The sequence below is a fragment of the Lathyrus oleraceus genome, chromosome 3, assembly GCF_024323335.1.
Source record: "Lathyrus oleraceus cultivar Zhongwan6 chromosome 3, CAAS_Psat_ZW6_1.0, whole genome shotgun sequence".
Classification (NCBI taxonomy): Eukaryota; Viridiplantae; Streptophyta; class Magnoliopsida; order Fabales; family Fabaceae; genus Lathyrus; species Lathyrus oleraceus.
Genome location: NC_066581.1, coordinates 265,984,139 through 266,056,227, shown reverse-complemented (window position 1 = coordinate 266,056,227; position 72,089 = coordinate 265,984,139). Strand labels below are relative to the sequence as shown.

Below are 72,089 nucleotides of genomic sequence, written 5' to 3'. Positions count from 1 at the left end.
ATTTAGAGTTTAGTCATACCTATCATACTAAAAATGCACAACAAGTTTTTCACATCACACCATAAGACTTTAGTCAAGAGAACTAAGAAAAACACTCGTAATTGTAACTCAAAAACCAAAGGAAAAAGTATGAATTTTTTTTAATGTTAATCTAAGAGAAACAGAAAAAAACTGAAAATAAAATAAAGAAAATAAAACAAATAAATGGTTCTCTCCCCCACACTTAAAACATGCATTATCCTCAATGAAAGAATGCAACTATTAAATAAGAATTGAAGAAAATGAAAAGGTGTTCCCTGGTCAATTTTCAGAGTAGGTGGGATTTTCCAAGAAAAGCTCTTCTAAGGGTGCATCTTCAGGCACCGAACTTTCGTGGAATATCTTCAAGCGCTGCTCATTGACCTTAAAGATTTTGTCAGTACCTACACTTTTTATTTCTACTGCACCATGGGGGAAAACATTAGTAACAACAAAATGGCCAATCTACTTGGATTGAAGTTTCCCAGCCATAAGCTTAAGGCGGGAGTTAAATAGTAAAACCTGTTGGCCCATAGAGAATTCCTTAATAGAAATCATCTTATCATGGAAGTAATTAGTTTTCTATTTATAAATCCTATAGCTCTCATAAGCCTCTACCCTAAGTTCTTCAAGATATTGTAATTGGAGTTTTCTTTCAATACCTACTTTTTGCATCTCCAAATTACAACTTTTTACCGTCCAATAAGCAAGGTGTTCTATCTCTACAAGAAGGTGACATGCCTTACCAAAAACAAGTCAATAAGGAGACATCCTTATTGGTGTCTTGAAAGTTCTTCTTTGAGCTCAAAGTGCGTCTCCTAGACGACGGCTCCAGTCCTTCCTATTTGATTGCACCATTTTCTCTAAAACTTGTTTGATCTCCCTGTTTGAGATCTCAGCTTACCCATTAGTTTGTGGGTGATATGCGGTAGAGAGTATGTGCATAACTCCATACTTCTAGAGCAAAGCTTCCATGGTGCGGTTACAGAAATGAGTGCCTTGGTCACTTATGATAGCTTGGGGAATTCCAAACTTGTAAAAAATATTGGACCTGACAAAATCTGCAAAAACTCTAGAATCATTAGTCTAGTGGGGATAGCTTCCACCCACTTTGAAACATAATCAACAGCAAGCAAACTGTAGAGAAAACCAAATGATATAGGAAAGGAACCCATGAAGTCCATTCCCCATACATCAAATACCTCACATAAAAGCATAGGTTGCTGAGGCATTTCACTCTTACGAGTGATGGTTGTACTTGTTATTTGGCACTCTTTACAAGTTCGGTAGGTCTCATAGGCATCTTTAAAAATAGTGGGCCAATAGAAGCCTGAGTCTAAGACTTTTCTTGCAGTCCTTTGAGGATCAAAGTGCCCCCTACTTGAGAAGCATGAGAAAGATGCAAAATAGATTCAATCTCATAGTCGAGGACACATCTTCTAATTACCTTATCACTACCAAAATTCCAAAGATATGGATCGTCCCAAACATAATATTTGGCATCACTCTTGAGTTTATGAATTTGTGTCCTAGATGCACCTGTATGAAAAACACCAGCAACAAGATAATTAATAATATCAACAAACCAAGGAGTAACCCCATGCAAAAGTAAAAGTTGCTCATCAGGAAAGTCATCCTGAATGGGAAAAGGATCTTCATCCCTCTCTATCCTGCTCAAATGATCAGCCACCAAGTTCTTAGCTCCACTTTTATATTTAATCTCCATATTAAACTCTTGGAGAAACAACATCCACCGAATCAATCTCGGTTTTGCTTATGGCTTCTTCAACAAGTATTTTAAAGTTGCATGGTCAGTAAAAATAACAACCTTGGAACCTAGAAAATATGATCTGAATTTATCAAGAGCAAAAACAATAACTAGAAGTTCCTTTTCAGTGGTGGTGTAATTAGATTATGCAGAATATAAAGTCCTAGAAGCATAATAAATAACATGGGCAGCCCTATCAACTCTTTGTGTAAGGACCTCCCCAACAACATAGTTAGAAGCATCACACATAATCTTGAAGTGGAGGGTCCAATCAGGGGGGTGAATGATGGGAACGGAGGTCAATACTTTCTTCAAGAAGTCAAATGCTTTTTTACAATTGTCATCAAAATTTAAAGTGACGTCATTCTTCAACAAGTTTGATAGTGGAAGAGTTATCTTGCTAAAATCCTTGATGAAGCGCCTGTAAAAACTTGCATGACCAAGAAAAGAACGAATCTCACGAATGCAAGATGGGTAAGGCAGTGTAGAATTAACATCAACCTTAGCAGGGTCTACTAAAATTCCTTTTTCATAAATTATGTGACCCAGGACAATTCCATGTTCGACCATAAAATGGCATTTTTCATAATGTAAAACAAGGTCAGTTTCAATGCATCTCTCTAAAATCAAATTTAAACTCTTCAAACATGCATCAATGAAGAACCATAAATAGTGAAATCATCCATAAACACTTCCATGCAATTTTTAATAAAATCAGCAAAAATGCTAATCACGCATCTCTGAAACGTGCCAGGAGCATTGCAAAGACCAAAAGGCATCCTCCTGTAAGCAAATGTACTGAATGGGCATGTAAAAGTGATCTTTTCTTGATCTTCTGGTGCAATATGAATCTGAAAGTAACATGAAAAACCATCAAGAAAACAATAGTGTGATTTACCAGCTAGTTGTTCAAGCATTTGGTCAATGAATGGCAAAGGGAAGTGATCCTTTCTAGTATCCTGGTTCAATCTCCTGTAATCAATACACACTCTCCAACTATTCTTAACTCTAGTGGGAACAAGTTCATTTTTGACAATTATGAGTCTAGATTTGTTAGCTACAACCTGCATTGGGCTTACCCATTTATTGTCAGAGATAGGATAAATGATACCTGCTTCCAAGAGTTTGGTTACCTCTTTCTTCACAACATCGAGAATCAAACGATTAAGCCTCCTTTGGGACTGCCTCGTTATTTTAGAACCATCCTCAAGTAAAATCATGTGCATACACATTGAGGGACTAATGCCTGGGATGTCAGCCACTGTCCACCCAATCGTCTTTTTATGCTTCCTCAAAACCTGCAAAAGCTTATTTTCTTGATTGAAATCAAGGTTAGAAGAAATTATAACCGGGAGTTTTTCATTACTCTATAAATAAGAATATTTTGGATTTTTCAGGCAGTTGTTTCAGCTATAGGGAAGGTGGTTTCTCAATGGATGGGGTTCTTGGGGAAGCCGGGATGTCGAGAGCTTCAACTGTATAAACAACTTCATCGACAAGTTCACATGTAGGAAAAATGTTACCCTGCAAGGCATCATCAATCTCAGCACATACAACATAAAGGTTAGTGTCAGTACAATCATCACATGAGTAAACATCATCATAACCAGATAGAGATGGAAAATCAAATGAAAACAATTCAAACAAGTGTCATCAACCAACTCAAAGATCAATTCAACCAAATTCCATGGACATGGTTCCATCATCAACATCAATTTTTGTTTTCACCATTTTCATGAACGGTCTGCCCAAAATGATTGGTGATCTGCTTGAATTTGTTTCTCCATACATGTCGAAAATGTAAAAATCTACAAGAAAAATCAAGTCATTAACTTTAACAAGCACATCTTCCACTACTCTAATAGGGCGAGCATTGCTTTTGTTTTCCAGTTGAATGATTAAACATGTATGCTGCAAAGGACCAAGATCAGGGTTATTATAAACAGAAGTAGGCATAACATTAATGCTCGCTCCCAAATCAAGCATGCAATTTTCGAATTTACTATCCCTAATGGTACAGGGAATAACAAAAGTTCTTGGATCCTTGCACTTTTGGGGTATGGCCTGATTGAGGGATGAAACAATAGCTTTTTCAAGTGAATGTTTAGGATGGATAATGGCTGAAATGTTTCGTCCCAAATTGACTCTCTTATTTCTCTTCAACCTTCTCTTACTTGTACACAAGACTTCCAGAAATTTTGCATACTTTGGAACTTGCTTAATCATATCAAGAAGCGGAATGTTTACCGCCACTTTTCTGAACACATCTAAAATCTCTCTCTCTCTCTCTCTCTCTCTCTCTCTCTCTCTCTCTCTCTCTCTCTCTCTCTCTCTCTCTCTCTCTCTCTATCTATCTATCTATCTATCTATCTATCTATCTATCTATCTATCTATCTATCTATCTATCTATCTATCTATCTATCTATCTATCTATCTATCTATTTATCTATCTATCTATCTATCTATCTATCTATCTATCTATCTATCCATCCATCTATCTATCTATCTTTGTCTCCGTCATCAGTCCTTTTATTTTCAATATTCTATGTGGGAAAGGAACTGGTGGTACATACTCATTCTCATTTTCTTTTTCAGTTTCTACCACAATAGAGGGTCCAGTTTCTATCACAATAGAAGAAGGTTTAAGTGTTAACTCAAGAATTTTTTATTTTTTTCTGGGGCTGGTTCTATAACCTTTCTGGATCTCAAGGAAATTTCACTCACATTAGCATTAGGGCCTTTTGGATTCACAACTGTTTGGGCAGGAAGTTGGTTCGATCCTTGAGCTTATTGCATGGCTTTCATTGATATGGAAAGTTATCAATTTGTGTTTACAAAGTCTGAATACTAGAATTTGTTCGTTGCTGAAATTGGAGATTGTCCACATCCATTTGCTTGACAAGATCCTCTAATGAAGGTCCGAAAGGTGAAAAGGTGGAAACTGGGGGAGTGGTATATGGTTGTGGCAGGGGTATGACTAACTGTTGTTGGGTGGGTTGTTGGTTTCCATATTGAAGGTTTGGATGGTTCCTCCAATTGGGATGATATTTGTTGGTGGACATGTCAGAAATGTTGTACCCTTTCTGATTGTTGCTTTGGTTGAAAAAGTTAGTTGCATATGCTTGAGGCAACTCAATGACTGACTCATCTTGAAAAATATGACATGTGTCGGTTGGATGTTCAGTAGAAGTACAAATACCCCACAACTTTGTTGTTTGAGATTTACTTACTGCCATTTGTTTCACTAAAGAAGTAATCTCTTCAATTATGGTTTCTAGAGCCTTGTTGGAAGAGGAAACCCGAATCACGTTCACACCTTCTGTTTGGACCATAGAATTATTTTTGGTTGTGAACTGTTGGGAGTTGAGTGACATGTTCTCAATCAAGACTTTGCAGCAACTGGAGTTTTATCAACAAGTGCTTCAGCACTAACAACATCAAGAATGTTTCTATCCATTGGTAATAATCCCTCATAGAAATATTGAATAAGCAGTTGTTCGGTAATATGATGTTGAGGCCAATTGGATACTAACTGTTTGAATCTCTCCCAATACTCAGCCAAAGACTCATTTCCCTGTATAATACCACATGTTTCTTTTCTGATTGATGCAGCTCTGGAGGCAGGAAAGTATGTCTCAAGGAAGACTTTCTTCAAATCATTCTAAGTTGTGACAGAATTTGACTCAAGATAATATAACCAATCCTTGGCAGCACCCTGTAGTGAAAACGGGAAGGCTCTCAGCTTGATGTGATATTTGGTGATTCCTTCAGGCCTCAATGGTGTAGAGCAAACAACCTAAAATTCCTTAAGATGCTTATGCGGATCCTCGCCTGCAAGATCGCCAAACCTTGGCAACAAGTGTATTAAACCAAATTTCAACTCAAAAAGAATTGTAGCATCAGTATATTCAATACATAAACCATTGTAATTCACATCAGGAGCAGCAAGTTGCCTTAGTGTTCTTTGGTCAGCCATGTTATCAAAAGCAAGTTCAGAATCAAAATTAAATAAGTTATGCAAATAGTCAGAATCAGAATCGCTAACGGGTGGTAAACTAGTGCTATACTGATTAGATCTATGGCGTGTGTGCAAGACTCTCTCTCCCTCAGGATCAAAATCAAAAAGATCAGAACAACTAGACCTAGTAGCCATAACTAATGCAGCAAGAAATATGAAAATGCCAACAATGTCTGTATTAGGCAGAAACAAAAAGAAAGAAGAAATATGATCAAAATAAATTTAGAAAAATACAAAAACACAAAATTTAATCTAATTAAGTGAAATAAAAAATTTGAAATTTTTGTCGAGACAATGAAAACAGTAAAAAAATCATAAAAAATAGAAAAAAGATGATTTGGGAATTTGAGGGTGGTAACTCGTAACTCTTTCCAAGAGTACGTGACTAATGATCACATGATTTTTCTGCTCCCAGTACACAAAACAGTTTTTAAATCGGACATAATTTTTCAGAAAACCAGGTTTTCGGACCAGGTCAAACGTACAGACATGAATTGGCCAAAACAGCAAATCAGAGGGGCCAAAACACTACAATTGACACCTATAACTCAACTAACGATTAAAAACAACAAGAATCCCTAACAAGGGTGCCAACTTGATCCGCTGTCGCGTACAGATCAAAATAAGTAATTAGAAAATTGTACTATAGCGGAAGCGACAACTCGAGTATTGTATCGCAAGGATTTTTTAATTATTATTAACCTACTGAAATCGATTTGGAGGGGGGGTTATGGTTTAAGGATCGATTAAGAAAACCAAGTAAATAAGTGATTAAAAATAAGCGATTATAAAATAAGTCAATCTACTATTTTCGGTTTCCGGCTAATCACTAGTTTTTACATACGAATTCCCTAAGCAGCTTCAATCTTTATTCGACTCAATATCGATTGAAAAATTTAATAGATATATGAAAAATTGGAATTCCTATATTAAGAATTAAACAAATGGATTAATATAATCGTGAATTAAGCAAACACGATTACAAACGCAATTTAATGACAAAGCGACGTAAACGACGATTAACAGTTAGGAATGAAATCATACGAATTTAATCAAAACCATTCTACAAAATACAGATTAAGAAAATGAATTTTCAAGAATAGAATTGAAAGAGAAACGAAATTAAATTGATAGAATAAAAACCTCAAAGCGTTGGAAACTCGGTTACAATAGATAAACTCTGGAAGATTAGTTCCTCTTCATAATCGTACAGAGCAAAAAGTTTATCGCGAATAATGTGTAATGTGCTACAGTACCGCGACTTCTCCTTTTAAACAAAATAAGGATATCACTTATAATTCAAAATGGGTCGGAAAACATAAACCCGACCCAAAAATGACCAAAAACAAATTATTTCCTAAAGTACGAAACTTAAACGAATTATATGAGACTCTTTCACTCTAAATCATATTTTTACTTCAACATGAAAATTGTATCTCTTTCTATTAGCTTTCTAACGCATGTCAGAAATCGCAAAATGACATCCCATAGCTCCAGTTATGATCCGAATAGTGGACATGTATCAAATAACCGCTAAAACTGAAAACAACAAACAAAAATAGATTAAAGGCAAACATGAACTTAAATCTAAAAACATAATAAAATAGTAAAATAAGAAAAACAAACTAGGGAAATGCCTCAGTACAATTATAGAAGAATGTGCATCAAAATGCCTTGATCAGTCATGAAATGGAAATTATTGTTGATGATATATTTTAGGTTTGAAAGGAACCAATGAAGAGTATAGAAGTTGGAGGGCTAGATGAGAATTGCATATTTCTTGTAGCATTAATGCATCATGTATATTGAAGCTAGGTAAGAAGACCGGTAGGACTTCGGTCCAGTGATGAGTATGATTCTGGTCCAGTGACGAGTAGGACTCTGGTCCAGTGAAGAGTTGGATACCTTAGAATATGAGATGGACATTACAAACCTAATTGCATCTGTCAGTTAATTATTTATTGTCATTCGATTTCAGGATTATAATTGATTAATTATGATGATTATATTATCCTTACTGTTTTGTGCACCGTTTATATATGGAATGTATTCTAACCCCTTTTTGTTTCCATGTGGTTCTATATGTATGTCATGCAGATTATCAGGTAGAAACTAATGAGCATTAGTTGTTACTTATTTCTTAGGATGACATAGTTTGCCTACTCGCTTCTTTATTTCCCTTTTTTCTTCGTATCTTATCGATTGTTTAACTTTCCATTGTGTCGCTATGATAGTGTAACACTGGGTTGAGAATACCTTATTTTGTTTTACTGAGTTGTTTCATTGAATACTTTATGTCATGAATGAAGTTTTTTCCGCTTATGATATGATTTGCAAATGTTAGAGAGATGTGACACCCTTTTTATATCGTTATATTTTCCGTATTTGTTATAAATTATATTTTGGGATTTAGGGTGTTACATAGTTGGTATCAGAGCAGGTCGGTCCATCCAGCCTTAGGTGTTATAATTATACAATACCGTCGCGCACAACATGTGTGTTAACACTGTTAGTGTTGTTTTCCTGTAACCGCTATTTACTTTATTGTTGCAACTGATTTTTATGGCTGGTTGCGTAGGAAGAAATGATGTAGATGTTGAAGGTTCCAAGTGTGTGAAGTTAGAAAGTGATCTATGTCCTGAGATCAAGTAGTTCATCGGATATCAAGAGGTCTGTCATTTCTCGATACTATCACAAAATGCATAACTTATGATGAGGATAGTAGAGCCATATCCACTCACTACAAGAGTGTGGGTGAAAGGAAGAATGGGAGTCAGAATCGTGGAAAGTCGTATATGACTCCACTTGCTAAGGGGAATCATAAGTCCCAGCAGAAGGCCGCAAGTGGGAGTGGAACAAGTGGGGGAAACGTTTCTGCTTCTCTGGGATGTTTTAAGTGTGAAGGGTTAGGTCATCGTGCTTCTGAATGCAAGAACCCAAACCTAACGTATTTCAAATGTGGAAAACTAGGACATCATGCCGCTGTTTGCAAGAGTGCAGTTCTAACTTGTTTTAATTGTGGGGAGCAGGGTCACATCAGCACCCAATGCCATAAGCCAAAGAAAGTGTCGAGTGTCGTGCAAGCTAGTGGAAAAGTCTTTGATCTTAATGGTACGGAAGTCTCAAAGTCATAACTTGATTCGAGGTACGTGTTTCATTAATAGTGTCTCTTTGATTGCTTTCATCGATACGGGTGTGACACGTTCATTCATATCGCACGATTATGTTATCAAGTTGAACATGATAGTGTCTTCTATAAATGATAGTATGGTCATTGATACTCCAGCCAATGGTTCGGTGACCACTCTGTTGATCTTTCTGAATCGCCCTTTACCCATTTATGGTAAAGATTTTGGAGTTGACTTGATTTGTTTATCTTTAAGTCAACTAGATGTTATTCTGGGAATGAACTGGTTAGAGTTTAACTGTCGTATCCCAAATTTTGTTCATCCTTCATATGCTTTCTGGTGCCACTTTATTTTGAATAAATAAAATGACACAATTGGTAAAAGAGCATGTGTAAGGAGTTACAAGGGGTGAAAGTCATGAGTTCGAATTCCACTTTTCTCACTTTTAAAGTTTTCTCTCTTATGTTTTTTTACCTTCATTTACATTATTTTTATAACTTAAAAGTACACTTTTTATTTAATATTTATTATTTTTGTATTTTTTATTAATTATTTTTTAATAATTATTATAATATTTATTTTTCATGTATTTTAGTCTAATAATCAAGGAAAATCAATATAAAATCCAACAAAATTCTAGACTTTTGATTATTACCATTATTACATTTATTTTAATTATTTTAATTATCATTTATCAAATTATTTAAAATAAATTATTTAATTATTCTTACATTCCAAAAATAGACAAATCTCATTCAATTTTTGAACCTAATCTTTTTTTTTATAAATAGCATAGAGTTTTTATATATTTTTTCATCCACAATTCACAAATTCACTCCCTAAAAATTGTTGCTCTTGACATCGAAGCACAAATTGCACAAACATTCTTACCTAGAGAATTTTTATAGAGTCCCAAAAACATAATTCTATCGAGTCTCAAACTTTTTTTCAAGGGATCCCAACTTTTTTTAATTAATTTTTTTTTTATATTTTCTTTTATCTTAATTCGTTTTGTTAAACCAAATGATGATCCAAAATTTGTTCATTATTTTTTTTGTGTGTGATTATATTTCCTTTATTCATTATACTTTCAAATTTACTCATTGGATATTGTTAATTACACAACTATTGTAACTTTCTCGTGATCCCATCTTTTTTTTTTATTGCATTTTTTTATGATTTCTTTTCTTTATTCTACCTTTTTATTTTTACTTTTATTTTTTATTCTATTTTTCAGCATTATTATTTTATAATTATTATTATTACTATTTTTAGTACTATTAACGTTTGATCATTATTAGGGATATTTATTAGTATTACTATTAATTTTTTATTATTAGTATTATTATTATTATATTATTATTAGTATTATTTTGTTTATCTAATTATTTTTGTTATTTAATTATATTAATATTATTTTTTATTTATTTTTGTTTATTAAATCACAATATTAAGTTAGGAAACACCACAGAAAGAAAAAAAATCCTAAAATTAATTGAATTGAATTAGAAGGAAAAAAAAAACATGATTCTAAAGAATAATTTTTTCTCAACACAATACTTTATGTACAAACACCAGAAAATCTAAAAAAAACGATTCACATGATCGCATAACATACACTTATACACCATAAAATCTGTAAAAAAAAACACAACAACACATGAAAAGTTCCAAAAATCTATCACACCTCAGTTGCACACCTCAGTTGCTGCTGTCGAGATCCGAAAATATGATATCTTTTTAGAAAATATGATGTCAATTAATTTAGAAGAAAATGCTAGTAAGTATGGGATTATTATATAATTTATTCATAATTTTTATTGACTTTTTCATTCAAATCTGATATGATATTCTTATATTTACCTCAATGATTCATTGTTGTTCTATTTATAAATGGAATATTATTTATTATTTTTCTATTCATTGTTTCATTATTCATTATTGTCCTATTTATGAATAGAAGAATAATTATTTGTTCTATTTACGTTAGTTATTCATGTTGGTATATTAGCTTTTTAATCCTTATGGTATTCCATTAATGATACTTTAGTCGATATTCTTACCTGGAAAAATAATTATGCAGAATAATTAGTTACATCATGAAAATATAGTTATGCAAGTTAATTTTTTGATTTGTTGGTACCATGACTTTTTAATCGATATTCTCTTTCATTAATTAATTATAGTAGAATATTTTTCTTTGTTTCAATATTTATAATGGTGGAATATGGAGTATTCCATTAATTCAATTTGTTGGTGTTGCTGTATTTAGAATTAGATGGTGATATCAATCAAATTCCAACTTAGCATCCCTTTAGGTTTAATAAGTTTATTTTATTTTATTTTATTTTATTAGTATCTAATTCATTATAATTAATTAATAAAAATACAAACAAAGTACACCCTATTTTAGTTTCTAATTTAAATTATTTTTTATTTAAGTTATTAATTTATCTTACCCTTTGATGTAATTTCCAATTTAGGTACTTAACTTGGTTATTTATCTTGGACCTAATTTTCCATTTAACTTTTGATTTAATCTTATAATTAGAACTTGGACTTTAGTTTAGATGTTGATTAATTTAGTTAAGTTTTCAAAATTAGCCTAGTCATTTTAAGTTAATCTTGTTATAATTAATTTTAATTAGATTATTTCTAATTAGATTTTTAGGTTAGTCTTTATTTAGATTAGTTTCATTTGATTAATTGGATTATCTCTTAATTTAGGTTAACTCCATTTTGATTATAAAAAAATATAAAAAATAGAACTTTTCTCTAGTAAAGAATTCATCACGTATATAAATCACCAATCAATTTAAATTTCAAAAATCCAAAAATATTTCTTTTTAATAAATAAATAAAAACAATAAAAATAATTATAATTCTATATATATTTTATTTTTTAAATTAAATTAAACCATATTTTTACAAACTAAGTTGGTTGACTGACGTCACGCCTTATCGATCAATAACTCAATTCAAAATTTAAAATCAATTCAAAACTTATCAAATACAATTTTCCCACCTTTGTGCGTTGAGACCCTTTTTTCAATTAAACTTTTATACGCCCTTGCAAGTTGAGATCTTTTCACAAATAAAATCAACAAACACACAACATTTTCTAGACGAACTATGGTACTCTGATCCTTCAATAAACTTGAAGGTACGTAGGCATAGAGTTGTAACACTCTAGTGAGTACAATAACAAAAAACTTTTTATTTGTCCTTCTTTTTAATCAAACATTTTCTCTTAATAACAAGATAATTCCTTGTAAATAAGTAAATTAAGCAAGAATAAATAGCAAAAATACACTCCCCTTAGACAAACACATTAACCTTAGATTTATAGGAGGATCCCGTTAAGTACAATGGAAGTGAGGGGTGCCTAATACTTTCCCCTTGCTTAACCGACTCCCGGACCTTAGTCTCTCACCCTTAACTTATAGGTTTTATCATTATTTCCTTGTTCCTTATAAACAAATAAAGGATAATGACAACTTTGTAATTTTTACAGCCACAACAGCTGGCGACTCTGCTGAAAACTTGTACTTCCCTAAATAGATTCCATCCTAACCTCTATATTTAGGGTTTTGTGTGTTTCCTTTGTTTGTCTACTTTTAATTATCTATCTTACTGCTTCTCATTTATTTGTTTGTTTTTCATTTTTTTATTTTATATTTTTAATATATTATTATACTGTTATATCATTGATTGGGATACATAATGTGTAAAAAGCTGAAAACTCAAGCTTGAGAAAAACCCTAAACTAAGAAATAGAACTAAAGTATTTTCTGTGAGATGTCACTTCTCAAAGATACATGGAAGCTACACTCAGATTAGACCTCCCAAAGATATCTTCATAGTAAGGCTAGCCCCTAATATGTTGATGATTTGGATGTGGTTCATGACTCTGAGAACCATTATCTAGAACCCATTTCACTCATGGTGACCTTATGTTATCAATCCCCAAGGGTTGTTACTAGGGTCCTGCCTAGATGATACTTATCCTGAAGGATTACCGTAAGAAGGCTTGCTCTTTCTCATGGTAAAACAAGGGTATGACCCGTGACTCTAGGGCTATTATCTTAAAATCTAGATCTTACAAGTGAGGGGACTGGGTTGTCTAAACTTAAAATTAACGTATCATAGAAAGAGTACCTTAGCACGGGAATGCTTGCATATTATCTTACCTATCCCTAAACTCGTTTGAGCTTCCCACACCGATCACTATCCCTATCTATAAATAGCCTTCTTAAACAAGGTGTCCTTATATTCAACATTATCCTTAAATCCATATGTGTGTTTTGTATCCATCATTATCCTAAATCAGTATAAGTTTCCTTTTGTTTGTCGCAATCCCTAAACCCGTAGGGGTTTCTATATGTATGTCATTATCCCTAAACCCGTTTGGGTTTCCTTAGGTCTATCTTTATCCTAACCCCGCATTACATCTCCATGAAAAAAACTTTTAGCATACCTAAAAAATAAAGGATAAATATTTTTGCATACCCATGCATTTTAATGCATTTTCCTACATACACATACATTTGTATATCCTTTCCGCTTTCGCCCTTATCCAACTGTCTTTCTAGCAGGTTTCCTGATACTCACAAACGAACTTGCCACATGTCCCAAGAAACTATGGAGGGACTCAAGAAGGGAAAATACCACTGAAGAGAGAAGGCAACCCTTCACCATGCCAACCTCAAACCTACCTAGACTCTCAAATATAACAACCCTGGATGATATCTCCACAACAAAATCCACAACAGTATTCTTGTCAACAACAACCTCATACGCCTCATCGATCACGAGATCAGGGTCTTTTGGAAGCTTGGAAATAAACTGGATCCTTTACCAATGTCTCATGACTGAATCAGAAGTGCTATTGTGAAGCTAAAATCACTTGATCCTCCTCCTCGTCTAGATCTTATAAGTTATGACGAGAACACCCGATGTGAGCACAAAGCACATGATTTGCGGCTGAGGAGTCCCATTGGTGAGCGGTCGCTCTTACTTTGACAAAGTTCAAGAACTTCAAAAAGTGTCTCCTAAAGCCGGTGGATAAACAAGGAAGCTCACTTCTAGGATCATTAGGCCTTTATCATTTCCATTTGTAATTTATTTCTTGCTAAGTTTTGTATTTGTTTTAAAGTTGTACTCTTTGATCAATAATTCTAATAAAATGAGCATGCATGTTTTTGGGTACAATCCATTCGTTTCCACTCTTTCTTTGTCCACCGTAAGAAATAAATAATTAAAAATCAAGCCTTTTCATTTCGTTTTAATGAACTTAGGAGGTGAATGATGTAATAAACAACCGAATTTGCTAATGTATGCTTTAATTGTAAGACTTTCCTGATGGTGTAAGGCATTGTTTCACTTCCTAAACACTAGAGAAATAAAGAGATAATCCGTAGTCAACCCCCTTGAGCCAGAATTCAGTGTTTTTTTTTCTATTCATAAAAACCCTTAATCTTAACCAGGGGCAGGGTAGTTATTCAATTAAGGCAATGATGCATTATGATCTCAAGAGAATTATGCGTCTAATCACACAGATAAGAGGTTTAAGCATATCTTCTTCCTCGCACACACTATCCAACATCGAGGAAGTAGTGAAAGAATAAAGCTTAAAATAGTTGTTCTCTCGCACTGTTAGCGTGACAATCACAAAATTTCTGAATCAAAAGCGAATATCACAAGAGTTGTTTAAAACAAAGTCCACTAAGTCAAAAAGAAAAAAAAACTAAAAAGGAGTTGACTTAGGCAAAAGTTAGAGCATCCCAATGTATCGCAAATTAAAAAAAAAACGTCCATGCAAATGGGGATTAAAAGCAAGAAAGTAAAAAATGGAAACAAGCTTGTAAGTGAAAGTATGTGACTGCCACCTGAAGAATCTAATCAAGTGTTTGAACCATTATATCTACCTCCATTATCACGGCTACTAAAATTCTCTTCCCGACTGAATGCATCAATTGAGTTAATTGAATTTAGGAATGGAGAACATAAAAGGAGTAGGGTTGGGTTAAATCAAATTTTGAGCCTTATATCATTTTCTTCATAAATCATGAACCATACCACGTTATAACCTTTAAAAGTCCTAATTGAATCTATGTTCATTATGAAAGCAGACTCAGCAAAGTCGTTGTTAAACTAACCCTAAATGCTTGTTAAATTATCGCTAACCACTTTTTTACATCTCCATTTGTGCCAACCTCATGGTCAAATATAATTTGTATAGACCATATTCGTTTTCCATAACAATTTTTGATTTCAAAAACTTGCATGAGCATGACGTTAGAATTATTTTTCAAAAGGAACATTTTTCTCACAAATCAATACTTAGCATTGAGTAAATTTCATCAAATGTATGATAAGGGGCACACCACTTCGAGACGTTTCTGACTAGGGGCAAGTCACCTAAGGATCCTTCCAATTAGGGGGCAAATCCTTATAATCAGGGGCAAATCATCTGAAGATCTTACTTATTAGGGGCAAAACATCTCAAGATTTGACACACCTATGTCAAAACACCTCCATTCCCCTAATGATAAGGAGCAGACCTTTTAAGACTCTCATACTGGGGCATACCAACTCAAAGGCACAGTTAGGCCAATCACTCCGAAAGTCATCTAATCAGGGGCATATTTTTAAAGATCTAAATACTATGGGCAGTCCTTATCAGGGTCATATCAGAACATGGCGGGATCAAAATTCCTTTTCGGGACACTCTTCTAGACCCTAGTGGTCAGAGGCATATTTTTCATGATATAAATATCGGGCAGTTCATATTAAGCTCATATTAAAGCATGGTAGGATCCAAGTTCCTTTTCAGGAAAATCATTCAGAAGACCTATAAACAAGGGGGATACCTTCCAAAGCTCAATCAAACTGGGGAAGACCGCTATAAGGCTTCATCAAAAGAAACCTCTTCGAAAATAGTTCATCAAGGGCAGAGCATTCCAATAGACGATAAGTTGAGGACGAATCCCTCCAAGGCTAATACAAGGGCATACCGCCTCAAGTGCATGGTCTGGCCAAGCTGCTTTAAAGCTTATATTGAGGCGACTCTCTTTAAAGACCCAACAGACTAGGGAAATTGTAATATACTACAGGGACAAACCCTCTTAATACTTTCAAGATGCACATACAAGCTCTTCCACACATCAACAATCATCATGTTCGAAATGAGTATCGGGAAGTCATGTTGACATAATACCCTCCCACCTTTTGACAAATATCCAGGTTACACTAACAACCTCTCTAAGCCATAACATTCCCCGACTCACCACATGGGCACTTGTGGAAACAACTAAATCATTGTCATCCATTAATCATGTCGCTATGCTCTAGCGTCAAACCATGCATATCATCCCATCCATCTAGCACATTCACATAACATGAATATAACATCTATAAAAAGCCTAATTTCACTTGGCATTTACCCCCAAAAAGTCCAACCTTGCTTGACACTCAAAAACTACAGTCCAAAGCCCAACCTTGCTTCAAAAAGCCCAAACTCCAGTGCTCAACCCTGCTTATCCTAAAGGTTTAATATCAATTATCTCACATACATGCATTGAACAATCATTACATTTCATGCATCTTCCATCATCATTTCATTCGTAGGAATCCCTACAAGTGTGAGCAACCTCACATACCCCCAACAACTCTTCCATTATGCCTTGTAAATCCCTTGGTATAGGGAGTTATTCCCATGTTGCCTTGTTAATCACATGGTATAAGAAACTTATTTCCAATTTACCTTGTTAATCCCTTGGGATAGGAAACTTCTTTCATGTTTACCTTATTAATCCCTTGGCTTAGGTAAACTTTATCCATTATACCTTGTTAATCCCTTGGTATAGGCAATTTATTTCCATATTGCCTTGTCTAGGAAAACTTCTACCCTTTGTTGCCTTGTTAATCTCCTGGTTTAGGAACCTTTCACAATTCCCTGCTCTTGGTTAGGACACCACTTTTACAATTTCATTATCTAGTCCGTCCATCCGGTCCGCCTGACACATTTTTCATTCTCTCTAGGCCGTCCTAAATCATTTCAATCATCCCTCGTCTATCTGAAACACTTCGATCATCTCTGGCCTCATCCAGAACATTTCATTCACTCTAGAACACTTGTCTATCCCACTCCCTTTGGTGTCCTCACTACATCCAAGTAAGGGACCCAATTTATTCCAAGCCTTATTCCTTGTTTTTCAACTTTTTCCGCTTGATTATAAGATATCAATTATTTTTTAATAATGCATTGAAACATCAGGCATAATAAAATGCTTTTTTTTTAAAAAAATATCTTAATTCTTTTTCAAAACATTAAAGGGATCATAGTCTTTCAGCGATGCATCCCAAGCAAGACAGAGAGTCCCTAGTCAACAGTTGCAATTTAACCAGCACGGAAGTTTCTTCTTTTCAATAACATATTCCCAGATATCTAGAGCATCATGATCCATTCCATGGACATATCAAAGTCTCAAAGGTCGGAGAGTCGGAATGTTACAAAACACACCAATTTCCACAATTCCACATATTTCATACACATACCATAAAAAAGGCGTCAACCCAACTAATGCATCATGCATAAGCGACATACGTCGTCTCAGAAGACATATATCATCCTAAAATACGCATCGACGTGAACATACATAACATAACATAGGATTTGTGACCACTCCTAGAAGTCCAATTCCTAACTATACCAATAAAATTCCCCGAGTCAAGATACTTATTGGCCTTCCCCAGTAAGTAAACCTTCCACAAACACCTTTCAACAAAGGATCTCCCCAGCAAGCTTACTCACCGTGAGTCTTCACAAGAATGTATCTAGTAAAACGGTCATCCTAAATGATTGTTATTAACCAACGAGCAAGTGTTCATTTCTCACATTTCCAACTTAACAACATATCCCACACGCATGATAAGTTCCATCAAGTACACAGGGTTTCAACATACAATGACCGACAGATCATCAGAGTCCTACCAAAATTCCAAAATGATCAAATGATTATATGAATTACAATAACTGGAGGATAGTCAGAGTCCTACCAAAATTCTAAAATGATTGAATGATAATAGGAATTGCAACGACCAGAGGATCGTCAAAGTCCTACCAAAATTCCAAAATGATCGGATGATCATAGGAATTGCAACGACCGTAAGATCGTCAGAGTCCTACCAAAATTCCAAAATGATTAGATGATCATAGGAATTGCAACAATCAGAGGATCGTCAGAGTCCTATTAAAATTCCAAAATGATCGGATGATCATAGGAATTGCAACGACCGGAGGATCGTCAGAGTCCTTCCATAATGATCGGATGATCACAGGAAGCAATAACCGAAGGATCATCAAAGTCCTACCAAGATTCCAAAAAGATTAGATGATCATAGGAATTGCAAGAACCGAAGGATCGTCAGAGTCCTACCCGATTCCCATAAAACGATTGGATGATCGTAGGAGTCGTATGCAAGTTTCACCCGGAGGGGTTGAAACTGACCTAAAGGGTTCTATACATCACACTTGTCACTAAAATTATGGGCGAAGGACGGTACTATGTGTCACTCATTTCACCAATTCAACAATGGACAACTGCTCTATTTGGTATCCCCATTTTGCCCTCCAACAGTCGCTTTTCTTATGCTATATAAGTGAGACTTAGAGACTTGAAGAAAGCTGAAAGCACTACAACAATTTGACTAGTCTATTTCTTTGTGAAAAACTATCAATTTTGTACACATTTTTTCTTTAAGTGTTTGTTTTTCATTTATGTAAAATTTGTTTGTGTAGAAGCATCTTGTAAACACAAAACCTTGATTCAAACTTGTTGTTTGTAATTCCTTAAGGAGACTAGGGTATAGTCGGATCCTTGAGAAGACAAAGAAAGTTGTTCTTTGTGATTCTTTAAGGAGGCTAGGGTATAGTCGAATGCTTGAGAAGACAAAGAAGATTATTCTTTGTGATTATTGTAATCAGTTGATTATAGTGGATTAAGTCTTTGTGTATAAGGCGAAATCACCCTGGCGGATGGATTGGAGTAGCTTTGAGTTTCAAGCGAACTAGGATAAAGATACTTGTGTTTTTATCTCTTTGTTATTAACATTTAATTGGTGTTTTTGAGTTGGTAAAAAACTTTTGTTTTTAAAACCCAATTCAAACCCCTATCTTTCTTCTATTTTTCACACCTTCAACTTCTAGAGGATGCATGAACGCGCCACATGCTGTGGTATGTTGTTTAAGTATGCGACATGTTTGGTGGCGCCTATGTACGATGTTTGAATGCATGCGCCATCAAGCATGACTACTCCTCTTGCCACATGATTTTTGTTTGTTTGAAAGTTGATTATTTTAGTATTTAATTTGAAATATTGATTATTTTAGAAAATTAATTGAAAAAGTTGATTATTTAAAAAAATTCAAATATCAAACTTTTCATCTTTTAAATAAAATAATATTTTTTTCGGTTATATACTCTCCGTCGCAAATTATAAGAGAAAAAGAAATACATTTTTATGTCTCAAAATATAAAAAAAATATTTTAAATGCATTTAATTTACCTTTTTTCTCATCTTTTGTATAACTAACAATCATTTAGATTTGTTTTTTACTTTTTTTTCTTCTGAGCAGATTATTTCAAGAAAATCAAAAGTTAAACTATTATGTTTTGATTGTTTTATATATATATATATATATATATATATATATATATATATATATATATATATATATATATATATATATATATATATATATATATATATATATATATATGAGCTCGGAGAATGTATTTAGTTTAATATTTTTTGTGTTGACCAATACATAGATGAGCGAAGGTTGTGTCCTTTTTGTCTCTTTCATCTTATCCTACTCATCTCTCTGTCACTCTCTCATATCTGCACGCGCCACAGCACAAAAACAGGAAGAAGAAGAAGAAAGTCTGTACTATTATTAGTGGGAGCATTTTTTCTGTACTCTTTCAAGTGGACGATTGTTTCCATTTGATTTGTTTGTGGTTATGGCTTTCTTGTGGGGTCACTCTTCGTTTTGCACTATCAAAGGTTGCTTTCTGCTTCAGTGCTGTCGTGTGTAGCACAGGGGTTTTATCAGGGTTTGTTTTTGATTACATTATTGTACCTTGTTTCCTTAAAGAAAGAGTTTTTGGGATTCTTTTGTGTCTCAATGAGTGCTTTTTCTGGATGAAAAATATGGTTTTTTTAGGTTCTTGGTAAGAGAATGTGAATTGCAGAGTTTTTAGGAAGTAAATGGTTTTCAAAAATTGTTTTATTTGGTAACGAGGTGGAAGGTTTTTTGGCTGTTAAACAATGTTCAGAGAAGTTCATTTTTGAGGAAGTTGTTTTTGTCTTTTTGGTTTTTTGTGTTGGAAAGCGTTGCAAAAATGAGTGATTCTTCGGTGAAGAATTTGGCTATTACAGATAAGGTTCAAAAACCTGGTGGTTGTGTTGGAATTTTCTTTCAGCTTATTGATTGGAAGAAGAAACTTGTCAAGAAAAAGCTCTTCTCCAAGAAGCTTCTTACTCCTGGTTAGTTAGTTTCTAGTAATTTGATTTAGCATGAAAAATCATAGTATAGGCATTGTTTTTGTTGAAACTGATGTTTTTGTTTTGATCTTTGTTGCTGTGTGTATATTAGCTCGGGCGAAAAAGTTTAGAGGAGATGAAAAAATGCCAAATTCCAAACTTCACTTGGTAAGCTTATGCCTTGAAGAGATTAATCATTTGGTGTTTGTTGATGTTTAGAGGTTAATCGTTTTGTTGGCTATTGTTGTTGTGTTTCAATTGTAGATTGCAAATGAGAATAGTGGAGGTTTCCCAAAAGGTGGGAGTCATGGTGTAGATGTGGATCAAAAGAGTGAAATGAGGGTTCCGAGTTTGGTAGCTAGGTTAATGGGTCTAGATTCTATTCCGGCTGCTCAGCGAGATAAATCGAAGAAAGCTTTGTGTCCTGATTATAGTTGCGGCGATGAGAAAGAGTGTTTGAGTCATCATTGTGAGTTGGATAGGCAAGGTAAGGATTTGGAAATGAGAGTTGTGAAGCATGATTCGAGACCTCAGAAGCTTCAGAAAACTGGAGTGTGTGAGAGAAATGCAGTGACTAGGTTTGGAGCGGAGGCTCTTCATATTAAGAGTGTTTTGTCGCGAGCGAAAAAGTATAACCAACATCATAATCATCATCACCCGAAGCTTGCTTCTCCTTTGAAAAGTCCTAGGGTTAATTCCGGAAAAGGTGCTTCTCGAGGCTCAAGATTAATGGGAGCGGCTGCTAAGATTTTGGAACCTGGACTGCACGCGAGTAGAGCTAAAGGCTCTATTATGTATCATGCGTCCACATGTCCTCTTAAGACCGGCATTGGAACGGATGGTGTGGGAAATAAGTCACCGGTTATGCAAAATCAATCTTGTTATGGCTCCAGCACGGCCAAACCTTTAACAGGGCAGTCTTCTTGCAAAAATTGTGGCAATTTGCTTGATGTAATTGATTGCACTGTGGAAGTTAGGGGATCACCAGATGTTCCTCCGCCGACTGTTTCTGACGTGGAAATCAACGCTACCTCTATGGTGTCGTCGGTTAAGAAGGCAAAGTCTTTCACTCCCTCTCAAGGACAAGGAAGAGATATCGTTCTTCCGAGAAGTCAGGGAAAGTTCTCATCTTCTGTTTCTGATGAAGAGGGGAAGAATTATGCACAGCGCTCATGGAGTGAACCGACTACCATAAGAATTCCAATGCCCCGCGAAGGTCCGGCTAAATGTAGTTCATCATGCCAACCAGTAAGGGCTCAAGAGGATGATGCATCTTCTTTTGCCTATAAACATAAAACACAAGAATCAAAATTAAGTAGCGAGGGCTCTTCAACTGGATCCACATCGAGTAGTACGCAAGTAAAAAGAGTATCATCGTATGCGAGCACTACAAGTGGGACTAAAGACTTTGTTGCTTTGAATAGAAGTGTAAGTGGTCGAACGAGGATGAGGTCGCCTACTAAAGTTGATAGTTCCAAATTTGACTTAGAGAAAAAACCTTGTTATAGACAACAACACGAGTCCTCGTCTCATGTAAGGACATTGGAGAGGAAAAGAAGGACCCTGAATGTCACACAACTCGAAGGCACGACTCCTGCTAGTTCAGCTGGTTTGAAACAAAGAAATCTTCGCCGTGATGCAATTGGTGGAAAAAGGAGGGACTTTGACTCGTCCTCGTCGAACAGTCCCAATGTAAAAAATAAAGGACGCGGTAAAGAGGAACCGGTTAAGGTGAGCCACAATAGGAACAATGATGCAGTTTCATTCACGTTTAGTTCCCATTTGAAGCAAAAGACGGGAATGCCCGTAGAGGTGGAAGCGACAAACATTAATGATGACAGGAATAAATACTTCCAAAGACCTCCACCGTTGAAAGTTGACGATTTAAGTGGTTTTCTAGAACAAAAGTTGAAGGAACTAACCTCTCGAAAAAACGAGTTGGCTACAAATGGTCTAACTCAAAAATCAAGTGCTGCGATTCTTCAAGAGCTGATATCTGCTCTAAGTTCAGAACATTTGAACCATCATGACGGTCATATGCATAATGAAGATGTTAGTTTCCCTGTAAGTCTTCTTCATCAATACCGTCTTTGCATGCTTATAATATTCTCTGGCCATTTTTCTTTTGTTAACTTATCAGCTACCAGTTACTCATTTTCGTTAAAAACTTGCAGTGCAGTGCTCGAGTCTGTTCATATTTGCAACAAAATATTGTGTGACATCTTGTTATCCCCTAACTTATTTGTTAATTGCCTTCATCTTGTTGTTTTACCCAGTTTTCAATGAAATGTTCAACTGATTAGACATCAATATCACACGAGGTTAACGACATAGACAAACAGAAAGATGCAATTTTTTTGATAAATTGTTTGCTTGGAGTATACTCTTTCCGTCCCACAACGATTGACCAATTTGGCCATTTCACATTGATTAAAAAAATGGGTAAATGAAAGCGAGAAAAATTACCATTAGTAATGATGAATTCACAATTACTACCACCAACTTTTTTACTCTATTGAAAATAGAGTGCTCTATAGATATAGTAATTAATATTGCATTGAAAAAATGAAATATTGCATTGATAATTGAAATGGTCATTCATTTCATTATGTGACAAATGTTTGTTACATAGTCACTCATTGTGGATAATGGAACAGACAGTGTATATTAAGATAGTAAATTCTGAATGTTGTACAGTGTACAAGAAGTGTAATTTGGCTAATTCTATTCTTCTGTTAAATGAATCTACACTGCATGGAAAAAGTGAGATAATTATTAAGTAATTAAGAGATTTTATTTTCAGCGCTTGGAATGAATAGGAAGAGGCCTATTATTTATACCTGATGTCACTTTGGTTTCTTTTCTTATCACAGTGTGGAACCAAACAAGAAAGATTGTTAGGAACCTCTTGCAATGATAATCATCTCAGTCCTGGATCTGTTTTAGAAGCTTCATTTTCTTCTAGTAGTCTCGACGAAAGCTCAGGTAAATTTGAACTTGATAAACTTAAATCAATGTAAAAGCGATTCACAATTTTCAATTTATTTAACCTCTTTCTGATTTTTGATTGATTACAGGACGTGGTTTTCACCCCGATTCCGTGAATTTCTCGTATAGCCAGACGGAACAAATGGAACACGATGATGAACTTTTGGATTCTGCAGCGTCTTTTAATAAAGGAAGTATAAGCAAGATACTAGTTGATATTGTCAACCAAATTCCTACGGTATTGCAATGTTTATATTCGTTCGGGACACAATTCACAAGAAGCAAGCTCAATAATATGAAGAGAGTTCTCTTGAATTCTGAATTGGTGCTTCGGATTGCAAATGAGCATAGCGAGGAAGAAGTGCCGGCACAGCTTCTAATTTATCGGTTTCTTCGTAACGAATTGGACGCGATGTTGACTGATTTTAATGGTTTTGTTGGCTGTGAGGATTTGAAACCAAGGAAGATGCTCAATGGATTTATCTTGGATTGTGTTATGGAATATCTAGAATCAAATTGTTGCCAATATTTTCACTCGGGATTCAATGCATGGACGAAGCTGCCGTTATGCATTAAAGCCGAGACGTTGGCTCAAGAGGTCACGAGAGAGGCGAATAAGTGTACGCGTATGGTTGGGATGGTACCCGATGAAATAATCGAATGGGAGATGAGTCATTCTCTCGGGAAATGGAATGACTTTGATATTGAAGCATTTGAGGCCGGTGTTGATTTAGACGGAGACATACTTCATAATTTGGTTGGCGAAGTTGTTGAAGAGTATGTAGGTTGCAAGCATAGTTATTACTCCTTTTGAAATTCCACTCAGTTGGTCATCATGCAACATCTTGGTATTCATGTTCTGTTTTGGTCTGATAATGATGGTGTATTTTTTGTACAAATGGATTATGGTAGTATCTCTAATGGAGGCTTTTTTAGGCCTACTTGAATCTTAGACAAAGAAAGTCCTGTGACAATGTTGTTGTTTTAATAATATTATTATGTTTTTGGTTTTAACATTTTCTTAGAAACATAAATTAGTATGTTTTTGGTTTTAACATTTTCTTAGAAACAAAAATTAGCTAATTCAGTTTAAGACTGGTTCATCAAAATGGATTCCACCTTAAAAATTTTAAGCAAGTATAGTCCATATATTTTACAAATGTTTTCAGATTTTGATTTTGATAAATCTTAGTAGGAGTATATCTTTGGTGGTCAAAGAAGCTACACTTACAAGTGGCTAGGCTTAAGAGATTGATAAACTTGAATCGAAGTGGTGTCTCATTGATTGTGCATTGAAAGACAAAATAAATAGTGTCTCATTGATTGTGCATTGGAAACCAAAAAAAAAAAAGAGTCAATTTCAACAAGGTTGTCAAAATTCCTATCTAGACAAGCTTAGTTTCAACCATGTTTCAGTTTCCAACTTTTCATTTTTCAATTTAAAATAACCTTGGGACATTATTTTAAGGATGCAAACACGTACTGATAGGGGGCCTTGAGTTCAATTTTCGGTTGGTATTTACTTCTTAATTAACTTATTTCTTAATTGAATTACGGATTAACATCTTTTTTCTCATAAAAATGATGGATCTTGTCGGAAGATGTAATTTATGGTTTTATTAAGTAGGTTGTGTTTCACAAGCACACGTAATCTAGTTGAAGATATAACTAATGATTTTATTAAGTAAGTTCGGTTTGACAAGGTTGTGTAACCTAGTTGAAGTAATCGTAGAATCAGTTGTATTCGACAGAGTCGGATACAACTAATAACTATTAGATCAAAGTGTAATTTTATATGTTTTGAACTTTGTCTTAGTTGCCTATAAATAAGCATGTTGTTGTAAATCAAAACAGAATTAACAGTTAATAGAATTTTCCCTTTACACAATATAATTTCTCTCTTCTCTCTATTCTTCTTCTTCTTCATTCACTTTTCTTGAAATCCTAATTGTTTCAACAAATTAGTAAAAACGAGTTCAGATTAAGATTCAAAGAGAATTTGTAATGACAAACGGGAACACAACCTCGAGTCAATTTCAGGGGAATCTACCAGTTTTTAAAGAAGAGAACTACGAACAGTGACTTGCGCAGATGAAGGTCATCTTCAGATTTTAAGATGTGGTTAAAATTATGAATGATGGAGTACCTGCATTGGAAACAAATGCAAATGTATGATCAAAAGGATGTGCATAAGGAACAAAGAAAGAAAGACGAGAAAAGTATTTTCTTGATTCACCAGTGTGTGGATCCAAACGTGTTCGAGAAGATTGTTGAAGAAGCATCTGCTAAAGGAGCGTGTGACAAGTTAAAGAACTTGTGCGACAAAGATGAAAAACTGAAGAGGGTAAAGGTGCAGACGTTGAGAAAGCAATTCGAGATGACTCAAATGAAAGAGGATGAGTCAGTTTCAAAATCTTTTCGCGTTTAGTGCTGCTAACAAACCAGATGAAAGGATGTGGTGAATCGATCAATGATTTGCAAAAGATTGAGAAAGTGCTGAGATCTCTGACAACAAATTTTGATTACATTGTAGTGTCTATTGAAGAGTTCAAAAACCTAGTTGAGATGAAGTTAGAAGAACTTCAAACTTCATTAGAGACTCGTGAGATGAGACTGAAGCAAAGAAACTAAAAAAAGGGAGAAGGTGGCTGAACAGACACTGCAAGCAAGATTCTTCAAGAAATTTGGAAAATAAAAGGCGAAGTAAGAAAATAATCTTGTCAACGATGAGAAGTCAAGCAAGAATTCAAAGAATCACTCTGATTCAATCAATAAAGGCACAAGCAACAAGTATTTTGGGAAGAAAGTTGACATGAAGAAGGTGCAGTGTTACAACTTTCAAGGACTGGGTCATTATGCTCGAGAATGTCTAAGGAAAAAGGAGCCAAGAGCAAAAGATAATGAGGAAGTTCAGTATGCACATGTAGGAGGTAGTGACTCTGATGATATGCTACTCATGGCCAATACTCAGTCGAGCAATGAACGTGATGATATGTGGTACCTAGATTCAGGATGCAATAATCACATGACTGGGAATAAAAACGGATTCACCAAGTTAGATGAATCGGTTAAGAAAGTGATATGGTTTGCAGATGGCCGACACATCACATCAGGTGGAAAAGGAAACATATATGTGGTTAGAAAGGATGGTCGAAAAGCCAACATCACTGGTGTGAAGTAATTTGATAAGTATATGTCAATTACTTGCAAAATGGTATAACATGAAGCTGGGAAACTATCAGATGAAGGTGCATGATGGTGAAGGAAGGTTGATTATGAAAGCATCATTGGTAGATAATAAGATCGTCAAAGTAGAGATCAACACGGTTGATCATAAGTGTCTTGCTTCGACTGCCGAAGAAGACAAGAGTTGGTTATGGCATCACATGTATGGGCATTTAAACTTCAGAAGTTTAGGTATGCTCAACCTGAAGAAAATGGTGTATGGATTACCTCAAGTGAAGGAACCAAGTCAGTTATGTGAGGAATGCTGCAAAGCAAAGCAGTCTAGGAAAGAATTCAAGCATCACTTGCCCATGAAGCCGAAAGAAAAGCTGGAGCTTTTTCATTATGATGTGTGTGGGCCTTTTGAATTCAGGTTGAATGGAGGTAACTGCTATTTCCTAACTTTCATACATGAATTCACCAGATATATGTGGATTCATCTGATTGAGAAGAAGAGTGAGGTATTCACACAGTTTAAGAAGTTTAAATTGCATGTCGAAAAGCAGAGTGAATGCAAATTAAAGAAATTGAGAACTGATGGTGGAGGTGAATACACTTCTTAAGAATTTGCTAGATTTTGCAATGAGGAAGATATAGAGCATGGAGTTATTACACCCTATACACCTCAGTGCAATGGAATAGTTGAACGAAAGAACAAAAGTATACTGAACTTGACCAGAAGTATGTTGAAAGCTAAAGAAATGCTAAAGAGATTTTGGGGAGAAACAGTTTCAACATCAGTTTACTTACTTAACAAATGTCCAACCAAGAAGATGGTCAACAAGACACCTTATGAGGCTTAACAAGATCAAATTCGAACGTTTGTCACCTTAGAATATTTGGATCAATGTGCTTCAGGCATGTACCTGAGCAATTGAGAAAGAAGCTAGACGATCGAAGTCAGGCCATAGTGCTCATAGGTTATCATTCAGCTGGTGCATACAAGTTGTATTCTCCAAATGATGATAAATTAGTAATCAATAGAGATATTCTGGTGGACGAAAGCAAAAGGTGGAACTGGACTTAGAAGTCAGTTCAACATGAGCAAGATATAATCATAATTGTATTTGAAGAAGAAGATCAACGGAATGAAGCCACAACAACTCAAGAGGGAGAACCACTTGAGCAAAATGTTAGAAGATCGACTAGAAGGAGAATTGAGTCGACAAGGCTAGTTGTATATGAGATATTTCCAGATCAAGCAATTGATGCAGATGGTGATCTTATAGAAAAAGTGATGATGATGGCTGAAGCATAACCAATTAATTTGGATCAAGCCATGAATGATTCAAATTGGTTGGCAACCATGAAAGAATGACTAATGGAAATTGAGAAGAACAAGATCTCGAAACTTATCGAAAGATGTAGCAAGAAGCCAATTGATGTGAAATGGACCTACAAGGTGAAACGAACACCAAACGATGAAATTGCCAAGCATAAGGCAAGAATAATGGAGAGAGACTTTATACAAAAATTTGGTATTGATTTTGACAAAGTCTACGCACCTGTTGTAAGGTTGGAGACAATCAAGATTATTGTGTCGACTGCAGCAGACAGAGGATGGAAGATACATCAATTAGATTTAAATTTACCATTTCTGAATGGACCATTGGAAGAAGAGGTATATGCCACTAAACCACCAGGATTCAAAATCAAATTGCAAGAGCAGAAGGTGTACAGATTGAGGAACACTATATATGGCTTGAAACAAACCCCAATGACTTGGAATAAGAGAATATATATCTTCCTGATCGAAGTCGGTGTTACAAAATGTGTATCAGAACATGAAGTATATGTAAATGTTGTTGACTGGGTCAGTCGAATCATTTCATGCATATATGTAGATGATTTATTGATCACATGTGCAAATGAAGCAAAGATAAGAAGAGTCAAATCAAAGACGACACAAGAGTTTGAATTGTCTGACCTAGGAAATTTGTCATATTTCTTATGGATGAAATTCAAAGACACAAGTGAATGAGTCTTTTTGCACTGAAAGAAGTATGCTCAAGACATCTTGAAGAGGTTCAAGATGAGTAACTGTAATGCATCTGTAACGCCATTAGAAACGGGAGCAAAGTTGAAAAAAGATACAAATGATTAGTTTGTAAGTGCGACACTGTACAAATAAATCATTGGATCCTTGAGGTATCTTTGCAATACCTGGCAAGGTATTTGCCAAATTGTCGGATTGTTGAGCAGATTCATGGAGAAACCCCAAGAGTGTCATCTCATTACAGTTAAGAGAGTGCTGAGATACATCAAAGGTACGATTAATTATGGTGTGCTGATGTCAAGAAAAAAGAAGAGCAACACAGATACAGAGGTATATGAGTATACTGATTCAGATTTTAGTGGAGATCAAGACGAGAAGAAGAGTATTACAGGCTACATATTCATGATCGAAGACGCTCCAATCTCTTGGAGCTCAAGGAAGCAAACCATTGTTGATTTGTCATCATGTGAAGCTGAGTACGTGGCCGCATCTTATGTAGCATGTCGAACAACATGGATAGAGATGCTGATAGAAGAGCTCAAGATCGCAGAACCTAAGAAAATGAATGTTTGTAGACAACAAGTTAGCTATCGATCTAGGCAATCATCCAATGTGTCATGGTCGAAGTAAACACATAGAAAGAAGACCTCATTTCCTTATGGATCAAGTGAGTAAAGGGAATCTTAAACTTGAGTATTGCAAGACAAAATGACAACTAGCTCATATACTCACCAAACCACTATAGAAAGTCAAGTTTGAAGTGTTGAAGAAAGGTATTAGAATGAGAAGTCTTGAAAACCTGAATTAGAATGTGTGTTAGAAGATGTAATTCGACAAGGTTGTGTAACCTAATCAAAGTAGTTGTAGAATCAGCTGTACTCGACATAGTCGAATACAATTAAGAACTGTTAAGTCAAAGTGTAAATTTGTATGTTTTGGGCTTGGACCTTGATTACCTATAAATAAGCATGATATTGTAATTCAAAACAAAGTTCTCTCTCGTATATATTCTTCTTCATCGTTCACTCTTCTTGAAATCCTAATTATTCCAACAAATTTGAATTAAAAAATTCAAAAGAAAAATTCAAAAGAAAAATTCAAAAGAAAAATTCTTTAAGGTAAAATTGCCTAGATTTTAAGCTTTATGTAGGTTTATCATATTCAATAAATGAGACTTAGATTGTCTCAATATAATCAATGTTAAAGTTCAGTGTTTTTTTCTTCCAATAATAATGTAGTAAAAGCTAAAGTTCAGTTAATATCCTTACTAGTAGTAATTAATAGAGAAACAAACAAATTTATTTATTTCATCAAAAATACAACAAACAAATCATTCCCAATCAACAAGGAATATTGAAAACTATTCTTCTGTAATAATATTCCAATAATCAGCACTCAAATCACACAAGCTTAGAAGCTTTAATACTACTACAAATCCACCCTCCCAAAAAATTAAAAAAATGCAAATTGAAACCAGAAAAGATGATATAAAAAAAGTGAATAAAAACTAAAAATTGAAGCATTCAAAGTTGCAGAAACTCAAAGATCTCTACACCTTAAAACACTTTTCTTCCCCACAACAACTCTGTTATTCTTAATCTCACCATTGATAGCATTTGCAGTAGCGGAAGAAAAACTCCTCAGTTCGTCAAAATTACCATAGCTTTTCCTTGCCGTAAGAATCCCACCACCGCCACCACCACAACCCTTTCTCTTCTCTGCATTAACATTTACCGATCTACTACCTCCTCTTGAACTCGACATAACACCACAACCTTTGTTCCTGTTCTTCAACGGAGGTGTCAATGTCGTTGTACCAGGTAGTGCATTATTCGTTGGTTTGCGATTTTCTTTCCTTAACAATGAAGAGAAATCCGGCACAGATTGAACTACAAGAGAAGACCCTTTTCTTACAGAAGACACACCAACTTGAAACTTGACTTGTTTTGTTGATATGGTTGGGATTTTTGATTCAAAAACATTCTCTTTTTCTTCTTGTTCTTCTTGATAATCTTGTTGCTGTGTTTGGTAGTTGAGTCGAAGCTTTTTCTCTCGCAATTTAGCGTATTCATCGTACCTGGGTCCTCTCTCCAAATTCATAATGTGATGATGTTTTGTTCGGTGTTGTGGTGGTGAGAACAGAGAGAAGAATAGGGTTTGGAAGATGAGACAGAAAATATAGCCGTTGAAATGTTTTAGTATAGTTCTTGGTTCATTGTTGGTTAAGTATGTTTCTCTTTTTACCACTTTCTTTTTTTGTAATAAAATAAAACAAAATAGTATTACGGCATTTGATATTGTAACGGTCTAATAAATGAGAGAGAAGATGCTTTTAATTGTGAAAGCTATGTTTTCTTAATTATAACTTTTCTATATTACACGTGGAATTTTATATTCATTTTACTTAATTATCTTGTGTCTCATAAACAATTTTCTTCCATAATTTGAGATTTAAGCAATTAGGGAATTTTCAAAAAATATAAAATAAGGATAATTATTTGAATAGATTTAAAGTTTAATTATTCAACATTTTTATATTAAATAAATACCATTTTACAAAAAAAATATATAAAATAATTGGCAAAACAAATAATATAGTTAATATCGAAATTCTAAACTTTTTTTATTCATAAGTACTAAAATTAATGTCATTTAAATTTTTTACACATTACTTAAAAAAATATAATAAAATGAAATCATAATTATATTAATTATTAGTGTTTTTGTACTATTGACATAATTTAAATATTATTATTTTTATATTAAAAAGTTAAATATACAAATATTTTAAAACAAAATTTCCTTACCGATATTAAAAAGTAGAGACAATATGTTCAAATACTAAATAAAAACCGCAAATCGATCTAAAATAAATTAAATTTTTTAAAAAATCAAATATTATTGGATGTGTTTGAATGTCATTTTATAAAAGTTATTTTTGTTTTGGATCGAATTTCAGATTGATTTTTCAAAATTGATGAAAATCGAATCAAACCATGTGTGTGTATATATATATATATATATATTATATATATATATATATATATATATATATATATATATATATATATATTGTGTTAATTTATTATTAGATGATATTTATTATTATAAATATTATTTATCAGTTCAATTTAATCAATTTATTTATATTATTTTATTTGTTTCAATCATAATATTAACTTTTAATATAATATATGTTATATATTATATCAAACTTATTAATTTGGATATCCAAAAATGATCAAAATCAAATTGCATGAAATTGGATTAGATCGAATTTTTTAAATCGATCATCCAAAATAGAACCTAATCACGAATAAATTTATCTTTAGATCGAATCATTATTTGTCTCAAAACCGATTCAAACCACACCGTAAACACTCTAGACATGAATTTGATGTAGAATGCTCTTGACGTGGGTAAGCTTCTGAGATACAAATTTGAGGTTTGTGATTTTTGGGATCAATGTCCCTCAATTTTGGATTGTAGGGGCGACAAATATTCTAGAATGTAGAATTGGGTTTTTATCCCTCAATTAATTTGGTCTTTCAATTGAGGCAAATCCGAATCAGAAAGATCCTTAGAATCAGGTGATTAAGACAATAAATGGAAGAACAAACATATGTCTATTGAGGGTGGATTATAATAATATTAAAATCTGCCTTATATGCAATCCTAATCTATTTTCTTTCCTTCTTTTAAGACTCAATTATATACCATTTCTAAATTAGAATATATTTTAAACAAATTTTTATGGAGGATTGCACAAAAGTGAGAAAAATTAGCTAGATTAAATGGGATAAGTTGTACAAATGTTAATGATATTTCGAATTGGTGAAAGGATATTTATCGATTGGAGCTAGATGGTGGTGACACATTGACACGTCAAATTAGTATTTAGTGAAAGAGGCATACAAGAGGTTATAGTAGGAGTTGCAATCGTCTTCTAACCACCCTTGGACGAAGATTTGACACAAATGCGATACCGTCAAAAGTGTCTTGTTTGGTTTGAAAATTGCTTCAAAACAAACTTTTAACAAAAGATAATTTAGCTAGAAGGGGGGTTTTAAATCAAGGGCATAAAGGGTGTGCAGGTAAGTGTGGGAGTGAGGAGTCATTAGAGTTCCTGAATTTTGGTCTAGCATATAGCTTCTGAAAGTTCCACCCAAGATTAAAAAACTTATTTGGCATATGTGTCGAGGAGCTTTCAAACCAGAGCTCAGCTTTACGATATGTGTCAAGTGTTCAACCTACTGTCTTATTTTTGGAGATAATTATGAGGACAACCTGCATATGTTTTGTGTCCAATGCCTATCAAAATTGGGTAAATAGTGGGGTTTTGTGGGATGAAATAAAGTATGATTTCCACTGAATCAATAATACGGCTGCTGCAATTTTTTCTCAGTTTCAACCTTTTAACAACAACACAAGGTTGCATAATGGGGTGTTTTAACCTGGAGCACTTAGAAGCAAAGAAACACCAAGTTATGGAATAATGTTGCCAAAACAAGTACACAAATTATAGACAGAGACAACAATTTAGTCAGCGGCTACCGATTAGAGCAGGGTGAACATACTCCATATGCGGAAGACAGTTGTTACATCAGAGCAGATAGTCACCAATTGGAGGAAACTAGCAGCAGGTCGATATAAGTGCAACGTTGGCACATCATTCTCTTCGCAGCAAAACTGAGTCGGGTTTGGTATTTGCATTCTGATGAAGATGATCAATTTGTCTTCGTCAAAACAGCTTGGTTTACGCCATTGTACAATGTGGTAATAGAATTTCATACAGAGAAGGATTATGAGATGCCAAGAAGAAAAAGTTACCTTCCCGCATAGGCAAGGTATGGTGCCAATTTCATAGATTAGTCCTAACTGATTAATTTTCTCAGCATGAAGCAATTATAAGCTAGAGCCATGTGAGGCAACAGATTAGGAAAAAGATTTTTCGGCAAAAATGCTAGAACACAATGAGGTAACCATTTCATCTGTAACCAAAAACTAGCGGCACATTTGAAAAACATTAAACTTTATTGTACTTGTATTTTTGCCCTAAGTTGAATCTATTCACATGATGGTTAAACCCATTCATCGCTAATGTCCTAACAGCTTGAACTCCTTGCTCCAATGACTCGTCAATCTGCCATAAAAAATGCAACAAAAAAATGTTTTTCTGTTGAATTTCTAATATGAAAAAAGGTACATAATTTATACTATTCTACAATTTTGTGGTGACTCAAGTATTTCACAACTATAAGCAGAAAAACTCTATTCTATGCAGTGACAGAATAGCTAAACCAACGCATGGCAGAAGACTAGAAGGTGTTACCTGCTTTCTTTCCACCGAACTGAACTTTTGTAGAAGAAACGCTCTTAAGTCCATAGTTCCAGGAGGATTTCCAATTCCTAAAAATACAAATTTGAAATATACTCTGATAAAAACTCAAGAGGCTATGTAAACTTATAATGTGACAGTAGACAAAGAACTAACCGATTGCAAGTCGAGGAAAATCATGGGAACCATCCAAATGGCCTATCACATTTTTCAATCTGTAACAACATTAACACCAGTTATAGACTTCATAATTTTACAGTATAAGACGACATATATAGAGAAATATAAAGCCAGATCCTAAATAAGTCAAGAAACACAATGTTTTCAATTTTGGGACGACAGTCCTATGTATCATCCATAAAACCATACAAGTTATGAAATAAATTATACAAACATTACCCATTGTGATGCCCATGTCCACCTTTAGGTTGAAGCTTCAAAACACCATTCGGAAGACTAGTTTCATCATAAACCTACATCAAAATTTCCAAAACTTAAAGAGCCAAACAAAACATCAACAAATTCCCAAATTGTAACCAAACAAGATCAAAATAAGAAATACATACTAGTAGAATATGACGCAAGGGCACTCGATAATGAGCAGCAAGCGGCCCAACCTATAAGAATATTAAAAACAAGATAACTCAAGAACAAAAAGATAACATTCAAACTAACAAATCACAGTAAGCACAAACAACTATAAGCACCGAATCAGATAGTTCATCCATAGCCAATTTCAGTGTGTGTATCTATGCATGTATGTATTAATTACGAAAGTCTAGCTATTATGTATTGCGAAAACTAACCGATTCGCCACTAAAATTCATGTAAGTTTGAGGCTTTGCCAACAAAACCGGTACTTCTCCTATAGAACCTAATCCAATCAAGGCCTTTGACTGTATTGTATTCATCAGAATCCCTTCAGTTCGAGAAAGACTATCAATTATTTCAAATCCAACCTAACAGAGAAAAACCCATAACATTAAATTCAGTAAATTGATTCACTACTATGAAAAAAAAAAGTAGATAACAATAACATTAACAATTACATTGTGTCTTGTGCCATGGTATTTGTTTCCAGGGTTACCCAACCCAACGATGAGCCAAGGAGTATATTCCACTTTAGTTTCATTATTTGTATGTGGCACCGAACAACGAACGGAAAATGATGTTTTAACTGAAGATTTTGTTGAATAACTAGGATGGTGAAGGTTGTTCCTGGGATAGGTTAAAGATAAGAATGGGGAAGATGCGAGATGCAACATTTATCTGTTGGAAAATAGAAAAGATTAAGGAACAATAACATGGTATAATTGAGAACAAAACATGATGTAGTTTGAGTGAAGAAAAAAGTCGTTTGGGATTATTAACAAACACTTACAGAGCATGAATTGGAAAATAGGAAGGAAAACACAATCTTCTGAACAGCTTGCAGGTTACCCCGAGTGAGTGGAGAAGACAAAGAGAAAAGAGTAGGTATTTGGATGGGACTGGCAGATTTTTTTTCTCTGTTTTGGTTTGTTGTTGTTTTTTTAATTGCAAAAGATTAGTGGTAGAACAATCTACACACACCTCTTACCCTCGACTCTAAATTGTCTCAAAAGTCAAGTACTATCCATTTGACAAATAAGTAAGGTTTAAATAATCTTTTTGTTTCCTAAGTTGCATGTTTTTTTATTTTAATCTTTAATTTATTTTTGGATGTTGAATTTCTTTTAGTTTTAATTTTTAACGTTAACAGTCTTTTAGAAAGAAAAAAAAGAAGCCGGTAAAGATCCAGTGATGTGGCATCAAGGAAGGACGAAATCTAAAAATAAATTAATTTTACAAAATTTCTTCCTTAATCCATCTCCAAACTTTATTTTTTTTTCACATTCAAACTCTATCTTCAATCTCCATTTTTTCTCACATTCACCTTGATCTTATGTTCTATGCAAACTCCATTTCAAAAAGTAGCTACATTTTCTTTCATTTCCTATCTCATTCTTCACATAATATTTATGTTTCTCTTCTCACCAACCCCATCATCCATGGAGTTTCATAAGTAATCTTAAAGCTTCTATGACAATTTCTGAACAAACCTATTTCAAGGACCATGATAATTTTCATTTGAATAAAATATTTTATGTATTTTGTAGAGACAAGATGGTTGTACCTTTGCTAAATTCTGGGTTTCGAAGTATTTTGAGTTAAATATTTTTTTTATGTTTATACGAAGGTTTAGGACGAAGATATGAACACAAACCCAAATTTAAGATTTAATTAGTTTTTTCATCTCTATAAATTGGTGTATTTTTTGTTTTAGTCCCTAAGTCATTTTTTGTTTTAGTCCAGAATTCTATATTTCTGTTACTGATTTTATTTTTTGTCACCATGTCCAACAATTCTAATATTTTCCCACCATGCTTTTAATTCTTTATCCGACTCAATTGTTCTTGAATATAAAAAGAATGATTTGAAAACTATTACATGCATAACAAACACAAAAGAAACAAAATCGTTTAAACCATTACAGGCCTAATAAGCATTTTAAAACACATAGAAAACTAAATTCATTCATGCTATCAGAAATTTAACTCATTAGAATAGAGAGTTACAACCAAAGAATCGTAATCCAAGGGGGGGTTTCATTTTTTTCATCATAGAAAGTGTTCACTTGGTTTCACAATAAAATGTTTTAAATTAATGGTGCAGCTCCAAAGCTCTTGACTAATATTAGAAATTGAAGTATTTAACTAGTAAGGAAGTAAGGTTGGTAAAATCATGAGTCTAATAATAGACAAACACTTATATCATTGAAGAATATAAACAAACCATGAATCTAACTATTGGTAGAGTCAACATGAAAAATTCCACACAAAAAGTTTTCTTTAACACCTTCACAACAACACATTCATCATTGTTTCAGAGGTAAAAACAGAGGAAAAAGATTTAGAAGATGAGACATACATTATAGAGTTTGAATATTAAGTTTAAAGTGAGAATGCAGTTAAGAACGATATTTGGACCGATTGAGAACAATGAACGATGTTATGCATGATAAAATGAAGGTTAGAGATGAGAAAAATGGAGGTTTTTATGTGGAGTTTTTCGAATTTTTATGTGGAGATAAGACAAGCATGTTGAAAAAATCTCCAGAACTAGGGACTAAAAAAATAAAAAAAATAAATAAAAAACACGTTAACTTTAAGCATTCTTTGAAGAGTGTGATAGACAATTGAGGGAAAGATAACTGCTTTTTAAAATGGAGTTTGCAAAACATAAGAAGGTGAAGGTGAAAAAAATGGAGGTTGTAGGTGAGAAAAATGGAGGCCGAAGATGGATTGAGGAAAAAGAAGATGCTTTGTAATTTATTTATTTTTGGATTTTGTCCTCCTGTGCCATGTCATTGGTGCCATATCACTAGACGTTTGCCGTCTCCTTTTTTTTGTAACATATTGTTAATTTTAGTGACTAAAATCAAACGAAACTCAACACTTAATGAACTCATCCAAAAAAAAAAAGACTTAGGGACTAAAATAAAATACACGCCAACTTACACGGACAAAAAGACTATTTAAGCCAATAATATAATTTTTTTTCATTTGCATATTTTGATTGTAATTTTTTTAGAAAGCTCCATCATCTCTCATCATTTAAAGTCAAGATTAGTTCTTCCATTTTAAATTATATGATGTTTTGGTCATTTCACACCATTTAAATGTAAATAATTTTGTACAAGAAAAAAAATTATGTGTAATTTTAAAAAAATATCATTCATTAATAACGACAAATATTTAAAAGAATTAGAAGAAAAAAGAGTAATAGATAGTAAATGATATAATATAAGAAGAAAACATTAATATTACATTAATGATGTAAAACGAATTATGATTTGAATCTTTTTTTTTTTTGTAAAAAAAATTATAATATGGGATGGGAGATTCTCAACGCCGAAGTATTCTCCATAACACATAATTAGGCGTTTTGTGTATTTTTGAGCTTGTAGATCATTGATAAGACCATTCCTTTTAGAGATTAACCTTTTAGAGATTAACCTTTTATACAAGATTTCTCCTTTTAAACAACGCCTGGTTCGACATGTCCATTTTCATAACTCTGAAGACAAGTTCATTCAGATTGATATGAAAAATTTCAAGTATGTATCAAAGAAGATGATCCCCATTCATGGACTTACCAAAAGATACTACCAACATGATACTCTTGAGAAGGATTTGAAACACCACTTTTGTAAAGATCAGAGTCTTAGCTTTGTGCACATCTTTGTTTTGTAGTGAATATAACAAGTATTGTTTCTTGAATATTTATGGTTTGTTCATAGCCTTTAACGATGACCTTTCCATTGTATTCGTTTTTTTGTAAACTCAATTACATCTCTAACACTTATTCTAAATTCTTTTCCTTAAAAAAATGTCTTGATACATTTGTCTTCCTCCGAGGAATGAAGCCAAAAATCCTTGACGAGTATGAAGTAGATAGGCTTCTTCTTAGTTTCAAAATAATTTACCATTTTACTCTTTTGAACAAAGGTTGTATGTCAAAGCCTTTTAGGGATAGGTTTGCAAAATCAACCACATAGTTAGTAAAAAAGGTGAAGTTTTCATCTACTTGTTAACAGACGTTGGTTTTCTAAAAATTTCTGAGGAGGTTCGTTGAGAATTCATATGGAGACGATTTTATCAAGATAATACGTGTTTTAAGGGTTTTAAAGAAAAATGTGGGGGTAATAGAGAAATTTGAAAGAGTTTCAAGGTGAAGGATGATAACAATGTAACATGAATGGGTGAGCGATGTCGTTTTTTAAAGAACATTATTATGTGTGATGAATAGTGAAAATATTAAATGCATGAAATCATAATATAGGAATATAAAAATCAAAAGTACTCACATTGGTTTGTGCGTTGTTCTTGAAAACGAGTGACCAATGATATTGATGATGCATGTGAGGGTAATGGGAGTGACTGCATGCAAAAAATCGACATGTGTACACCCATAATATGATTGTGATCTTTCTCAAAGAATGAGGCCATCAATACACTTTTTGACAGAAGAAGAAATCATTTTATTTCTTTTTTTATTACCTGTTTCACTTGAGTGAGGATCTGGTTCTCACTGGATATTCCTTGCTTCTCAATATAAGTTATTATGAATGTAAAGATTTATAATTTCATTGGTGACTAGGGCCAGAGTCACTAAAATCATCTAGTTCTCTATAGTCTTATGTGTTACCAGTGCTTTGTTCGCCAAAGACAATATTAGCACATGTCTTTTCTTCAAAAGGATGTTGATGTTTGATTTTCCATTATTTGGATATCTTCAAGATATTCAACTAGATTTTAAATTTCATAATCAAACTCTCTGTCATTAAACCATACATGAATTATTAAGGTGTTCTCACTCTCCTCACTTTCTTTCTTTTCTAAAATATTTTTCTACTTTCTCTAACTTTAATTTAACCATAGTGTTTTGAGAAAGTCCTTGTGTTTAAGTGAGGAAACTTGTTCTAGAAAGGGTAAATTTGTAAATTCACCGAGAGATCTTTTTTGTCTTGAATGGATATATCTTCTTAGGAAGTGTTTGTTTGGGTTCAAAGCTAAACTCGTTAAAATCTTTATTTGGGAGATTTAGCATTAATCTTCCGTTTGGTTCATGAGTTAAGCCACCTAAGGAAAAGCTCTCTTTCTGGGTTATTGAAGATAACTAGTGAAAAATATTCTCTTCGGTTCTTGAGCTCATCCCGGTGTAAAATCTCTACTTGGTTCGAGATCATCCTGGTGTAAAATCTCAATTTGGCTCATGGTTAGCCTGTGTAAAACCTCGATCCGATTCATGGTCATCCCGGGTAAAACCTTACTTCGGTTCAGAGGTTAGCCAATTCAAAACTCCACCTTGGTTTGAAATCAACTCGTAAATCTCTGGTTTAAGCTTGGAGACTAACTGCTCTAAGCTTCATTTGTGTTTGGAAGAAAGTCTAATCGCTTATGTCCAGTGTTCGCTGTTTGATTGGAAGTTAACCTGGGACTTTGTTTATCTTTGTATAAGGGGGTTTATAAGCTTAACCTACTAAAAGATCATAAGCATTATTGATTACTCTCAAGATCAATCCTTTAGGAGAGGATTAGGTCACTTCATTTAGACTGAAACTCGATAAACCCTGGTGTCATCTCTTTTTCCTTATCCTTTTACTTTCCACATATTTTCTTTACATTGTTTTTCCACTACAATTTTCATTCATTTTCCTGAGAATGTTTTTAAACTCTGATTTTGAAAATAATTTAGTTTAAACGATCATTTTTTAAACCCTCACAATTCACCCCCTCCCCCATCTCTCTTGTGTGTGGCGGAGTCACATGTTCAATAATCACATGTTCAATAAGTGACATTAGAGCCTAACTATGGTTCAAAGACGGATTACTTTCAATCCCATTTATAACAAGATATCTTTCCTAAACACACCTCCACCGTTTAATGGTGATAGGTTTGAACTTTGGAAAGCTGGATTTAAAATTTTCATTTAAAGTCTTGATTTTGAATTATGGGAAATGATAATCAATAATTTGTTTATCCATACTCACCATATAAATAGAGAAGTAGTAGATAAACCTGATTTCCTTTGGACCTTAGAGGAAAAGAGAAAGTTTGAGATTGATTTCAAAACAAAGAATTTTTAGTTATTTCTGTAAGTGGTCGTCAATTTATTTATGTTTGTAATTGAAAATCCGCCAAGGAAATGTGGGACACTTTTTAGATGATATATGGAGTTTCTCCAAAGTATCGAACAAACGCAGATGAACACACGAGACGAAGAAGAATGTTTTATTCATAAATGTTTCTCTAAATTTAGAAATATTAGAAACAATATTAGAATGTTTGTCACTAATAAATATCTAAGAGTTAAGAATTGGAATCAAAAATTGGATCCAATCGTTATATCAAGAAATGAGAGTGCTTATGAATTTCAAGAAAAATTAAAAAAGGAAGAAAATGTTGAAAAATTGAACGAATTAGTTAAATTTCTTAAAGATGAAGTCATAAGTTCAAATCTTGAAGAATCCTCAACAACTTCATAAAACTTTTACAAGACAACTCATGTGGTTTCCTTTGAAATAACTATCTCAATAGTTGAATGATCTTTAGAGGATTCAACATCTAATGAATGAACTTCATATAGAGGATGTGAAGAAGCATCGCCTAGTGTAATATTAGAAAGAATAAAGGAGAATAAATCCTCTATAAATTATGAAGAATCAACCTCAGGAAGAACCTTCAAAGAATCTTCTTCCAATGAAGAATATAAAGTATGCTTCAAATTATCTCACGAAGAAGATGATCATGAGGTAACAAAGCTATCTTACAAGCAGTTGTTTAAATTAAGTGCTAAGTTAATTGAGGAAATTAATAAATATTAAAAAGTGAAACTTAAACCTTAAGGATTATCTTGAGTTTCTAGAGAAAAGTAATGAAACACTTAAGTACGAAATAACTAATATTAGAAACTCAACTAGAACATGTGAGACTTGCGTATTGATGAAAAAGGAAGTAACAAATTTGCATGAAACCCTACGTAATTTTACTAAGGAAAAAGAAAATCTTAACTTGATCCTATCAAGTCAGAGACCTTCCTTAAATGAAATTGGATTAGGGTTTAAAACCAATAGAGCACACAGTTAAATATCAAATAGGAAGAAAGAAAATTGACCTATTTATAAATGCTCTCATTGTAATAGATTTGGCCATTTAGAGCCATTTTGTATTGATAAAGTGAAAATGTCTAAATGTAGTAACCATATACCTTATAGAACTACTAGCGCACCCAAACCAAAGAAAATTTTGGTACCAAAGGTGAAACCCTAATATGTTTTGTAGGGATTCTTTATAACTTTTATGAAGCCTTGGCGCAAATTAAATGAAGTTGTGCAAATCAAAGAGTATACTCTCAAGTATATAGTAGTTTTGATGTGAAGCTTATGATCCAAGGATGTTTTATAATGGGGCATATTAATGATGGTGATCAAAGCTAGGCTTTTGTTATTGTTGTTCTTTTTGATTGGTTGTATTAGGTAAAACAACATATGTACAAGATGTATTTTGTGCAGAGGCAACATGTGGAACAAGATGTTTCAGCATGTGTTCCAACATCTGGCCTCAGTCTACAGACCAAGACTTATAAATGAATCTGTGTGCACTGTTGTTTTATTCCTGGAAGATTTTTCGTTGTATCTTTTGGAAAATACTTTTCAGTAAGATTCGTTAAAAAAAAATTATTAATCCATAAGCTTGAAGAAGATTCAATTAGATGTGTATTAATTAAAAAGATTTGGAGTTGGAATATTTGATTGAATTTACATTAAAGCAAATATTTAATTTGATATGCTTTGAAGATATATTTAGTTCATTTTTATCCAAGATTGTGCTGAAGATTTAATAGTCCATGAAGAGATTTAATGAGATTTAATTACAAGATATGGATGTGCACTTAATGAGAAGATCTTCAATCCAATATTTAGAAGCGTGGTTCAGTTTTCATCAATAGATTTATTATGAATTCTCTACTTGTGAAGTTGGAATAGTAATTTATATCAAGTAAATATTTTATTTGAATTGTTCAAGATTCATAATTATGTCACAGGGACACATGTGAGACATGATGTTCCAGCATGTGTGCAACATCTTGCTATTGTTAGCAGGCCAATTTTGTAGATGTTTGAAGCGTGATTTTTTGATTGGATCTCAATCAGATATGTTGCTATCTTTTAGCAACGCATTTATGTGTGTTTGTTTGATTGGATTGATCGTGATCAAGTCAATTTAAATGGAGATTTTTAAATTGGATTTGAATAAAAAACAAATCATATATTTTGGAGACTTTTGTGGAACAAATCAAATTAGAATCTCCTATAATTCTTAACGAGGTCAAAGTTTCTTATCCCCATTGGAAAAGGCCCAGAAGAAGCACTGTTATGTAAGAAGAGTTAAATCTCTCTTGAGAGGGTGTGCATGTATTGAAGATTCGTGTGTTAGGGTTTATCCTTTGAGTCTTTTTTTTGTTGATTGTGCACCACTCAATTGCTTCATTCATATCTAAAAGCATAGGTTTGGTTTTTTTAGTTGAGTTTCAATTCAACATTCTCTAAGTTATTTATTAAAGTGTGTCACTTGGGATTAGTGATTAAAAGAAAGTGAGAGGGGTTCTCATATTTAGGGGGATACCTAAATAGAAAGTCACTTTGATTAGGAAGAGGCATTAAACATCATGGGGTTGATGTTCCCATAAGACTAATTATACTAATTCAAGTGCTATTTATTTTCCCCTAGACGTAGGTGTTGTTTCACTGAACCGGGTTAACAATTCCATTGTGTTATTTATTTGCTTTCCAGATTTATCATCTTGCTTGCAAACTGTTTTTTTCTGGTATACAATGTCCCATACATCATGTGTGACATATGTCCCCAAAATATTTTGTCTGTCATAAACCAGTTGTACATGTTGTCCCAGACATCTGGTCTTACATTTTCTCTTCCTAAACAAAAATTCAGTTGAGGATGGTCTTAACATCTCATATCTATGATGGTCTGCTAACCTCGTAGTAGGTTGAGAAGATACGTTTATGATGGAAATATCTATCTTGTGGTTTAACCAACTCTCGTGTCCAATGATTCGTAGAGAAGTACATGTCCTATTATGTTGGAATTCCCTCTAAAAAGGGAGGTTTTATCAATGTTACATGATAATCATGGTAGTACACTATCTTAAATATTTAACGATTAGAAAACTTTAATTTATCCTATAAAGTAGTGCATTTAACATTTTCTCATCATTTAATATATTTTTGCTAACCAATCAAATGAGCGTGTTAGTGTTCAAATAAAAAGGGCAGTTGTGTAAAAAGTAGGAAAGACAAATAAAAAAAGAATCACAAGGCCCAAAAAAAGCAATGTTGAAAATGACCTAACGAATCAATTTGGCTCATGCCCAATCAATTCAATGACCCAACAATTCAAAATTTTGAAATTTGATTCACTAAGCAACGACTATGAGATTAAATAGTAAATGCAACGACTATTACCAACGACAAGAATTTAAGGCCTTGAATCGATTGAAAGCTTCACCAAATCGATTAAATAACGAGTATAAATAGAGGTATGATTTCATCCATTTCTCATATCATCCTACCTCTTTTGTGTGCATTGCATTAGTAGTTTTTAATCTCTTTCATCTTCTCATCATATCTCTTACTCCATTGGTGTTCTTATATATAAAGTTAAGAAGCACCTCATTCAACTATCCATTTAAGAGTTCACACAAATTTGCAACCTATCGTTCATCAATCAAGAGTTTAACTTTGATCTTAGTGGTCAATCCTTCTTGATTTATCCATCTTCCATTATTCCTACTCCATTCATCATTGTCCTTATATGCCTGGAAATTTGGTTGGTTCACCATACAGTGAATCATGTTCTCTTTCCAAGAAAGAGAAACTCGAGCGCCATATATAAATCTGATATATCTCTGGTTTAGTTCTTGGAAAATCGAGTTGAGAAAAATTGGGTTGATGTATGATCCATCATATGATGGATAACAAAAAGGAAAACATGATTTCACCATATGGTGAACTAATTATGAAGATCTTGGAGTACTCCGACTTCAACGTGGATGAAGAGGAATCAGAGATAAACACTCAAAAATAGGATGGGACATTTTGAGTCAAATTAGGTACGACATCAAAGGAAAGGAAATCATCTCTCTACTTCCAAAAACACCATCAAGAGCAAGATAATAATAAGCAAACAATGATATCCCTCCATCCTCTTCAAACACTCTTAAAGACATCCATGAAAACTAGAAGGTGATGCATTCAAAGCTTTACAAACTCATCAAGAAATTGGAGAAAACAACTTTCATATCACCAATGGTGTCCAATGAGGATGAGGATGGGGAGATGAATTAGTTATTTTCTTATTTTCTATTATTGTTTATGTATTTTTGAAATTCCTATCTTGTACTCAAATTTTATTTAAATTGAACAAAATGTTGTTTTCCCTTTCAGAATGCCTAGGTGACTGTTTGCTTGAATATTTATTTTCCCGCCTTGCATCTTTTCCCCGGCTTTTTGATTATGAAAAAGGGGGAAACTTATACTCTCATAGGAGTAAAATATAATCTCTAATCATTTTTGTGGAGTTTAAATAATCTATTTTTATCTACCTGTTGTTTCTTTTACCACCTCCATGTAAGATTCATTGTCATTATAAAAAAAGGGGATAATATGGAACTATGTGCTTGCATGTTCAATCAAGAAGTGATAAAAGCTAAGAAAGTAATTCCTATTATAATTTTGATGATGAAAAATCATCTTTGATGGCAACTTGTGAAGATGCAATTTGACTCAAAGACAAGTAAGTATTTCAAGCACTCAAAGATGCACATCATAGTTTGTTCAAGTTCTTCCTTTGAATAAAGCCGAAGAGTTATCATTTTATGATAATCATTGATTTCCTCCCATGATGGCATTCAATTTTAAGATATTTCAAGCATCATGTCTAATAGGACTTAAGCAAGTGCTTATATGATTGGTATATTCAAAGTCTCGAAGCTTCAGAGTGTGAAACAGAGGAATTGTGAAAGCTCAGTGATTTGCTCCAATACAAAAAAAGAAGTAAAAAATCAAAAGCAAATCAAAAGCCCGCTAAGTCAAAAGCTTGAAAATAAGTGACTTAGGCAAAAGTTAGGGCATGCCGGTGGGTTGCAGACCCAAAGGATCAGTCCAGGAAAAAATAAGGGAAAGTAAATCAAAAGAACAAGAGGATCAATAACAAATTCCTCAACGAGAGAAAATCCGTGTGACTGCAAACAAAAGCAAAAGGTGAGTGACTGTCACTCCAAACTATCATTGGTTTCCTTAACCATCATTGATAATATCCAAAATCCTTTTCTGAAAGATGAACGCTTGTTTTGAGCCAACTGAATGTAGGACTAGAGAACATCACGGAGAACGGGTGGGTTAGAATATGTTTTAAGCCTTCTATTCTTTCTTTACAACCCTCAAAAGATGTAATTAAAGCAGGGTTTATTTCGAAGGAATACTATGGTAAGACCGTGTCAAAGCTGACTCCTAAAGATTTGCTTGTCAATTGTATTGATACTGATATGGCATTCTAATTGGTGATTCATTCACCATATGTCATAATCTCAGTGAACATACTTGAGTTTCAAAACTTGCATGAGCGTGACATTACAATTATCATTTTCAAAATGAGCATTTTTACTTGCGAACTGGCACTCTACATCAAGAAAGTTTACATAACGGGAAAATCGAACAGTTCTTCTGATATCCCAAAGCTCAGATCTCTTCAAGAGTCAGACAATCTGGGGCAATCACGTCGAGATTTGACAAATCTCTCAGAATCAGCCAGACAGGGGCACAATTACTTCAAGGATCATACTGGGATGGGCCACCTCAAGAGAACGAGAAGTCAATCACTTCTAGGAATGGTTAATCAAGAGAATACAGTTTCGAGACGCTGGGGCAGGCCAGTCTGAAATCTTCAGATGACGAGACTACTCCATAACTCGTGACTGGGTAAATATGCAGATACTTAACAGATTGGGGCAGAGGCAGGCTACGCAAGTACAAGCTCTCTCCACATTTCAGACGTAGTCCAGAGATGTGAAAACAACTGTTTAGCTTGAAGTAGGTGTCGAAGAATCACGTCTGTATGACCATTATCCTAGCCCAAAATTCCCACCGCCCGTAACATGAGCATCTGGTGTAACCATTACACAAATCATTATCATGCATAAATCACATCGTTTCACTCATGCATATCATTCATATAGCATAAAATGAAACCTTACAAACAAGAAAATCCAAAAGTCCACTTCTTATTGGCATGCCTAAAGCCCAATCCTTGCTTGGAAAATTATAAAGCTCAACTTTAATTGCATCATGTATATAGTAATCTTCATTGCATTAACATTGCATCTCTAAAAACGCGTGGCATATTCATCAAAGATAGAATACTACGCCATATGTATAATAAGTCATACATCACATATGGCATACATATCATGTTTCCCTTTGTAATTGATGTGTTTCCCCACTGTTTTTTAAGCCAATCCCCAGCAGATGGACAATCAAATTGGCATCCCAACATTCCATGTGATCGTTCTCAACGGGTAAATTTTCGAATACTTTGGTATTTAATCTTCTTCTTCCTCGAATGCCCGAAAAGCTATCACAATTCACACATTCAAGTTTAAGTAGATTAAATAGGGGAAATTGTCATACCCCAAAATTTTCCCTCCCCTTTTTATTTTTCATCTGACTTTTGGTTTGAGACTCACCTACACACTTTCACACCAACTACATGTGTACCATGCATTCATATTGGCATTTGCAAACATACATCCTAGATTTAAAGTTCTATGGCTTACAAGGCTAGGGTTTGTGTGTGGATCAAACCTTACAGGTGTGTCTTGGTTATTCACCTGATCATAGAGGAAGTGAAACCCTAATTACTTGGTCTTTGAGGCATGGATTCAAGGAGACCTCATCATGGCACTCCTCGGGGCATTCAAACCCTAGTTTCTTGATGATATGGTTATGGGACTTTGTGAATACTCTTTGGACCTTGTCTTGGCTGTCTAAACCCTAGTTGGAGGGCTCATAGATTGAATATTTGCTTGTGAATCATCTTGTTTCATTCAAAGGTATTGTTTTAAGGGTATGCCCCTTTGAAACCCTAATCAAGAAGGATATGGTCCTAATGTACCTTGTGGCTTGACTATTCATCTAGAGATAATGGAAACCCTAATTCATTGAGGAAAGATGTTGACTAGCATGTCATGCACCATTCATTCTCAAATTTACATGCCTACATGGTGGAAACTTCATCTGACTCATGGTTTAGTTCAAGCCTCCACATATGCATCCTACTTAGCCATCCCTAGGTCCTCTTAATGGTTTAGTTCAAGCCTCCACATATGCCCTCTTGATGTTTTCAATTGCATAGGCACATAGTCCTTGATTCATAGCCTATGATTGCAATCTAGCATTGATCTCTTGATTCATTTGTTTGTGTTTCATGAGGGCATTATAGGCCTTTGGTTCCTAATTCATCCATGTGTCCTATTTCACTTTATTCATGTGATTTAGATGATCAGAGATGATTGACTTATCCAAGTCTGGTTCCATCTTGATTCATTCATTGTTGCTTAACATTGAACATTAATCATTGTGTCATAAACCATGCCTTGTTTATACATGTACATTTTTCAAAAACCACAGTTGACTTTGGTCAATTATTGACTTTTGGTCAAACAAGTTGACCAAAGTCAATTATCCACCCATAGGTCCATTTGACTTTGGCATCATTGATCATACATATTCCTTATGACATTTGGTTCAATTTACATTTTGTTTGGCATTAATCCCATTTCTTTCAAATTTAACCATTCAATACCCGATACAATTCCATTCAATTTTCAAACTTCTATCCATAAATGTTCAAACTTTCATTTTCAAAAATCCATGATTAATACGTAGTTTCCATGTAAGTACATAGTTTCATTGTAAACAATTTGCAAATGTACACTTCATTGACAAGCAAATCCTACCATGTTATCTAAGTTCCTAAACCATCCTACCATGTTATCTAAGTTCCTAAACCATCCATATTCAACCACACTTCTCATGACCAAAACACTCCAAAACCAATGCAATCCAAGCAATGTGCATCTCCTATTTCATAGCTCAAACTGAATCTCCAATAACCTGCAAAACAATCCACACGCGAGTAAGGTGAATTCAGCATCTAATATCATCCAGAATCAAGAAAAAAGAAGCAAGTTAACATGGTGATTTCACTCCTGCTATGACATATAGCAGAAGCAATTTGACAGAAACAGAATTTAACACCAGCTACATTCCCTGCTAAACAATTCTGCAGAATAATTCAGAACAAGCATTAATTCCAAAATCAGACTTCAATTTCATTTTCCAAATGACTCTCAAATTCACTTTTAGACTAACCTCAAATGCACTTACAAATTAGTTCCAAGGTCATTACAAAAACATAACTAACTACTGCATTTCACTAATCATTTCATTGCAATTTGAATTTCTAACAAACTGTTTCATTTGTAACTAACAGGCTAATTTGCATTTAAATTTCGATTTCATTTCAGTAAAATTTCATAACAGATTTCCCATATGCTATAAGTATCGGTCTGCACTCATTTTGATCGAAATTTTTTCCAAATATTTTTTCAATTATCTTCTTCACTCAATCACATAAAAGAAAGAGAAATTCATCAAAATAAGAGAGCCATTGCAAGAGCATCATCACACACGTTTCACAAACGCATCACACGCATCGAAAAGGGAGAGCAATTCATTCACGCATAGTAAAAACGCAGTAGAAGCGTTCTTCATCCGCAACAATTCAACACAAGAACAACAACACGCACTCGCATCGAATCAGAATCAACAGAGCAGAAGAAGGAGCAATTAACGCAACAAAAATCATTCATCTTCACGCAACTTACTCACGTACATAACTCACAAAAAGCGGAAACAGTAACGCGGCACAGGAGCACGAATTGAAGAGTAAAAGGTGAAGATTCCGAAGAGGTGTATAGAATTTATCTGGATTTCTCCTCCGCGTCGAAACTGGTAAGCTTCTTCTTCTTGCTTCATTACGTTGAACTGAATCCGTAATGCCATTGTGATTCGACGTCGTGGATTCCAATAGCTGTTGTTGTTGACTGCGTAAGAGAAGACTTGAATATTTGAATTGATAATGACGAAACGACGCGAACCATGGTTGATTGAGGAATGTTGCGAATCCGTGGAGTGTCACTGAACCGCGATGACGATTGATGTGAAGCCAAGAGATGGAGAACACGTCGCTGTGATGGATTCATTTGAAGATTGTGTTTCGTTTGTTCTTTCATGGTTGAACAAAGAACTCGATTGATGATGAAGAGATTCTGAAGTTGAAGAACAAAAACGCATCGCAAGATATTTATTACATAAGCGCTTTTCTTTTGGCTTTAGCTTGTGGATTTATTTTGGTTTCAGAATTGTGAAAGTCTTTGTGTGCTTGTGCATTGGATCAGGTTTGGGCCTAGGGCTCAAACGAGAACTCTCTATCTACACCCCCTGTACCTAGCCTACGCTCCTTTGTTCATACCAAGCTGAAGGCCTTTGGGCCTTCCATGGGCCCTGCGCCCTATTGATTCCTGCATTTCTTTTTCTTTTCTCTCTCTTGATCTTTTTGTGATTTTTATTGTTTTTTCATGTTTCTTGATTATTAATTAGAAATTAGTATATTGATTAGATTAATTAGGATTTTTTTGATTTTGATTAGTTTAATTAAATTTTAGATTAGTTTAGAAATTTATGTTGATTTAGACTTAATTATAACTAGTTAGGAACTAATTGATTTTTAGAACCTAATTAGGTTAAGAGGTTAGAAATATAGATTTTTAATTAAAATTTTAGAATTAATTAGTTTTTAGAATCTTGATTAGGCCAATTAGATTTTTTGTTTAGAGTTTCTTGATAAAAATTTAGGTGGATTTGATGATTTAGAATTTATTTGAATTTTAGATTAGATAATTAGGTTTAATTCCCCAATTGATCAACTTGTGCAAATTGACTTTAGTACCCTTAGGTTTTAGATCTTGACACATGCTCCCTTAGATTAGGGTTTGGTTTAGATTAATTGATCATTTTTAATCAGTTGTTTTCATGTGATATTTGATGATTGATGATTAATTTGATCATAACATTTGCATGATCCCTTAGCTTAGGATTAGTGAACCATTTGATTACCTTTAGATTAAGCTGTACATGATTAACCATAATTTAATCCATTTGATTCAAGTTGATCAAAAGTAATTTTGATTAACTAACTCCTTTGATTTATGTATAATCCCACAGTCTATTCAAGTGTTTGAAAGTCCCTTGATAACTTGATAAGACTATTTATGTAATATTGTGGATCTTAAGGTCTCAAGTTCAGACATTCATACAAGGAATCCCAAACAAATCAAGCAGTGGACTATACAAAGCATATCAAAGGTGTTTCTTCAAGAGCTTGTCAGTCAAGACTCAAATTGTATTCCATGAGCCTTAAGTAACAAATAATGATGAGAGTGTAGAATTCATATCCTTGTCTAGGGTATCCTTGGGTATAGGATGAATAACCCAGTTGCTCAAGGTATTCGCCTTTGTTCATAGACTTTAGTGCAATTCGAATCAAATGATTGTCAAGTCTCCCTTCATAAAGAAGTAGTGCAACAGGCAGAAGACTCTATCAACAACTTATCAATCACGAATCAAGTTGTATGACATGAGCCTTAAGTAACAAAGAATGATGAGAGTGGATAACTCCTATCCTTGCCTAGGGTATCCTTCGGTAGGGGACGAATGACCAGTTGCTTAAGGTATTCGCCTTTGTTCATAGACTTTAATGCAAAGCAATTTCAATCAAATGATTGATAAGGTCTTCATCATTACAAGGAGCAGCAAGGACTTTTCCTTAGCAACTTGAAAGTTATGATGAAAATCATATGCCAAGTCTTCTTCATCTTCCATTATCATATTCATTTCTCTTGCCTCAGTCTCTTGTTGTCTTTCTCTCTGTTCATAGTGGGTTGAACTACGAAAGCTCTGACTTTCTCATTACACGGTGAGAATACGTAGGCACGAGGATTCAGATTCTCTGCGAGCTACCTTATTTATTTCTACCTGTCATACCCTGATTTTGGCCCTGAAATTTTTTCCCATCAATCAATCATTTGCATTTCTCCTCATGACCATTTCACGTTTAAAACTCTTCACTTCATATTGAGAGATCTTTCATTCATTCATGTTTAATGATTTCCACGAAGTCATTCATTTAGAAAAACAAGGAAAAGTTGAAGAAGCCAGAAGGGTATTCTCAAATGTCATTCACAAAAACCATGCCACATATAATTCCATGATAACCGTGTTTGTAAAAAATGGCAGAGTTATTGAGGCACAACAACTGTTTGATAAAATGTCTCACAGAAACATTATTTCATGGAACACCATGATGGCTGGGTATCTTCACAACATCAGGGTTGAACAAGCCAATAAGTTGTTTGATGTAATGCCTGAAAGAGACAATTTTTGTGGGCTTTGATGATCACTTGCTATACGCAGAATGGGAAAATGAGTTTGGCAATACGGTTTATCGAGAGGATGGTGGAGAGGAATATTGTTTCATGGGATTCTCTTATTACAGTTCTTCTTCAAAATAGTTTATACCTGGGTGCTCTTAAGAGTTTCGTTTTGATGGGGCAGGAAGGAAAGAAACTTGATCAATCAACTTTTGCATGTTCCTTAAGTGCATGTGCTAATCTTGCTGCTTTTGCAAGTAGGCAAGCAACTCCATGAATTCATCATGAAAAGTGGCTATATAAACGATTGGTTTTCTAGCAATGCTCTAATTTCCATGTATGCAAAATGCGGAAGAGTAGAAAGTGTTGAACAAATGTTTAAAGATATTGACTGTGTTGATCTTTTTTTCTTGGAATTCCTTGATTTCGGGTTATGCTTTGGATGGATAGGCAAATGAGGCATTTGGGCCTTTGAACAGATGTTATCCGAAGGGATGATTCCTGATGAGGTTACCTTTATGGGAATGTTGTCAGCCTGCTGTCATGCCGGTTGAGCCAATCAGGGTGTCGATTTATTTAAATGCATGATTAAAGATTTTTCTATCTGAACCTGTGGCTGAACATTACAGTTGCTTAGTTGACTTGCTTGGCCGCATGGGTAGATTAGAGGAAGTGCTCGACATAGTGAAAGGGATGAAATTGAACTCAAATGCCGGAGTATGGGATTCATGGCCCGCGGTTTATCGTGTACACAAGAGCATGGAACTTGGTGAAATTGCAGCTATGAAGCTGTTAGAACTCAAACCACATAATACCTCTAATTATATTACTTTCTCACACATGCTTGATGAGGCTGGCAGGTGGGAAGAAGTTGAAAGATTAAGGGTGCTAATGAGGGAGAGAAGGAGCCAAAAAACCCTAATTTTTTAGAAGAGCCGCTACTGTTCACCAACAAAAAAGAGGTCGATGGCAAGGAGAAAAGAAAACCATAGTTTTTTCTTGGTGGTGAAGAATGGACAAGAAGATCAAAGACCGGTTCAGGCGAAACCTTACATACATCCGTCGGTCAATCTCGCCGCAACCGGTTAGTTTCCTTTTCGAGTTCCTATTTCCATTTCTCCATTTTAGCTTCCTTGAAGCTTCCATTTGTTTGGTTATCTTGCTGTAAAATTTTGATGTTCAAATGGAAAGAAAAAGGATCTCTAGATTAAGATGAATCTGTTTAAAAGATCATGCTACTGTTTTTAACTTTGTGCTTTATTTAAAAGGTTTGGTGCGTTTTTTTTATGTTATGTATTAGCGCTTGAGACTATATGACTAGGATGCCTATCCGACGGAGTTGGTAAAAGGGATGCTTTGGCAAGCTCTTGGTCATGGGTTCAATACTCGTGTGCGCCATATTTGATTTTGCAACACTTTTAATTTCTATTTCACATTTCTTTTTAATCCCCTCAATATTCCTAATGTTTACCCCTTTATTTATTTTAATTATTAAACATCGATTTTAATTTATGGATTCAACAATTTCCATGTTGTTTATCCATGATTATTTTTATCGATACATCGATAGTATTTCTCCGCGTTTTGACTAATCACATGACATTTCAACATTTCTTGAAATTTTCTCTTCTAGGGCTTTCTTTCTTCAGCTTGGGACATTCGTCTCTGTAATGACATGTTTCCTTACATTCATAACATGTTATATCTTTGTTAGATTTACCTCTGGAAGTTGATTCTGATCGATCTCCCTTGGGTCTTGGTTTTCTGAAGTTATTATTCCTTTTTCTCCAGAGTTGTTTTACTCTTCTAGTTAAAAGGGATAATTCTTCTTCATCGTCAGAGTCTTCCTTTTCAGAGTCATCAATGTCTTCTTCTTCAGCCTGGAAGGCTTTGTTTCTATCTGATTTGCGTCTTTTTGATCTGGACTTTAGTGCTACAGACTTGATCTTCTTTTGAGGTTCATCTTCCTCCAGTTCTATCTCGTGACTTCTGAGTGAACTGACGAGTTCTTCAAGGCTGATATTGTTCAGATCTTTTGATAGTTTTAAGGCTGTGACCATAGGTCTCCGTTTCTTTGGCAAGCTTCTGACGATCTTTTTGACATGATCCGCAGTTGTATATCCTTTATCTAGCACTTTGAGTCCTGCAATTAAGGTTTGGAATCTAGAAAACATTACCTCTACAGCTTCTTCGTCCTTCATTTTGAAGGCTTCATATTTCTAGATTAGAGCTAGAGCCTTTGTTTCTTTGACTTGAGAATTTCCTTCGTGAGTCATCCTCAGGGAGTCAAGTATTTCTTTAGTTGTTTCCCTGTTGGTGATCTTTTCATATTCATTGTAGGAAATGGCATTGAGTAGTATCGTTCTGGCTTTGTGATGGTTCTTGAATTCACACTTCTGATCATCTGACATTTTGCTTCAGGGAATAGTAACTCCAGCGTCTGCCACAGGTGGTGTGTAGCCAATTGTGACAATATCCCAGAGATCAGCGTCGTAGCCCAGAAAGAAACTTTCAATTATGTCTTTCTAATAATCAAATTTCTCTCCATCAAAGATTGGAGGTTTAGCGTTGTAACTATCTCTTTCATTGGTGTTGGCCATAGTTTTTCTCACACTGGATCTCTCTACACTGTTAAGTGTTTGATTAGAAAATCAATAACAGAGCCGAAGCTCTGATACCAACTGAAGGTTGAGAAAAACAAGAAAGGGGGGGGGGGTTGAATTATTTTGGAAATAAAAGCTTTTTCAGAATTCAAAACACACAGAATTTTATACTGGTTCGCTTGAAATTCAAAGTTACTCCAGTCCACCCGGCCGAGGTGATTTCGCCTTCAAAAAGGACTCAATCCACTAATCTTGAAAGATTACACAACCAATCGTCTAAGAGAATAATCTATTATCCCTCTCAAGTATACAGACTGCGTAGAGTCACTTGAGGAAATAGTTTAAGCAAAAAATAAGTTGTAATGTAAAATGCTTCTAACAACAAGCAAGTATTGCAGAAAAATATGAGAGCAAAAGCTTTTCACGTAAGAGCAGCAGCTTGTGAAAATAAGAGAGAGTGTGAATGATATTTCTGTGTGTCTCTCTAGAGAAGTAATTCATCCTTTATATAGTAGTTGTGAAGGACCGTTGGAGTGATGACAGAATCTTGGTCATTGAAGAATAATTAATGTCATTACTTCTATTGTTTCTTTCTAAAACCATTTTGTCTGCCTCTTTAATCCTTTCTTTAAATACTTCCTTTCCATAATGAGATTCCTTTCCGTTACACGTTCTGGACTTGTGAATTTGCATTAGAGTCTTGATGTACCAGAATTAGTCTTCAGAGGATGATTAAGTTTGACTTCATTAGAGCTTCTCAGTGCTTTAGACTTCTTAAGTATCAGAGTCTAAATCCAGTAGTCTTGTTGGAGCTTCTGACTTCTTGATGTTTCTCTTTGATCAGAATCAGAATGTTCTGGACGTATTCCTTTCTGAGTGGCGTCTGATTATCTAGTACTTTATATCTGACATAAGTTTGTATCTGATGTATGGTCAGAATCCTGCGTAATTGTTCAGAGTCCTGCACACTAAGAAAAAATCTCGTTAGGGTGCCATTTTGGGTTTCATCCTTTGTTATCATCAAAATATTAGAAATATATTGTAGAGCCAATTTTGTTCTTACATGTTGAAAGGAAAGCATTTACCCAAAGAATTATGGGGAGAAGTTATGTCGACTGCAACATATATCCTGAACAGATGTCCGACGAAGTTAGAAGGAATCACGCCAGAAGAATGTTGGTATGGTGTCAAGCCTAGCTTGAGCCATCTGAAGGTGTTTGGATCTATAACACATAGACATGTGCCAGATCAGTTGAGAAGAAAACTTGATGACAAGTCGAGTCAGATGATCTTGATATGATATAATTCGACTGGAGGATACAAGTTGTTCGACCCAATGAACAAGCAAGTGGTGATCAGCAGGGACGTGATTATAGATGGGCTTAAGGAATGGAATTGGACTGAGAATGTTAATAAGGATTCAGTGAGAATCTTATGGGATGAACCATCTAGTGAAGTCGAAAGAGAAGTTCGACAAGAAGTCAGAGGTGAAGCAGGCCCTAGTAGACCTCAAAGAGCAAGACACATGCCTGCAAGATTGCAAGAATGTGTGCTTACATTAGATGATGTGGTCAATGAAGAAGGTGAGTTGGTACACTATGCTATCTACGCAGATGTCAAACCATTCAATGCAGATGAGGCATTGAAAGATTTGAAGTGGGTGAAAGCAATGAACAAAGAACTGAAGGAAAGAGAAGTTCGACAAAAAGTCAGAGGTGAACCAGGACCAAGTAGACCTCAAAGAGCAAGACACATGCCTGTAAGGTGGCAAGAATATGTGCTTACATCAGATGATGTGGTCAATGAATAATGTGAGTTGGTACACTATGCTTTCTACGCAGATGTCAAACCATTCAATGCAGATGAGGCATTGAAATATTAGAAGTGGGTGAAAGCAATGGACAAAGAACTGAAGTCAATCAAAGTCAACAACACTTGGTCACTTGTCGAATTTCCCCAAGACAAGAAGGAAATCGATGTGACATGGGTATATAAGGTGAATTTGAATCCCAAAGGATAAGTGACTCGACACAAGGCGAGACTTGTGGCAAAAGGATTTCTTCAGAAAGAAGGAATCGACTTCAACGAAGTTTTTGCACATGTGGCTAGGATCGAAACAATCAGGATGTTGTTGGTCTAGAAAACATGAACAACTGGAAAATGTGTCAAATGGATGTGAAATGTGCATTCCTGAATGTCCCCTTAGAATAAGAAGTTTATGTTGCACAACCAGCTGGGTTTGTGAAACAAGACGAAGAAAGAAAGGTGTACAGACTGCATAAATTCTTGTACAGACTTAAACAAGCTCCAAGAGCTTGGAACAAGAAGATATATGGTTTTCTAAGGGAGAAGGAATTTGTGAAGTGCACAATAGGATATGGATTATATGTAAGAAGAAGAAAGAGTGAATTGTTTATACTATTTCTCTATGTCGATGACTTGTTGATAACAGGTAGCTGCAAGAAGGAGATCGAATACTTCAAAGGTGATCTCAACAAGGAATTCAAAATGTCAGATCTGGGTGACATTTCATATTTCCTTGGCATCGAATTCTACAAGAGTGGTAAGGGTTTGACGACGCATCAAAGAAGGTATGCAGGCAAAATACTCAAGAGATTTGAGATGCAAGATTGCAACCTAACTTCGACTCCAGCTGAGCCTATATTACAATTGTCGAAAGATTCATATGAAGATGATGCCGGCCCAACCCAATATAGAAGACTTATTGAGTCACTTCGATACCTTTGGCACACAATGCCTGACTTAGCATACAGTGTAGATATGGTGAGTAGATTCATGCAGAAACCAAATGTATCACATCTAGCAGCGACGAAGAGGATACTAAGGTATCAGAAAGGAACTCTCGACTACAGATTTTTTTTTTCATGCAAGTGATGAAGGAAAATAATGCAAACTAGTGGGATACACCGACTCAAGTTGGTGTAGTGATGTTGAGGATCGAAAATCCATAGTTGGCTATATGTTTATGCTAGGTGGTGCACCAGTTGCTTGGAGTTTGAGAAAGGAGCCAGTAGTGGCATTATCGTCGTGCGGAGTAGAATACATAGCTATTTCCCTTTGTGCATGTCAAACAACGTGGATGGTGAATCTAGTCGAAGAGATAACAGCGAAGAGTCATTGAGCAATTATCATGAAGACCGACAACATGTCAGCTATCAATCTGGCAAAAAATTTGATAGCACATGGTCGAAGCAAGCACATCGAAATGAGGTTCCATTATCTTTGAGAGCAGGTAGCAGATGGGAAGATGAATGTTGAACACTGCAGAACTAAGAATCAGATTGCAGACATCATGACGAAGGGAGTGCAGGTCGAAGTGTTTAGAAGATTAAGAGCTATGAAGAATGTAGATAGCTTAGAGACAATGAATTAGGTGGTGTGTTGAATTGTAATTCCTTGTGTTGAAGCAGGTTGCTCGACAGAACAAGGAAGTGTCGAATCACCTAGTGTGTCGAATTGTATTAGTGTCTCGAAGTGTCGAAGCATGTTACTTCACACATGATTTCGACTTAGGCATATTTTTAGTAGTATTAACTATTTTTTATTTTTATAGTTTTGGGTTTTGGTTTAGGGAGTAAACTAACCTAAATCTATAAATAGAAGGAGTAACATTTATTCTTGTATGAAGAGAAGAAAGATCCCGTAACATTTTATTCACATGATTTTGCAGTTGCAAAGTGAATAAAGAAATTTTTCACAAGTTGTGGGTAGAGGGAATACTCTGAAGAAAATATTCTTCTTCTCAAACGTTTTTTTCTTTCTTTCTCAATCGTTATTTTCTTTCATTGTCATTGTGTGGTTGATAACAATTTTATTCATCAAGATTGATTGAAATTCTCTATAAATTGTGTTGTATTTTCAACAATTTATTTGTTGTTTTTAAAACTGAATACGAAATTAATTATAGATTTGTCAATAAATTTTTTAATTATTTATCAAATAAAAATTTAAAATTTAAAATATTACAGGGAAATAAAAATAATTTTTTTTTTAGATTTATAGTTAGAAAATGATATGTAAAAATAAAGTGAGATTATTTTCTTAATATTTTTAATCTATATTAAATCGTGCAAAACTGAATTCGTCAACTTTTGGCAGAATGATATAGGTATCCAAGCAATTGCGTCATTTTCATTTAATTTTAGCAGCTTCCTCTTTTTCTATATGTGATAAATCTGGAATTCTAGGTGTGGAGAAAATTAGGGCCTGTTTGAAACACTTTTCAATTTTAGTTCTTAAATTTTGTTTTTCAAGTCTATTTTAAAAAACTATTTTTAAGAAGAAAATTAACAAAAAATTTGTTTGATAAAGTAATTTTTAAAAACTGTTTTAAAAATATGAAAATGAAAAAACTTATTTGATAATCTAATCTTTTAAAATCACATTAACGTTATAAATGAAAATTATAAAATTTTTATGTTTTTTCTTCAAGTTTTATAATACAAAAAACTAAAAAGTGAGAAGCAAAACACAACTAAACTGTTTCACTTTTTTACTTTTAAAAACTGAAAAATAGAAAAGAGTTTTTAAAAACACTTTTACAAAACATTATATTCAAACAAGTTTTTAAATTTTAAATTTTCAAAAACTAAAAAAGAGTTTTTAAGATGCATTTCAAACGGGCCCTTAGTGTCTATGAAACATTTTTTTTCTTATTATTATATACTATACAAATCAATATGAAGAGTTAAAATATTTAATTTAATGAAGTAAACACGTATTCGACGCTTTTGATCAATTTCTGAAGAGACTAATAAAAACGTAGTCAACAATGGGCCAGTAACCTTCTGGAAGCATGGAAGTTTGAAATGAGACAAACATGAAATATAGAATACTGCTAATGTGCTGAGGTAATAAAATTCTGCATTTGCTGTTTCCTAGAAGTTGAATGAACTCTTTAAATTTAAAATTTCCACCCTTTGAAAGTGAAACACGACTTGGTTATTATTCAATATATATGACTCAATCTTTTTGAACGAGTAGTTTGATTATTTCATTGTTTAATTTATATCCCTCTCTGCTCTGCTTCATTTCAACCAAGCCTATTTCATTCTTCTATTTCTTTCCTTCTTTTTTCTTCTGCTGCAAGAATGAAACCTCTGTTTCATTCATCTTCTTTTTGCTTTTTCTCTTTGTCACTTTTGATGATCTTCATCATAAATATTCCAACATGTCTGTGTGAGGGTGATGAATATTACAAAAACTGTAACACCGCTTTTACCTGCGAAGACAACAAAGACCTCAAGTATCCGTTCTGGGGAGTAAACAGAGAAAGTTATTGTGGTAGTGTTGCTGATGGTATTAATACGATGCTTACATGCGAAGAAGAAGTTTCAAAGATCACAATCAATAACCTTAAATACCGTATTCTTGATTGGGACAATACAACACAGAAACTCACTGTTGCTAGGGACGATTACTGGAGTGGTAATGTTTGTGATGTGAATACTAATATCGAGAGCAGCACATTTGATAACACTCAATTTCAACGTTACAGTAATGATGTTGCTAACGTAACTCTCTTATATGGTTGCAATGTTGGAGTTGTGACTCCGTTTTATGATATTGGCTGTGGCGGAAGTGAAAATGTTGTCTACACCGTTGTTTATTCTGCTCCATTCTCTGCCTTCTGCACTCCGACTAGTACGGTGGTAATTCCGATTTTTGGAACCCAAGCTGTACAACTGGGAACTGGCAACGGAATACTGAGCGAGGCATTAAAAGATGGTTTTGAGTTGAGATGGATTGGAAATTACACGGAGTGCCGGAGTTGTGTTACTTCTGGTGGAGCGTGTGGGAATGATGGAGGTAATCAATTCAGATGTTTCTGCAATGATGGAGCTCATGCAACTTCATGTCATTCATCATTGCTCCCATCCACAAGTATGTCTAGAATATCACTTTTCTCCAACTCTTTTTTTCTTAAGAGACACAATACGTATTAAGTTACTATTATTATGACATAAAATTTTCACCTAACCATTACCTTTTCACATCTTTGTACAAAGCCTAGACTTTTACTCTGTCCAATTCTAATACTTGGTGATTCTTCTATTATTTTTGTCACCATCCATATCAAAGAAATTGTGATCATAAATATATTTTTCCCCCTTTTATTTCATTGTTGGTTGAAAGTTGAAACATATCACACCGCTTTTGACTTTTGATCAATTCATGAATTATAACCATTAAGTTGGCTTGAGTAGTTTAGAGTAGTTAAACACCAACTTTATAAATTTCTAAGCTTAATTATTTTACTCCAACCATCCACTCATACAATTTTTCTCATTTCCATTAGTGTTAGGTAAAATAATACTATTTTCCAACAGAAAAAAATACACATACTATTACTATATAGGTCACCTAAATTTTCATTTGCATCAACATTACTAGTACTCATTAAAACTCATCATAATCTCACATCAACTTACCTCAAAATTCTCTGTTTTTCCTAAAGATGCAACTTCTTCATCTAAGCATCTTTTTCTCATTCCTGATCACAATAATAATCGTAAATCAAATTCCAACATCTAATGCTGAAGATCTGCAGCAGTATAAAAAATGCAGTTCTTCATTTGATTGCGCAAATCTAGAAAACTTGACATATCCTTTCTGGAGATCGAGTAGGCCGCAGTACTGCGGCCACCCGAATTTTGAGCTACAATGCAAAGATGAATTTGCAACCATTACCATTATGTCACAAAATTATAGAATTCTCGAAGTAGTTGATTCTGTTCATAGACTCAAAGTTGTAAGAGCTGATTATTGGAACAACGTTTGTCCAACCAATCCTAAGAACACAACTTTAGGTCGCAATTTCTTCGATTATGGTTCGGATTCCCGGAACCTGACGCTCTACTATGATTGTTCTTACACTCCATTTCCTCTACCAGATAGTTTTTCTCCCCAGTTTAACTGTAGTAGAAATGGAATTCAAATGGTTAACTATTTTTTGTTGGAGAGTAATCTTGAGAACGGCAAGGGTTCGGTTTCTGAATCAATTGGAACATGCAAATATAGAGTGATTGTTCCAGTTTTGGAGTCAGAAGCTGAAAAGGTAGTGACAAATTCAAGTGTGGAGAATTTAAAGGGTGCTATTGATAATGGTTTTGAAGTGGAATGGAATGCGAATAATAGTTTGTGTCATGAGTGTCAAAGCTCTAGTGGACACTGTGGTTATGATCCAAGCTCAAAGGATTTCACATGCTTTTGTAAAGATGGATCATTTCCACATTCATGTAGATCAGGTGAGTACCTGTAGTATAGTCACATGAAACATTTTCTTACAAAATTACATCTTAAATCTCATATTTTTGTCGATAGTATCAGAATTAAGATTAGTAATATCAAATTGTTCCTTTCTCTAGAAAACAAAAAAGTAAAAATCAAGCAGAAAATTCCATCTTGTGAACTGCCAAAACTTCCAAACCATGTGTTCTATATTGACCAATACCTTTCAACCAAATAGGTCTAGATTTTGAATAGCCACCATTCAACCAAATGAGTACAGTTACTGTTATTTGACCATAAAATAATATAAGAAAAACATTCATTTGGCTGCTAAATTAAGCTTAAGTATCTCAATCTAGAGATAATATATTGTTCACATGACATCTTAGTCAACAAAATTCATTTTCATGTTTTCTTTTCTTTTTTCCTTACTCATATCATAATCATAATACACTTAATCCAACAAGTAACAACTCTTCTATGGTTGCAAATTTCATCAAAACACAAATTAAGGAACAACAAACTATGTTGTCCTTGTCCCTCCCCTCTCCTGTCACCACCACCACCATCATCATCTTCTTCATCTTCTCTCTTCACTATACAACTTCCTTACCCTCTCATGCATCACTCTCTAGCTGCAACAACACCACCTTCAACTGTGGAACCATAACCAACCTTTCCTACCCTTTCACCGGCGGCGACCGTCCTTCCTTCTGCGGGCCACCACAGTTTCACTTGAACTGCAAAAACAATGTTCCAGAGTTGAACATTTCTTCATTGAGTTACCGAGTTCTTCAAATCAACTCAGTAACTCATTCTCTCACGTTAGCTAGATTAGACCTTTGGAACGAAACATGTACCCAAAATTATATTAACTCGACTTTTGATGGAACTAGCTTTAGCTACGGTTCGGGAAACCGTAACCTTACTTTGTTTTATGGGTGCAAACCCACTTCAGAATTTACCAAAGTGCCGCAGAATTTGTTTTACTGTGAAAACAATGGGTATAAGAATAATTCATATTCTTTGATTGGTCCATTTCCTTTGGACCCGGTTCTTAGATTTGTTGAATGTGATGAAGTTGTTGGTGTGCCAATTCTTGTAGAGCAGGCTAGTAGGTTTGTAGGAAATCGTTCTTTGCTTAGGGAGGTTTTGATGAAAGGGTTTAATGTGAATTATAGCAATCCTTTTGATGATGATTGTTTTGAATGTATTGATTCTGGTGGCCAACAATGTGGATTTGATTCTGATGATAATGAATCCATTTGTATATGTGGTAATGAGTTGTGTCCTTCAGGTATTCTAGCTTTTCTTTTTGGTTGATTCTTGTGTTTGTGTTTGATGATGATTCTTATGTCATGTAAACCTAATGGTTTTAAGAATGATTCTTGTGTTTGTTCTGTTTGTAATGTGAAAAATTACAGATGAATCTTTACCTTCAAGTTGCATACTTCAATTTTAAAACCATGATCTTAAAGATGATTTGTTCTAATAATAAGATGTTCTGTTGTAGTATTGTGAGCTAACTAGACTTAAGATGTTCTACTGTTATTGGAACAACAGAACATGAAACTCGCCTGCTAGTTTTTCTCCACGCCTTTTCTAGCCTTGTCTGATTCTTTGTTTTGACATCAATTTTTTTTTATGTTGCAGGTAATAGCTCTAGCAAGGGCGCTCTAATAGGTAATTCCCATTTAGCTGATAGATGTATTGAGTTTAGATTTTAGAAGTAAAACTGTACTGATGTCTAGTGTTATCTTCAGGTGGCGCAGTTGCAGGAGTTGCAGCCCTTGTTTGCATTCTTGGCTTTGCATGCTTAGTGGTGCGGAGAAGAAAGAAAAATGTTGAGAAATCTAGAAGCAGGGTCCTCTTTATGCCTCCTTCAAGCAGTGACATTGGCACTGGCACTGGCACTCTAACCTCCACTACTAATTCGTCTCAGAGCATTCCTTCTTACCCCTCTTCCAAATCGGACGCAATGCCGAAGAGTTTCTACTTTGGTGTTCAGGTGTTTACCTATGATGAGCTAGAAGAAGCTACCAACAATTTCGACGCCTCTAAAGAACTTGGAGATGGAGGTTTTGGCACAGTTTACAAAGGTAATTAACATTTTCTCACAGAAATTACTTCCTCTTGCTTTCGGATTTTCTTTCTAAACTATATATGTGCTGATTGTTGATCAGGTGATCTCAAAGATGGACGCGTGGTTGCAGTGAAACGCCATTACGAAAGCAATTTTAAGCTTGTGGCGCAGTTCATGAATGAAGTTGAGATTCTAGCGAAGTTAAGGCATAAGAACCTTGTTACACTCTATGGATGCTCCTCTAAACACAGCAGAGAGCTTCTCCTTGTTTATGAATACATACCAAATGGAACAGTAGCTGATCATATTCACGGGAACCAATCAAGTTCATGTTTGCTTCCTTGGTCTGTAAGAATGAACATTGCACTAGAAACAGCTGAAGCACTAGCCTATCTCCATGCATCAGATGTCATACACCGCGACGTTAAATCCAACAACATCCTCCTAGACGAAAAATTTCATGTTAAGGTTGCTGATTTCGGTCTGTCAAGGTGGCTTCCGAACGATGTCACGCATGTATCAACAGCTCCACAAGGAACACCTGGTTACGTTGATCCTGAGTATTATCAGTGTTACCAACTCACTGAAAAGAGCGATGTTTACAGCTTTGGCGTAGTCTTAGCCGAGCTTATATCGTCGTTACAAGCTGTGGATATTACCAGGCACCGCAGCGACGTGAACTTGGCGAATATGACTGTCAACAAAATTCAGAGCCAAGAATTACATGAGTTGGTTGACCCGTTTCTTGGATATGAAAAAGACAATGCTGTGAGGAGGATGACGACCGCAGTCGGTGAATTGGCGTTTAGATGTTTGCAGCAGCAAAGAGACATGAGACCTTCAATGGACGAGATTGTGGAGGTATTGAGAGCAATCAAGAGTGATGAACTTGAGACACAGGAATCAAAAGTTTTGGATGTTGTTGTTAGAACAGATGAACTTGTTCTTTTGAAGAAGGGTCCTTATCCAGCTTCACCAGATTCTGTTGCTAACAAATGGGTTAGCGGTTCTTCTACATCTACTTCTTCATAGGTTCTAAGATTTTCCTTTTGTTTTGGTGAGGATTTTGATTTTTAGATGGTAAAAGTAAAAATTATGCACTGGTGTCAATGAGCTAGTTTAGAAGTCATTTTGGCCTTCAAATAACTTTTCTATAAAAGCTTATACGTTTTTACACTATCATGTTTTTGCATGTATGCTAATAATATTAGTGGTAAATTTGGAACATTAACACTTTTCATTTTATTAGTGTCTGAAAGTGTCTGTATCATATTTAAGCGAAACTTAAAAATAATATAAATTTGCATGTAAAAATATTCACATATCTTTGTTGGTTTGGTGTATTTGAAATATATATTCATAATGTAATTGTTACTTTAAACATTTTTGTTATGTGTATAATATATACATACATTAGGGTTGAATTGAAGGGAGTTCTAATTTCCATTATGTTATTGCAGACAAGGGGATGCTAAGATGAAGAGGTTAATTACACATGTAGATGGTTAGAGTGGTTGGACAGGATTCAGATATATACTTTGGCAGGTGAATTTTGTAAGATACTGTATTTGATACATATCCACATGCATCAAGTGGAGAATATTTAGGACATGTTGTTATATTCATCAATCTTGTATAGTTATATACTTGGAGTAATTACTACTAAACAATACAGAGCCTCATGTTGAATTAGTTGAAATAGGTGTTTTTATTATTTTATTACTTTGTCAGTAAAAATTGATCATACTATAATTTAGTATAGAATTGATATTGATATCTAGGACACCTATTAAAATAGAGGGAAAAAAGTGGAAGATGATGTTATGGGATTGGCATTTACCACAATGTGCACTTTAGTGGGTAGTTTACCACCGGAGAAAAAACCAACTTTCATTCTAGAACTATGAGGACAATTATAGCTATAGGTCCATAGATTAATTATTTAATTACATTATTAATTATAAATTAATTATAATATAGTTAATTGTTATTAAATACGAAATGATGATAAATCATTAAATTTTATGATTGTAATGAGTTGTATTATACACTTAAGCTCAATTAGAGATCTCTAAATCGGTTAACTATTTAAATCCAAGTGATATAAGCCTATGTTGAAATATATTTTATGCTATTAATACTTGATAAAATAATACATATTGGCATTTAAATATGAATTTAATTGAAATATACTGAAAGTGTAAAAAGATTTTATACTGTCAGTTAATCATAATCGTTAGATGATGAAACAAGTTTGACTTTTATTTTAAAAATCTATAAAGTAATGCAAACGGGTGATGGTGATGAATCGATTGTATAAAATATTTTACATTGATAGGGCATAATAATTAATCTCTTTAAATATATGAATGTGAATAGAAAAATATAATTGATATTATATGATTCATGATAGTGTCCAATTTTATATGAATAATATACCATATGATTAAATTAATATTACCGTAATATTGTGTTTGATGAATCTTATTTAACTGATCTTTTATGTATCACTGATTTTGACATGAAGATATATGTTAAGAGTCCCACATCGGATAATATTATGGTTTGAACATGTATTTATAAGTGGGGGTAATCCTTACTCTATTAATCGGTTTTATAGAGTTGAGTTAGACTCAATCACACTTCTTAAGAATATATGAATTGTCTATCCTTCAAATTTTTGACAAAATACACACCAGTTTGGTGAGGGGTGAATGGTGAGGTTTGTTAAACTTCCAAGATATTGTCACACACTTCATTGAAATTCATTTACTACCATGAGTATTTCTATATATTTCCATTGATTTATTCCAAAATAAATCATAACTTTAAATATTCTACTCTCAAAATTTCAGATGAAAATTTTTATATGAATGCTTTTTAAATTAATATATCCTATTTGTTTATGACATTGTTATATATTTTTTTTTATCTCACTTATATGTCATCTCAAATAATTCATTTAAATTTATTTTATAATTAATCAATTCAATATTCTTTATTTTGGAATAAATTTAGAATCATTTTATACTCAAATTACTCTAGTTTTGTGCAATAATATTTTGAATAATTTTAATTTTATATTATTGAATTATGTTTAGAGTATTATATTTTGATATAAGATTTACTCTCTATTTATAATCAATATTGAGATGATATTACAATATTCTCAAATTCTACGAGATGAATGATTCTATTTACAAGGATGAATATCGCACTTTTCGAATGTGTTTATATAAAATTATTAATTTTTCAAAATATTTTAAATTAAAAACTCCTTATATATTATCATAAATTGATTTCTTGTTATATACTCAAATAAAAATTTAATTTTATGAGTATTAGAAATCTTATTATTTTAAGAATTTTATTTTGGAAAATTAAGGAATCACTATTAATTTTTATAATTACAATCTCACCTATCGTGATACAATTATATAAATTTTTCTATTTTAAATAAAATATTAGTATTTTTAATTCGTATGATTGTAATTCACTTATCGTGGCACAATTAAATAATTTTTATTTAATAAAATAATTAAGTTTATTTTAATTATAATAAATATTATATTGATAATAATTTTACTCTATCAGTATTCTATTATTAATATAATTTGTTTTTTTAATGATTTATGATTATATAAATTATCGTTCGAGTATCTTACCGATATTAAAAAATTTCGATGACATAATATACCTAGGTTGTTATATTTTTTACTTAATATTGTTGAAAGTATTATTTGAGAAATAATAAATAATAAATTATTTTAAACATCATGTATTACTTTATAAAATTCAATAGTTTATTTTCATATTTTTTATTAAAATAAATTTAATTTCCTATGTATTATGATGTACCTGATTGACATACCTTATCAGTGCCACATTACTTGACAGGATCATTTTGTGATCAAGGAAATAATTTAGTGTTTATTCAAAATATTTATAAATTCTTGAATTAATAATTCAACTATTATTCTCCATCAATCGGAAGAATTTAACATGTCAATGATATATAAATGAGAATTAAATATTATTTATTTAATATAATATTCTTAACCGATGCACCATTTAAACGGGCGCATCCAATTAAGCTAGAGAGGAGACGTCATTGGAGTTGGCGCATGCTCCCAATGACTATGCATGTAGGCGTCATATCTCTTGACGCATGTATGTGTGGTGTCACATGCATTGGCTCATGCACACACTACATAGAGTATGCGCCAATGCATGTGGCGCATGCACCTTTAATTTTATTTTATTTTAATTTTAAATATTAATTTTACAATTAAATAAAAAAATACTAAAAATAAAATTTATATTTATGTTATAATGAAAAATTACATGGAATTGACAAGAAATTCAATTATTCGTCTGATTGAAACGCCTCATGTTCCACATCCAGATGTGTTAGTCTGTCTTCGAGGTCTCCCATGATTTTCCTGAGGTGTTTGAGCTCTTTGAATGCTGACATGATCCAATGGTGGTTGGTGTGAAGGTCTGGTGGAAGGTCCAACGGTATTTGAGAGATGTGTCATCATTTGTTCCCAATAGCTGGTGGGTTCTCGCCAACGACGCTTCCATAATTAATTTTGATGCCCATGTTGTCGTAGTTGGGTGAATTATGGACGGTATGGTTGTCCGAATTGGGACATTTAATCGGTTTGGAAACGAATCAATGGTTCCTGGGGTGTACTATAATCAAACAATGGTTGAGTGTTGCGGCGATGAGATGTTTGAATGATCATTGGTGGGGGGCTACGATGGCATGAATTATATGAATCATCTGGGCTATAGATTGTTGTGGTGGTTGCGTATGGTTGTTGGTGGGTAGGGTTTGATTATTGGTTTTGAGGTTGGGTGTGTGGCATTAATGGGTTGCGAGGTTGGGTGTTTGGTTGTTAGGTGTATATAGTAGGGTGTTGGTGTGAGGTTGGTCGTTGGGTTTGGGTGGGTTGACATTGTTCTTGGACATGAGTTTGTTGTTGGGCGTATGATGACGAAGCTAGTTGGCATGGATCAATCAAATACATTGGCTCAGACACAAATTATGGCGTTGTAACCAACCTAAACCATGCCATATACTGTTGAGTTGGTCTAGCACCCTGTATGACTGGTTCGTTTAAGATGTGTTGTCGTCGATGCCTCCAATGACGACACATCTCTTTTGTGAAGTCCCTCCAGTCAGAATAATCCCATTGGGCATCGACTCTCTGTTGATGTCAATCTCCCAATCACGTCGGAGGTTCTGAAATTTTGTTGTTGCATGCCGAACTGCAGTTTTACCCAGTCACTCTGGTACATCTCCACAGTAGTGAATCGGATAATTGGTGTTTTTGATGACCAAACTGCATCATCATCATGGTTAACCTGATGATCAAGACCCAGATATGGCCTCCAGATAAACTGTACAAGAATATGACATGATTAGATGATAAATAATTTGATAATTATTTTTAAATCAAAATAGAGTTGTGTAGGAGTATTACATCGTCTGGTCTAATGTGGTCCAATAGATTGCGATAGACTACTACAACGTATTTCACGCACATATTGTAGTTCATCCCTCTAACTGACCACCTAGATCAAAAACATTTGAAAAATATTATTTAGAGTTAGTTGTAATATAAAGTCTAATAATTAGATGGTAAAGTTTTAAACTTACTTTGATGCAAAGGGGAATATGAATGGTTTCTCGTTTACCGGGGTGAGTGATGGCATTCTTGACCAACCTCATGCTTGTAGCAAATATGCGCATGAATAAAACATACAAGTATTTTTTGGCATTTTTACACAACGCACTATATAGATGGGCCAAAACAGCCGAACCCCAACTATATGTGCTTACCTTATTTATGTTTCGTAACAACGGTAAATACATAATATTTACCGTATTACCAGTATTTTAGGGAAATAAAAAATTATCGAATAAAATCATAATATAACACTGAGCTTTAACTATTTTTTCATACTCGGTAGATTCTACGGTCAATGTTATAATCGCATAATATTGTTTGAGATATTTTAAGTTAATACCTTGACCCTTAGCTTGACCAGAAGTCTCTCTCGTAGCTTGGTCGTCACATAAAGGGGAACCCAACAATTCATTGCAAATAGAGTTATCCTGGTTAACTCTACCATTTACGGCCTTACAATCGATACATAGACCCAACAACATGTAGACATTCTCAAGTGTGACGGTACACTCACCGAAAGAAAGGTGAAACGTGTGGGTCTCGGGTCTCCATATCTCCAACAAAGCAAGAATAAATTTGTAGTCAACCGAGTATGAGACTATGTTGAGGAGATTACCAAAACCGCATCCTCGAATATATGGTTCTATCAAAGGATCGTGGGGTACATATTCATGTACACGGCATCGAAATCGTTTTGGGTCCTAATAAAACATAAGTAAGAAATAAAATAAGAAGAAGTAATAAACAATAAAAAAATAAGTAAGAAATATGTACGAAATAAGTAAGAAGAAGTAATAAACAATAAAAAATAAGTAAGAAATATGTACGAAATAAGTAAGAAGAAGTAATAACGTACAAATGTCGCGATATTGTCGATTGTTCCTCGATGTTCATCATCCATAGTCAATAGAGACATAATGCTACATAGGTTGAGTATTGCAGAGGTTGAGTGTTGTAAAGGTGGAGTGTTGCAGAGGTTGATTGTTAGTGTTACAGATGTTAAGTGTTGTGAATTGTTAGTCACGAACAATCTGGGTACAATGATATAGAGTTATATATATTACCACAACAACAACAAGTGTCTCAGTTTGTTGATCAGTCACAAAAGTTTTGTGAAACTGATGACGACGAACAAGCTGAAGTCAATGTTGTTGACGAGGAAGAAGAAGAAGTCGAGTTATTGGTTGATTCAATGGTGAACGATGAAGAAGAAGATAAGCCATTACCAGCTAGTCATGTATATTGTCCACCTCAACACATGACAAGCTTGAATTTGGGTGTCGATGAACCTTCATCAGATATATTTTACAATCCTTATATGCATATTCAAGGATCATTGAAAGAAGGAGACACATTTCGTACAAAAGAAGATTGTGTAAAAGCTATTAAAAAGTATCACATGGATCTATCAGCTGATTACAGATTTGATCAAACTAACGCAATGAGGTACAAGATTTATTGTCGAAATGAGCGCTTCCTTTTTCGGTTGTCAACTTCTTACCGGAGGAGGAGTGATTCTTGGGAGATTGGATCCATGGGTCCAATTCACACATGCATGCTCATGAACCCAATGCAAGACCATCGGAAACTTAGCTCTCAGTTAATATGATATGAAATTTTGTCTGTCATTAGCGACAATCCGTCGTTAAAGGTGAGTACAATAATCACGCATATTGTAACACAATACAACTATACTCCATCATACATGAAGACTTGGATAGCTAGGAAAAAGGAAGTTGAAAAAGTGTATGGAAATTGGGAGAAGTCCTACAAACAACTTCCAAAATACTTGGTGGCTCTTAAACAGTATGCTCCAGGGACTATTGTCAAGTTGGAAACGTTGTCGGTGAAGGAGAAGAGCGATCCAAAACGTAGTGGAATTTAAAAATTTCTCCTTTAGTGATCCTTATGAATGGTCATGATTAGTGATAGAATCGTTACCTCTTGTGGCGATTGAGACCTTTGATGCAGATCTAAGGAGCGATCATGAACGTTGAATGGTGACAACGCCTCTACTCAGTCCACACGAACGCATTCCTTCAATCTCAGTGTTAGCTGCTACGAATGAAGGCTTTGAGTGAGAGAGAGAGAGAGAGAAACAAAATTTCAACTGCACAAATGTTCTGCACAAGGGTTCTATTTATAGTACCACTTGTGTGGGCTACAAGCTAAAAAGCCCACTTAAGTGTATGTGGCTGATATGCCAAAATCACTTAAGCGTGTGGTACCTTACCATATTTCATATTCTACTTAAGTACATTGTACCTTACGATGTT

The 72,089-nt window shown here is 34.2% G+C and overlaps 4 protein-coding genes, 1 long non-coding RNA gene and 1 pseudogene across 5 annotated transcripts; 3 read left to right on the top strand and 3 right to left on the bottom strand.

Annotated features, from left to right (window-relative positions):
* Positions 1-19,738: 19,738 nt before the first annotated feature.
* LOC127126855 (uncharacterized) lies at positions 19,739-24,484 on the top strand. The gene is made up of 5 exons (XM_051055858.1): positions 19,739-20,485; positions 20,595-20,650; positions 20,747-22,546; positions 23,356-23,467; positions 23,560-24,484. The coding sequence occupies exons 1-5, from the start codon at positions 20,341-20,343 to the stop codon at positions 24,282-24,284; spliced, it is 2,838 nt and encodes a 945-aa protein (XP_050911815.1). The 5' UTR covers positions 19,739-20,340; the 3' UTR covers positions 24,285-24,484.
* Positions 24,485-29,968: 5,484 nt separating this feature from the next.
* On the bottom strand, positions 29,969-30,934 carry LOC127126854 (uncharacterized). The gene has a single exon (XM_051055857.1). It carries the CDS (start codon positions 30,789-30,791, stop codon positions 30,231-30,233), a length of 561 nt encoding a protein of 186 aa, XP_050911814.1. The 5' UTR covers positions 30,792-30,934; the 3' UTR covers positions 29,969-30,230.
* Positions 30,935-33,626: 2,692 nt separating this feature from the next.
* On the bottom strand, positions 33,627-35,645 carry LOC127126852 (chloroplastic group IIB intron splicing facilitator CRS2-B, chloroplastic). The gene is made up of 8 exons (XM_051055856.1): positions 35,411-35,645; positions 35,079-35,298; positions 34,836-34,988; positions 34,596-34,646; positions 34,429-34,502; positions 34,186-34,244; positions 34,024-34,100; positions 33,627-33,834 (listed from the first exon to the last, which is right to left on the bottom strand). The coding sequence occupies exons 2-8, from the start codon at positions 35,292-35,294 to the stop codon at positions 33,718-33,720; spliced, it is 747 nt and encodes a 248-aa protein (XP_050911813.1). The 5' UTR covers positions 35,295-35,298; positions 35,411-35,645; the 3' UTR covers positions 33,627-33,717.
* Positions 35,646-48,506: 12,861 nt separating this feature from the next.
* LOC127126851 (uncharacterized) lies at positions 48,507-50,281 on the bottom strand. Its single transcript, XR_007805120.1, has 2 exons — positions 49,585-50,281; positions 48,507-48,803 (listed from the first exon to the last, which is right to left on the bottom strand). It is a non-coding gene; the product is annotated as an uncharacterized LOC127126851 (long non-coding RNA).
* A 439-nt stretch (positions 50,282-50,720) lies between these two features.
* LOC127126850 (pentatricopeptide repeat-containing protein At4g02750-like) lies at positions 50,721-53,238 on the top strand (annotated as a pseudogene).
* Positions 53,239-59,733: 6,495 nt separating this feature from the next.
* On the top strand, positions 59,734-65,357 carry LOC127126849 (LEAF RUST 10 DISEASE-RESISTANCE LOCUS RECEPTOR-LIKE PROTEIN KINASE-like 1.4). The gene is made up of 6 exons (XM_051055855.1): positions 59,734-60,691; positions 61,372-62,052; positions 62,550-63,331; positions 63,688-63,717; positions 63,798-64,133; positions 64,218-65,357. Exons 1-6 carry the CDS (start codon positions 59,895-59,897, stop codon positions 65,147-65,149), a joined length of 3,558 nt encoding a protein of 1,185 aa, XP_050911812.1. The 5' UTR covers positions 59,734-59,894; the 3' UTR covers positions 65,150-65,357.
* Positions 65,358-72,089: the final 6,732 nt, after the last annotated feature.

Excerpts from the sequence above, each read along its gene's own strand:
- LOC127126855 (XM_051055858.1), top strand. The coding sequence starts at position 20,341 with ATGAGTGATTCTTCGGTGAAGAATTTGGCTATTACAGATAAGGTTCAA. Across the intron at positions 20,486-20,594 it reads CAAGAAGCTTCTTACTCCTG|CTCGGGCGAAAAAGTTTAGA; the intron begins GTTAGTTAGTTT and ends TGTGTATATTAG. Across the intron at positions 20,651-20,746 it reads CAAATTCCAAACTTCACTTG|ATTGCAAATGAGAATAGTGG; the intron begins GTAAGCTTATGC and ends TTTCAATTGTAG.
- LOC127126854 (XM_051055857.1), bottom strand. The coding sequence starts at position 30,791 with ATGAATTTGGAGAGAGGACCCAGGTACGATGAATACGCTAAATTGCGA.
- LOC127126852 (XM_051055856.1), bottom strand. The coding sequence starts at position 35,294 with ATGTTGCATCTCGCATCTTCCCCATTCTTATCTTTAACCTATCCCAGG. Across the intron at positions 34,647-34,835 it reads TGAATTTTAGTGGCGAATCG|GTTGGGCCGCTTGCTGCTCA; the intron begins GTTAGTTTTCGC and ends ATATTCTTATAG. Across the intron at positions 34,503-34,595 it reads CCTTGCGTCATATTCTACTA|GTTTATGATGAAACTAGTCT; the intron begins GTATGTATTTCT and ends ATTTTGATGTAG.
- LOC127126849 (XM_051055855.1), top strand. The coding sequence starts at position 59,895 with ATGAAACCTCTGTTTCATTCATCTTCTTTTTGCTTTTTCTCTTTGTCA. Across the intron at positions 60,692-61,371 it reads TTGCTCCCATCCACAAGTAT|TTCTTCATTTGATTGCGCAA; the intron begins GTCTAGAATATC and ends TAAAAAATGCAG. Across the intron at positions 63,718-63,797 it reads TAGCAAGGGCGCTCTAATAG|GTGGCGCAGTTGCAGGAGTT; the intron begins GTAATTCCCATT and ends TGTTATCTTCAG.